The sequence below is a fragment of the Hylobates moloch genome, unplaced genomic scaffold (assembly GCF_009828535.3).
Source record: "Hylobates moloch isolate HMO894 unplaced genomic scaffold, HMol_V3 SCAFFOLD_15, whole genome shotgun sequence".
NCBI lineage: Eukaryota > Metazoa > Chordata > Mammalia > Primates > Hylobatidae > Hylobates > Hylobates moloch.
Window position 1 is genome coordinate 44,607,301 of NW_026652290.1, and position 71,823 is coordinate 44,679,123.

The 71,823-nt window shown below is 45.6% G+C and overlaps 1 protein-coding gene and 1 long non-coding RNA gene across 2 annotated transcripts; one reads left to right on the top strand and one right to left on the bottom strand.

Moving 5' to 3' along the window:
- Positions 1 to 9,707: 9,707 nt before the first annotated feature.
- CNGA3 (cyclic nucleotide gated channel subunit alpha 3) lies at positions 9,708 to 56,426 on the bottom strand. The gene is made up of 8 exons (XM_032177380.2): positions 56,238 to 56,426; positions 37,529 to 37,666; positions 29,775 to 29,888; positions 27,224 to 27,403; positions 24,143 to 24,196; positions 17,697 to 17,813; positions 15,509 to 15,615; positions 9,708 to 11,642 (listed from the first exon to the last, which is right to left on the bottom strand). The coding sequence occupies exons 2-8, from the start codon at positions 37,627 to 37,629 to the stop codon at positions 10,231 to 10,233; spliced, it is 2,085 nt and encodes a 694-aa protein (XP_032033271.1). The 5' UTR covers positions 37,630 to 37,666; positions 56,238 to 56,426; the 3' UTR covers positions 9,708 to 10,230.
- On the top strand, positions 22,241 to 27,526 carry LOC131381369 (uncharacterized). Its single transcript, XR_009210070.1, has 3 exons — positions 22,241 to 22,328; positions 25,396 to 25,594; positions 27,301 to 27,526. It is a non-coding gene; the product is annotated as an uncharacterized LOC131381369 (long non-coding RNA).
- Positions 56,427 to 71,823: the final 15,397 nt, after the last annotated feature.

Below are 71,823 nucleotides of genomic sequence, written 5' to 3' on the forward strand. Positions count from 1 at the left end.
TTTTTCCTTTAGCACTTCAAATATGTCAGGCCATTTTCTCCTGGCCTGTAACGTTTCTGCTGAGAAGTCTGCTGCCAGATGTATTAGAGCTCCATTGTATGCTATTTGTTTCTTTTCTCTTGCTGATTCTAGGATCCTTACTTTATTCTTGACCTTTGAGAGTTTGATATTAAATGTCTTGAAATGTTATTTGGGTTAAATCTGCTTCATGTTCTATAACCTTCTTGTACTCGAATATTGTCTCTTGCTTTAAGTTTTGGAAGTTCTCTGTTATTATCCCTTTAAATAAACTTTCTACCCTGATCTCTCTTTCTACCTCTTCCTTAAAACCAGCAACTCTTAGATTTGCCCTTTTGAAGCTACTTTCTAGATCTTGTTGGTATCCTCCATTGTTTTTTATTCTTTTTTCTTTTGTCTCTTCTGTGTATTTTCAAGTAGCCTATCTTCAAGCTCACTAATTCTTTTTTCTGCTAAGAGACTCTGAAGCATTCTTCAGTATGCCATTTGCATTTTTCAGCTCCAGTATTTCTGCTTGATTCTTTTAAATTATTTCATTCTCTGTTAAATGTATCTAATAGGATTTGGAATTCCTTCTCTGTGTTGCCTTTGATTTTGTTGAGCTGCCTCAAAACAGCCATTTTGAATCCTCTGTCTGAAAGTTCACATATTTCTGTGTCTCTGGAGTTGGTCACTCGTGCCTTATGTAGTTTGTCTGGTGAGGTCATGTTTTCCTGGATGGGCTTGATGCTTGTGGATGTTCGCTGATGTCTGGGTATTGAAAAGTTAGGTATTTATTGTAGTCTTCATAGTCTGGGCTTGTTTGTATCTGTCCTTCTTGGGAAAGCTTTGCAGGTATTTGAAGGGACGTGGGTATTGTGATCTAAGTCTTTTTCTGGTGACTGCAGCCATATCTGCTTTAGGGGGCACCCCAATCCCGGGAATGCTGTAGTTCTTGCAGACTCTCAGATGTATCACCTTGGTGGTCTCAGGTAAGATCTGGGAGAATTCCCTGGATTACCAGGCAGAGACTTTTGTTCTCTTTGCTTACTTTCCTTCATACAAACAGAGTCTCTCTCTTTCTCTTTTTGTCTCTGTGCTGAGCCGCCTGGGGCTGGGGAAAAGGTAACACAAGCACCCCTGTGGCCACCATCACTAGGACTGTGCTGGGTCAGACCTGAAGCCAGCACAGTACTTGGTCATGCCCAAGGCCTCCAGTGACCACTGCCCGGCTACCACCTATATTGACACAAGGCCCAAGGGCTATACAATCAGCAAATGACAAATACAGGCAGGTTTGTGTCTTTCCCTTCAGGACTATGAGTTCTTCCTAGCCCCAGGTGGGTCCGAGATGCCATCTGATAGCCAGGGCCTGGAGTCAGAAACCTTAGGAGTCTACCTGATGCTCTATTCTACTGTGGCTGAACTGGCACTCAAGCCACAAGATAAAGTCCTTCCCATTCCTCCCTCCCTCTCTTCCCTCCCATTTCCTCAAGTAGAGGAGTCTGTCCTCATGGCCACCACTGCCCTAGGCCCGTGGCAGTTACTGCCTGGCTACTGCCTATGATGTTCACTCAAGGCCCAAGGGCTCTTCAGTCAGCAGGTGGGGAATGCTGTCAGTCCTGAGTCTCTCCCTTCAGGGCAGTAGGCTTCCCTCTGGCCCAGGGCAGGTCCAGAAATGCTGTCCAGGAGCCAAGGCCTACAACTGGGGACTCAGGAGCTCACTTGGTGCTCACCCACCTGTGGCCAAGCTAGTGCCCAAGCTGCAAGACAAAGTCCCCTTTACTCTTCCTTCTCCTTTCCTCAAACAGAAGGAGTCTCTCCCCATAGCCACCACAGCTGGGAATGTGCTGGGTCACACTTGAAGCCAGTACAGCTCTGAGTCTTGCCCAAGGCCCTTGGTGAGCACTGCCTGGCTACCACTACTTATTATTCAGGGCCCAGGGCCTCTTTAGTCAGCAGGTGATTAATTCTGCCAGGACATAATCTCTCTCTTCAAGGCAGCAGGTTCCCTTTTGGCCCAGGGGGTGTTTAGAATGTCATCTGGGAACTAGGGCTTGGAATGGGGGTCTCATGACTCTGCCTAGTGCCCTATTCTACTATGGCTGAGCTGGTATTCACATTGCAAGACAAAATCCTCTTTACTCTCCTGTCTCCTCTCCTCAAGAAGAGAGAAAGAGTCTCTCCTGGAGCTGCAAGCTGCACTGCATGGGGTTAGAGGAGGAATGATGTGAGCACTCTCTTGGCTGCCTCCGCTGATATCTTACTAGGTTGCATGCACTCCAAGTCCACTGGCTCCAAGTCCAGCACAGCACCAGGACTTGCCCAGGAATTGCTGTTCATGCAGCCTAGACTGCCTTCCAAGTTTACTTAGCACCCCAGAGCACTTTAGCCCACAGCGGCAGGGCTTGCTGGAACTCAAGTTCTGACTGCTGGGATTGACAATTTGCCTGGTTGGGGCTGTCTAAATCCCTTCATGGGTGTCAGCTGAGTTCTGCCCTGAGTTGCTTTCTGCTATGACAGGGCAGCACTGAGCTCCAATGCAAAGTCCCACCATCACTGCACTCTCCCTGCCACAAGCACACAGATTCACTCTTCTTGCCATGCAGCTGCTGCTGAGGGATAGGGGAGGAGTGGTGTGGGCAACTCAAGACTGTCTTTCCTACCCTCTTCAGTGTCTCTTTCCTTAATATGATGTTAAAACCAGTACTGTGATTGCTTACTTGATTTTTTGTTCTTATGAAGGTGCTTTTGTATGTGGGTAGTTATTCAGTTTTGCATTCTTGTGTGTGTGTGGTGGGGGAACAATCACTGGAGGCTTCTATTTGGCTATCTAGCTCTGCCCCCCTCCTCATCAACTTTGCAACTAGTGGTTTTGACATCCATTTTATATGATTGCCTAGATCCAATATTCTATGAGATAATATTTTTTAGTTGGAATTATTCTATAAAGACAGAAGTTTCCAGCTGGGCATAGTGCCTCATGCCTATAATCTCAGCACTTTGGGAGGCAGAGGTGGGAGTCTTGCTTGATCCCAGAAGTTCAAGACCAGCCTGGGCAACATAGTGAGATCCTGACTCCACAGAAGAAAAGAAAAATAACTTTCCTTCCTCAATTGCTTAGGTTACTCTGAAATCTAGTTTTTGTATATGAAAGTCAGCATAACTGCTTGATTCTTTCCCGTTGACAATTTTTGGAATAAGCTGTAATGGTGACCATTAAAAATATATTTGACTTAGTACATTGCAGTTATTTTTCTTTGTGATGCTCAAATTCTTCCACCTTTGGCCAGTGGAAGTGCATTCAAATTGGATTCTATATTCTACTGATGTAATCTCAGTGTCTTTGATAATTCCCTTGCTTTCTGGCAAAACAAAATGTTTTGGGTTAATTTTGGTTCCTTTAAATGTGAAATTGTATTTAGAGACTACAGTATGGGTGCTATGGGCACTCATTGCTACTGAGTTACTGTTCTGAGCTTTTTCAGTGAGCAGAGTAATTGGCCTCATGTCAATATTTTCCCAGTCTTTTTGGTCATCTGAGGTTCTTCTCTTGTAGATTGCTCAGGAAGGGCTCATGAAAACAATACTCCTGAGTTTTTGCATGTTTATAACTGTTTATCTGCAGCCTTTCTACCTCAAGGCCAGTTTGGTTGGACATAAAATCTGTGGCTCATATTTTTTGTCTTTGAATATCATGCATGTGTTATTTCATTGTCTTCTAGCATGAAGTGCTATTTTACAAAAGTCTGAAGGCAATCTGATATTACCCCCTTGTAAGTGACTTTGTCTTTTTGCTTGAATGTCAAAAACGTTTTTTCTTTTCTTTTGGAGTCTATAAGTTGTACTATTATATGTCTCAGTGCCAGTTTTCTGCCTCAAGTTTCCCAGAATGCAGAATGTTTCTTCAATATCTAGTTCGAGCTAATTTTTATTTCAGGAGCTTTTCTTAAATGATAAGTTTTAGTGTTTTGCTCTATTCCTGTGCTTTGGTACTTGTTTGGGATTCTTATTAACATGTTAGATCTTTGTTGTTTATTCTCCATCACTTTTCTCACAAATTCTTTTTATCTTTTTCATTTGTTTTTGATTAAAAAAAGCATTTAAAGAGCAGTTTTAGGTTCACAGCAAAATTCCCCTATACCTGCAACATACTTCATATTTTTGAAAGTGGTATCAAACGTGCATTTGCTGTGACAGATGAACCTACACTGACACATTTTTCTCTTAAAGTCCATAGTTTACACTGGTGTTCACTCTTGGTGTTGAACATTCTGTGGGTTTTGACAACGGTATAACAACATGTATTTACCATTACAGTATCATACAGAGTATTTTCAGTGCCCTGAAACTCTCTGCGCTCCACCTGTTTATCCTTCTACCCCCCAAACCTCTGGCAACCACTTTTTTTTTTTTTACTTTCGCCATAATTTTGTCCTTTCCCAAATGTCATATTTGGAATATCTTCTTTGATTTTTAGGACATTTTTCCTTTCCATCTTTGATTTCCCTTAAAACACTGCTTAGTATGTTTATTTGCTCTTGTGTTCCTTTTAATTCAGTCTTTATTTTGAAATCATTTTTTGTTCTTTTATTTCTAGTACTTTTCTGAGTTCTGTTACAGCTCTTGTCAAATCTTCCTTTTCCTCAATCACCTCATCCTTGATTCTGGTTTATGCTGGTTTTTTTTTTTTTAATAGCATCTATCATTCTCTTAATTTCTTTTGGCTGGTTTTGAAATGATGAGTCAGTTTACATCCGTTCTGTGGGTATGTCTTTCTGGTGGGTTTCATTATCTGCAGAGATGTTATACTCCATCTGATTCTTCCTCGCTGTCTTCTTAATAAAGACTTTGCATGAAATTTGAGGGTGCATCTTTTCTGTTGTTCACCTAAGTGAGTTGAATGTGCTTATACTTTAGAGAGAAGAGATGGAACATAATTTATTTTTTTCTAACTTCATAGTTCTCTAATTCTCTCTTCAGCTGTTTTCTCAAAGTGATAAAAATATATATGAAGTAGTGCTACCTCCTCTGCTTCTCTACCCTCTTTTATCTAAACTTTTTCTTTCCTTTGTCAGTACCGTTTCTGTCCTGTGATCAATTTAGATTTTACTCCAAAATGTCTCTCAGTGAGGGGTTTTGTCTTAGAAGGAAGCTTCTTTCATACTAGAAGAAAACATAGGGTAAATCCTCCATGACATTGATCTGGGAAATTATTTTTAAAGATGTGAACCCAAAAACACAGACCACAAAAGCAAAAATAGACAAATAGGATTACATTAAACTAAAAAGCTTCTGCACAGCCAAGGAAACGATCAAGAGTGAAGAGACAACCTACAGAATGAGAGAAAATATTTGCAAACCATACATTGATAAGGATTAATATCTAAAATATATAAGGAACTCAAACAACTCAATAGCAAGCAAACAAATAACCCAATGTAAAAATGGGCAGAGGGTCTGAATAGATGTTTCTCAAATAAAGGAGGAAGCTTTATTCTGTGAACATCCAGAGTGTGCAGCACCCAGAGTGTCCCTGCACATCAATCTTGCAGCATCATTGTCAATTTGCTGTCACCCACAAATTGATCCCTGCAGAATCTCCCTTAATTCCAGCTGTTCTCAGACAGGCTCTCCATGCTTTTTAGCGAGCACCTGTTGGTGATTTGGGTGTTTTCATATCCTCAGGGATGTCAGATGTTGTCTGTGGATCTTTAGATTTGCCATCTTATTTGCTGTGTTTTATGTGAGGACTTAGAGAGCCCAACAAACTACACTGCCACCACCACCATTTTTCCAGAATCTCAAAAATCTTAATGAAGTTTCTACCATAATAATAATACATATTCTTTCAAGTTACATTGCCTTCCTCTCTCTGATCTTCCTGCCTCCCACTTATCAGAATCCTTGTGATTATATCAGGCCCCCTTGGAAAATCCGGGATAACTTTCCCACCTCAACCTCCTTAGTGTAATCCCATTCACATGATCAGTTGATATTGACATTATTATGTTCCCCCATGGCGGTGTAGAGGCTGCTGGATCCTTGGCTCCAGTTCTGAGTGCAAGATCCATCAACAAGGCTTTACATCCTGGGGTGGAAAGTATCGAATAATCTACATATATGATCTGGAATCCTTCTGTAAAAAATATGTGTCCTTTCTCCCTCATTAATTTTATTCAATCATTCATTTATGGCATAGACTCATGGACTTTTTTTTTTTCTTTTTTGAGACGGAGTCTCGCTCTGTCGCCCAGGCTCCAGTGCAGTGGCGCGATCTCGGCTCACTGCAAGCTCCGCCTCTCCGATTCACGCCATTCTCCTGCCTCAGCCTCTCCGAGTAGCTGGGACTACAGGCGCCCGCCACCACACCCGGCTAATTTTTTTGTATTTTTAGTAGAGACGGGGTTTCACCGTGGTCTCGATCTCCTGACCTCGTGATCCGCCCGCCTCGGCCTCCCAAAGTGCTGCGATTACAAGCGTGAGCCACTGCGCCTGGCCGACTCATGGACTTTTATACTTTGGGATATAGTCTAATACTAAATTTTTAAATTTTGTTTTTCAAATGGCTTCAGTTTTGGCCATTGGGAGCTCTTTCAGGTTGGTTGCTGTGTCCCTTTGATTTACCTCCATCATTGTGTGTGTGTGTGTGTGTGTGTGTGTGTAGAAAGCCCTATTGCCATTTGCCCCCCAACATTGTGTTTTTTGAGTACTTTCTGGCACTACAAGACACTCCATGCTTATGGTATATTTTCCCTGTCTCAGCCCTAGAATCAGCCCTGGTTCCTTTCATTGGAGAAAGATATCTGGAAACCAAGATCTGGGTGCTTGGTGTGCTCTTTGTAATAGGTATCACTGCCAAGCCTTCTTGGTACACAGAGTTAGAAATATATCTATGTATACCAACATATATATACACACACATATGTATATACACACACACATACATACCTACAATCATTTCTGCATCTGTCTACCTGGATATATAAATAAACATGAGTTCATTCTAATGTCTGATTTCAATCCAGTACCACAGGATTCATTCTGATCTTGTGTAGTCTTATTTGTAACTTCTTTTTCTGACTACGATAAATCTGGCTTCCATTTTTTAAAGCATTTATTTATTTATTTATTCACTCATTCATGCATTCATCCATAGTATAATGTAATTCTGAATTAGTAACACATATCCCCACGTGAAACAAATTTATAACTAGAGTACAGTATTCATGTCACATTTTTTTTTTTTGAGATGGAGTCTGGCTTTTTCACCCAGGCTGGAGTGCAGTGGCACAATCTCGGCTCACTGCAAGCTCCGCCTCCCGGGTTCATGCCATTCTCCTAACTCAGCCTCTCCGAGTAGCTGGGACTACAGGCGCCCGCCACCACGCCCGGCTAATTTTTTGTATTTTTAGTAGAGACGGGGTTTCACCGTGGTCTCGATCTCCTGACCTCGTGATCTGCCCGCCTCGGCCTCCCAAAGTGCTGGGATTACAAGCGTGAGCCACCGCGCCCGGCCTCATGTCACATCTTTTCATCTTTAGCCTTAGTTTCTACTCAAAGCACCATTTTTAACATTACTTAGGTCATCGTTTTACCCTATGTCCTTCAGTAAAGTTATGTCATATATTTCTAATATAGTTAGATTCATTTGTCACAATCTGCTTTCCATCCTTGTATTGCCCATATTCGGGTTGATATTTTAAAATTTCATACATTACAGTTTATTCTTTGTGGTATACAGTTCTGTGAGAGTGGACAACGCACAGTCATATACCCACCACCCCAACACCATGCAAAACAGTTCCATCACACTAAAAATTCCCCCGTGATCTCCTTTGCAATCAGTCTCTACACCCCCTGACAACCCCTGGCAACCGCTCAGCTGTTTTCCATCATTATTGTTTGCCTTTTCCAGAATGTCATACAAATAGAATCTTTTTCCCTTGATCAATTGCTCATTCATTTTCATTCCTGAGTAGTATTTGATTATACAGTGATTGTATAGATATACCACTGTTTTACTTTTTTCTTTCTTTCCTTTTTTTTTAGAGACAGGGTCTTGCTATGTTGCCTAGGCTGTCCTCAAACTCTTGAACTCAAATGATTCTCCCTTCTCAGCCTCCTTGGTAGCTGGATTATAGGCACACACCACCTCGCCTGACTGTTTGTCTATCCATTCACTTATTGAATGATATTATTACTGCTTCCAGATTTGTGTTAATAATGAATAAAGCTGCTACCAACATTTACATGCATGTTTTTATGTGCATATAAGTTTCAAATTCTTTTAGGTAAATACCTAGGAGTGTGATTGCTGGATCATATGCTAAAGCATATGCCTAACTTTATAAAAACTACCAAATTGTCTTCCAAATTGCCATATTGCATGCCCACCAGCAATGAGAGTTCTTGCTGGTTTGTGCCCTTAATAGCACTTGGCTTTGTCACTTTCTTGGAATGTGTGACGTCCCTCACATCAGCACCTATTCTTTCTAGGGAAGCCATTGCCCTAGAAACATACTCTGGAACTGAAACTTCCCTTATGGCAAGAGCTGAAGCAAGAGTCATTCCTATTCTTAAATCCAGGTCTTTATTTTTCCTGTGCAAATATGAATGCAGGCATAACTAATAGTTAAGGCTTTTAAAATATATACATTTTGGGGAGGAAAAGAGGAGAGAGAAAGAGGAAGAAAGAAGGAAGAAGAAAGAAAAAAGGAAAGAAAGAAGAAAGGAAAAAGGAAAGAAAGAAGAAAGACTCATCTTTGGGTAATTTGCAACATGTTACACAAGTGAAGGATGGAATTTGAGGTCATAATTTGCAATCACAGAACTCAAAAATATAAATCTGTTATAAAAGGTTAATGAAATTATATTTAATGGGGTTTGTTTTTTAAAAAAGCTAATTTCTGCAATCTTTAACCTTCCATGAGCCAAAAGTTTGCCTCGGGATGCAATTCCAAGGGATCTTGAGGCTTCCTCTTCATGAGTGAATGGGCAGTTTGCAAAGATATGTTCCTAATGGTCTAATCTTCTAAAACTCTTAGTTGTCAGCTTTTTTGGTTTAGGACACCATTCCAGCCTTCAATCTAAAATGCTCTCCCTGTACATAGCTCTCCTCCTTGAGTTAGAATAGGTCACCTAGGGCCCTGACTCAAGAATGGAGGATAGGGGCTGTCTTTGAATCTCTTTGGCAAGTGAGAAGGAGGGGATGTCTCTTCTCCTAACTGAGATGCTTTTTTCTGTGAAGCAGATTCTGGTTTCACAGTGGCTGAACAGCAAGGAGGCTGGATTTGCTTCACAGATTTTAAGTGACCTCAAATGGGGCAGCCTCTTTCCATCCTACAGAACTTTTTTTTTTTTTTTTGAGTCGGAGTCTTGCTCTGTCACCCAGGCTGGAGTGCAGTGGTGCGATCTCGGCTCACTGCAAGCTCTGCCTCCCAGGTTCATGCCATTCTCCTGCCTCAGCCTCCCTGGCAGCTGGGACTACGGTGCCCGCCACCCCGCCCGGCTAATTTTTTTGTATTTTTAGTAGAGACGGGGTTTCACCGTGTTAGTCAGGATGGTCTCAATCTCCTGACCTCGTGATCTGCCCGCCTCGGCCTCCCAAAGTGCTGGGATTACAGGCGTGAGCCACCGCGCCTGGCCCCATCCTACAGAACTTCTACTTGCCATAGCACTCCCAAAGGCCAGGGTTTCTAGGGCCCCAAAGAACACACAAGGTGATACCAGAATCAGAAATATGCCTCAAACTGTCGTGCGTAAGTCTGAATTTTAGTCACTATGTTGTACCTTCAGCTTCCTGTTATATACTCATTATCAGGTGGTGGTGGAGTGAAGTTGGAGAGGAGAAAGGTGACTAAATAATCTTTCATTTATAAGAAAATTAGATTAAAAAGCCTAAAAACGCCTTGTGGATTCCGTTAAAAAGTAATGAGAGTCCTGTGTGCACATTTTCATATACTTGGACTGGGGTACCTTGCACTTTGCAAAGCCCTACCTGGTGCAATGTTTCATGCGGACTTCACAATCAAACCTGGCACTTCACTGGGACTGAGACAAAAAGTCCCATTTTCTAGGTGAAGAAACAGGCTCTCTCAGGCAGTCACACAGCTTTCAAAGGGTGAGTAGAGCTGGAATTAAACCCTGACCAAATTCCATGCCACACAGCTGCGGCCACATAGCGTCACCCTGACAATTGACCCTGTGAAGCAGGAGGCAGGTGCTGCATTTTCACTGTTGTTTGTCCTCTGTTTTTGTAGCATCCCCGGGAACTTCCCCATCAGCCAGGGGCTTGTCCCCACCACCCTTCACCTGGCTCTCCAGTTGGCTGAGACGCTGCTTCATCTTCATCTGGGTGGCGTTGTACTCAGCCAGGAGGCGTGCAAACCTGGTCTGCAGGGTGTCCAGGGAGGATCCCAGCTGCTCCACCTTCATCTCAAGGTCCTTGGGGTCCGCCCCCGCCCTGGCCAGCTCCTCATCGATCAGATTGTCTTTCATCAGGATCTGCCGTCCTTTCTCCTCCAGGGCCTTCTTGGCTTCGGGGTACTCGGTGAGGGCCTCCATGAGATCGTCCTTTGAGAGGCAGAACAGGTCTGAGTAGCCAATGCTGCGGATGTTGGCCGTCCTGCGGTTCCCCGACTTGCTCCCCTTGATGTTCAGAATGCTGATCTCCCCGAAGTAGCTGCCATCACTGAGGACCACGAACTGGGTGACCCCATCATCAGCCACCACGGCCAGCTTGCCCTCGTTGATGATGTACATCTCCTTCCCAATGTCCCCCTTCTTGCAGATATAATCCCCAGGGCTGAACACAGTGGGTCGCAGCTTCAGCACCAGCTCCACCAGCAGCCCCGCCTCACAGTCCTGGAAGATGCGAACCTTCTTCAGTGTGTCCAGGTGCACGTTGATGGCGATCTCAGCCTTCAGCTTATCTGGGAGGCTCTTGAGCACCTCCTTCTCATCCACCGTCTTCTTGTTGGCCCACAGGTAGTCAAACCACCGGATAACCCGCGTCTCCAAGTCCTTGGTGACCTTGCGGAACTGCATGTACTGCTTGATGGAGTCAATCTTGGCCTGGAACTCTGCCCGCGAGGCGTTCATATTCGAGATCATGGAGCCCACATTGCCCACAATGGTGGCAAAAATCAGAACGCCCACCAAGAAGTCTATGACCACAAAGAGATACTCCTCATCTTTCACAGGGGGTGGGGTCTCACCGATGGTGGTAAGGGTCAAGGTGGACCAGTAGAGACTGTAAATGTACTTCCTGGAGAGGCGCCCATGCTCTGGGATTGAGATGTTTGGGTAGACCCAGGAGTCTGTCCCAAAACCAATGAACTTGGAAATGGCAAAGTAGATGCAGGCATTCCAGTGGATGATGATGAGAATGTACAAGACCAAGTTCCCAATCCTGAACATATTGGGGTAGTTGGTCCTTGTCTCTGTGCGGTCAAAGAATTCAAAGAGCCGGGAAAACTTCAGTAGGCGGTTGAACCTCACTTCTGGGTAGTTTATGCCCACCTTTAAGTAAGCCAGGTCGGTGGGGACCAGGGACAACACATCCAGCTTGAACTGCGTGGTCGCCTTGTAATGCTGCCACAGCCTGTTGGTATCACTGACCATTAAGCCTTGCTCGAGAAAACCTAAAGAAGAAGATGGAGGTCACTTGGGCATCACAGAGGCTGACTTTTTTTGACCATAGTACAAAGAAACATATTTTACCTCACAGCTACACAGTATGCAGTGATACATATATAATAGAAATGATTTCAAAAACAACACTTACCATTACTACAGGAAATGCACTCTGATATTTTCTATTCTATGAGGTTCTAATCTATTCTATTGAATTTTTTTAAAACATAGGTTGATTGAGTAAATTTAAATATAAATTAGGTATCAGATGATAACAAGGAATGATTATTAAATTTTAAAAGATAAATGGAAATTATATACATATTTTAAAAAAGGATCCTTTAAAATTAGAGATACATATTGTAAATCAAAAAGTGATGGAGGGCCAGGTGCTGTGGCTCATGCCTATAATCCCAGTACTTTGAGAGGCCGAGGCAGGCGGATCACCTGAGGTCAGGGGTTCGAGACCAGCCTGGGCAACATGGTGAAACCCTGTCTCTACTAAAAATACAAAAATTAGCCAGATATGGTGGTGCACCCCTGTAATACCAGCTACTTGGGAAGCTGAGGCACAAGAACCACTTGAACCCAGGAGGCGGAGGGTGCAGTGAGCCAAGATCGCACCACTGCACTCCAGCCTGGGCAACAGAGTGACACTCTGAGTCTTTAAAAAAAAAAAAAAAGTGACGGAGGCAGATCTCAATTGATTTAGAGGTTTATTTTACCAAGGTTGAAGGCACACCTAGGAGAAAGAAACACAAGTCACAGTAGGATCTGTGGCCTGTGCTTTTTCCAAAGAGGGTTTTGAGGATGTCAATACTTAAAGGGGACAGAGCAGGCAGCAGGCAGGAGAGGAGAGAAGAAAGAAAAGAAAGGGTGGGTAGGCAATGAGGCCACCAGTGGTTACATTCTTGTGAGGCTTTGATTAGCACTCGGTTAATCTACATGTGAAAAGAATGGAGTGGAGGAAAAGTAAATTATGCAAACTACATTTTACATAAGATAAAGTAAGCATGTGAAATTACAGCTATCTGGGAAGAAAAGGAAGGCAGCTTTTGCATGACTCAGTTCCCAAGCCTAACTCTTCCCTTTGGCAAAGTGAGTTTGACTTCCCAAGACATTCTATTTTCAAAACGCTAAAGTGCTTACTGCCCGGGGTTTGCTTACGCCAGCCAAGAAAAGGGTGGATGAAACAAAAAAGCAAAAACAAAAACAGGAAAATGAAACAAGAAAAGGGTGGATGAAACAGGAAAAGGAACAGATGAAACAAGATGGGCAGGATGCTGATAACAGCTGGAGCTGGGTGAGGGTACATGGGGATTCATAACACTATTCTCTCTGCTTCTGCATACATTTGAAAATATTAATAATAAAAATGTAAAAAAACACAGGCCATGGCCTCCCAAACTGATTTCACCAGTCAGCAATGAGGCGCAACCTGCCTTTTGAAAACACCTTCCAGGAACACAGCTTTCCTCGGTTGCACGTGACTGTTACCCAAGGAGCTTTTAAAATATATGAAGTTCAGGACCGACCCCCAAAGAATCTGACTGGTCTGGAGATGGGCTGGACACCTAGAGCCAGGGGCATTATGATGGGTGAAATCAATTAAGGAGGCCATGACCTGCATTCTTTTTTGTTTTTTACATTTTCAAACATGCACGAAAGTAGAGAGAATAATAGAATTAATCCTTTTAAAATTGTGGTGAGCATTAGAATTTCCCTGAGGGCTGTGTGAAACAGAGTGCCAGCCTGCAATCCAGAGTTGGCTCCCGGAAATTGGGGGCAAGTCTAGCAAATTCCAGGTGATGCTAGGGCTGCGGGTCTAGGCCACTGAGGCTAGACTGGGGTAGGACGTCCCACTCTGCTCAAACTGAAAATCTAGTGTGCTGTCACAACAAAGAACACCCCACTTCTCAGCCCCCAGTTCTTCTTAGCATTATTTGTCATACATGGGTTACTGAGGGCCTTGATCATTATGTAGCCTCCTGTGCCTCCAGCCTCCTCCCCACTTCTTTAAGATGTCTTCTCTCAATTCTAATGATGTTTTCCTTGGAGTGTGATTCCTGTGCTTCCCTCTCTCCCAGCTTCCTGCTGAATCTTGGGTTGCTTAGGATACTACCCAAGCACGAGAAGGTGTAGGGTTAATGTCTGAGTCAGGGTGTCTCATCCCACTGAAGCTGGGCTGAGACTAGGGACCATCAGCCCAATGGGCCACTTACAGAGCTCGTGTGTCTGTGGAGTTTAACATGACTGCAGCAGCGGGGCAGATGGCCAGGGCTGGCTAGGTCACCCACGCAAGCCTCAGCCTGTGTATCTGAGGTCTTCTAAGTTATGATGCTAGGCACCAGTGTGGAAGCAAACGGGGGACCAGTCTGGCGTGGCTGGGCAGTGACTGTGGACTTTGGACAAGTCACTTGGTGTCTCTGATGTTGGTTTCTAAATCAGCAAGATGGAGGTAATCATGCCTGCGCTTCTTGTCTCATGCAGTGGTTCTAATGAAGAAGCAAGACGCACTTGAAATGTTTTGTATGTGGAGCCGCACAGAGGTTGGCTACTGTGATCTGCTGGTGTTTACATCAACAGCTATGGCATAGCATTATTTGATCTTTTTTTTTTTTTTTTTTTGAGACAAGGTCTTGCTCTGTAACCCAAGGCCATGACTCCCTATAGTCTTGACCTCCTGGGCTCAAGCAATCCTCTCACCTCAGCCTCCTGAGGCACATACCAACACACCCAGCTAATTTTTTCTTTTTGTAGAGACAAGGTCTTGCTATGTCGCCCTGGCTATTCTGGAACTCCTGCCTCAAATGACCCTTCTGTCTTGGCCTCCCAAAGTGCTGGGATTACAGGTGCCTGCACCCACGCCTGGCCTGGCACAGTTTTTAGTTCAAAAATCTTGGAAACAGGGCCTCTACCAGCTTAGGCAATGTCTTTGTGCAGATTAGAAAAAGATGTCCCAAGGGCACACAGTTCAGCACCTAAGAAATGTGAAGGGGTGAGTATCCTTTCCCATCCCCAACCACAGATAATTTGAAGGAAGTCCTCATTCACCTGGGCCCTATTTCAGAGTTTCATTCTCCACATGTTAAAAGTCCTCTGAAAGCCACAGAGTAGCACGTCCTGTGTCCTCTGACTGTCCGAGAAGAGAAACTCCAAGATCGACTGAGCTCTCCTTCCCGCTCACCTCAGTGTCGAGTAGTGAGGGCTGGAGGGGTCCTTTGAGATTGCAGTTCGGTCTGCTTATTTCTTTTTTTTCTTTTCTTTTCTTTCTTTTTTTTTTTGAGACAGAATATTGCTGTGTCGCCCAGGTTGGAGTGCAGTGGCGTGATCTCCACTCACTGCAACCTCCACCTCCCAGGGTTCAAGTGATTCTTCTGCCTCAGTCTCTCAAGTAGCTGGGATTACAGGCACATGCCAGCAGGCCCAGCTAATTTTTGTATTTTCAGTAGAGATGGGGTTTCACCATGTTGGCCAGGCTGGTCTTGAACTCTTGACCTCCAGTAATCTGCCTACCTTGGCCTCCCAAAGTCCTGGGATTACAGATGTGAGCCACTGCACCTGGCCTGGCCTGCTTATTTCAGAGGTGACAAGAACAAGGCCCAGAGAGACAGCCTGACTTGCTCAAGGTCACACAGCTTGTTGGAAGAGCAGAGCCCAGAGCTTAGGTGTCCTGGCCCCTGCTCAGCGTCCTGTCCAAGGGTTCCATGTAAAGGGGCTTGAGGCCGCACCACCTACCCTCACTGTCGGAGGTCCCCAGACCTGCCTGGCCTGTCATGGTCAAAGGTAGGTAATGTCCCATCCACCGTGCTGGGTCTCCCGGAACACTCCTGTGGGCGCCATGGTCCCCTCCCCAGGCCCGGGGCACACTCACCTGTCCGAGCTCGCACGAGCACATCCAAGACATACAGGACATCTGCCGAGTAGTCGAGGACCAGCCATAGCATCAAGTACTCAGACTGCAGCTCATCGAAACAGGCCCTAAAGAAGCCATGTGGGAGAAGGATGGCTGTGCGTGTGTTTCTGGAGCATGGACCACCCACATGTGGGCACTGGCTCTGTGCTGAAGATGCTGGATCATGTAATATGGGAATGGCCCAGCCTGCGGTGTCACTACCTCAGTGTCATCACCCCAGCTTCTGATGAGGTGTCTCTGAGAAGCTTTTCTGTCCCACAGTCACAGAACTCCTGAGAAGAGCTGGGATTGACCCCAAAGAGCGGCCCCATTGCCTCTCAGCAGAGAGCTACAAGATCCCAGGAGGTACTGTTTTCCAGGCCACACTGGCAGAGTCAGGTAAAGGAGCTAAAGACCTGCCCTTTCTGGGGTCAAAGTTCAACAAAATAGGAGAATTTCCGAGAGATTAACAATGGAACAGACAGTAAATATTTTCTACCTTCTCCATCTTTCTGCTGTTTCCCACACAGGCAGCACCCCCAGCTCTCCTCCTAGCCTCACGGGCACAGCAGCCTGCCCTTGCTGCCCATCTGCAGCTTGCTCAGCACCCCAAAGCCTCCTGCCCACCTGGAGGAGGACAGTGCCCAGCCCTGCCTGCCCAGAGCCCGTGTGCAACAGAGAGCAGCAGCTTGCCCAAGCACCCCATCCTGCCTGCTCACTAGGACAGGCTCCAAGTTGTTCCACTTTTCACCTGCCCTGCAAGCCCTCCAAAGAGCGGGAGATCACCCTTTGCTCGAATCATCGAAAGCTTCTGCTTCCATGTGGATGGCATCCCTGACGTGCGGCATCATCTGGAATGCCCCAAAACTCATCGACTAGCCTCTCAGAGCAGTGGCTCTCTGTCTTGCAGGCTTGCTCAGGAGCGCCCCAAAGCCCACTGCCTACTCTCAGAAGGACAGGCAGGACTCGCCTCTGCATCCTCATTTTGTGTACTGGCTCTGGAGAGCCCCAAAGGCATCGTCTCCTCTCACATGCATCCCAGTCCCACACATCTCAGAAGAGACCTGCCTCTGCACACCTGTCCTGCACACTTGCTTGGGAAGTCCCATAAGCCCTCCCATGTACCCACAGAAGAGCAACAGTGTACCCTACATCAGTGTCCTGGAGCAGGCCTGCTGGGAAGGGCCACCAAACCCCATCCTTACCTAGAGAGAGCAGCAGGTCATCCCTCCTCCATGCCCTGCAGCTTGCAGCCTGCAGGCTTCCTCAGAAATGCCCCAAAGTCCCCACCAGCCCCCCAAGCAGCAGCTTGTCCTGCATCCTTGGTGGACAGCATGCTCAGGAACATTCCCTCTGGTAGCCCTACCCTGGAGGCGTGCTCAGAAAAGCCCAGGCCCCTGGCTTCCCCTGAGAGGAGCAGCATCTCGTCCCTGCATTCACAAAGAGCAGGTTTCCTAGGAGAGGCCCTCAATCCCTCTTCTGCTTATTAGAATAGTAGTAGAGGCCGGGAGCAGTGGCTCACGCCTGGAATCCCAGCACTTTGGGAGGCCGAGGTGGGCGGATCATTTGAAGTGAGGACTTCAAGACCAGCCTAGCCAATATGGTGAAACCCCGTCTCTACTAAAAATATATATATATATATGAGCCAGGCGTGGTGGCTCATGTATGTAGTCACAGCTACTCAGGAGGCTGAGGCAGGAGAATCGCTTTAACCCAGGAGGCGGAGGTTGCAGTTAGCTGAGATCGCACCACTGAACTCCAGCCTGGGTGACACAGTGAGACTCTGTCTCAAAAAAAAAAAAAAAAATAGTAGCAGCTTGTCCCTGCCTCCCTACCCTGCTGCATGTTCAGAACCACCCACTTATCCCTCCAAAGAGAAGCAACTGCCCCTGCATCCTCCTCGTACAACTCACTTGAGGGCGCTCCACAGTGCCGAAACTCTGGCTGTCCACCTGAAGCTCAATTCCCCACCCATGCTTCAGAGCACCCTGATGGTCCTCTTGGGGAACCTTCTATTTTTAAAAGGAGAAACTGACACACAATAACTAAGTGGTGGCCGTGAGGGATGCAGGCCTCAGGCCTCCCGAATGAGAGTTGGAGCTCTGGCTCCTCGGACTGGTGCCCTGGTTCCCCCCTTTCTGCTGCACCTTCCACCCCTGTCGCTTACCTGCAAATAAGCAGACACCAGTTATAGAAGACGGGCAGGGCGATGGCGGTCAGCCAGCGGTAGTACAGGTTGCTGGACGGGTCCACCACGATCGCCTCCTTCTTCTTCGTCTTCTTCCTGAAAACCCACACATACACAAACAGCGCACTGTGCTCCAAGACTGTAGCTTTGGAGGGTTTTAGAGACCTTAGGGCAATTTCAGGCTGAAGCCCAAGATGTGGCTGTCCACAACAGGGTCCTCTTAGTCTCAAGGGAGTTAGTTACACGGGGAGTCCCCGTAGGGGAAGACAGGCCAGGAGGTAGGGTAGACTCCAGAGGTCCTTCTCTCCCAGCTCAGTCCCAGGAGGTCACGGTCGACTATAAGCTAATGGTGATGACATTCCCATGTGCCCACAGCAACATCCACACCCTTCAGGATGCTGAGAATGAAAACGCAGCATGGCAATGTCACAGAGGTCTGCTAAAGTCTGGGGAGCTTCCAGAAAATGCTGATTCCCAGGGCCCACTCACCTCTTCCAGGGCTGGGCCTGGAAATGTGCATTTAAGCATTGCCTGGATAGTTCTGAGGCAGCTCCTCTCTGGACAGAGTTGGGGAGCCCCACAGTATTCCCTCGAGAACCCTCTCTACCTCCCTCACTGTGTTTGTGCAGACGTTGTAAATGCTCATTTCCAAGGGCTTGCATCACACCTCTCCATCAAAAGCCTGGGAATAACCTGTTATGTGGGCCCGCACTGAATGAAATACATAGCTTAGAGTGCTTAACTTTTATTCTTAGAATTTCCCGCAGACTCAAGTTTACAGGCTGTACTGGAGACTGCCTTTTCGTTGGGTCCATGTGTCCCCCCTGTCATCCCATGTGACCTACGCTGGCCCAGGCCTGCAGAGTGCTCCTGTGCCCCATCGGAGACCCCAGTGACTTCCTGCCTTCACCTGGATGCTGCAAGTGCAAGGTCACTCACTGACGGGGCTTCGGGACATTCCCAACAGCTCTTATCACCACTGAATTTTGGTGAAAGTTTGTGAACATTACCTCTTCCAGTGCCCCAGAGAAGCCCTCAGCCTACGTGTGGCCGGCCCACTTGTGAGGGCAAACGAAATACTTCGGGTGGGGGGCACATGAGCAGGCTCACAGGGACAGGCCCCTGTTGCCCACCGGAAGCTGCAGACAAGCAACTCTCTTTACTTGTAAGCCCCCCTTGAGTTCCCAGAGCTCGAAGAGGATTCTTTCTGCAAGATGGGGGCTTCACATGGTCTCAGGAGGCATGGTCTGCAGCCTGGGATCGACTTTTCCTCAGCTCCAAGCACCCTCTCCCCTCCAGGGCCGACGCTAAGGCCCCCTGATAGCGTTGCTCCAAGATACCCAGCCCTGGAGCCCTGCAGGGAGGGGTCAGGCCTGCTGGGACCATGGCACCCCGTCTTTAGAGGCAGCTTCCTTCAGTACTTCCTCCTCTTGTTTTAGGTAGTTTTTCTCTCTTCTTTTTTTCTCTTCCTTTTCTGCCTTGCTGCTGGATGATGCCGGGGGACATTTAGCAGACTTCACATATCAAGGACATTACCAAGTGGAAGGGGCAAGCTGCAGCGTCCTGGAGAGACGGCGCGGCGTGCGGCGTCGTGGAGACGTCCCGGAGAGAGGGCGTGGCATGCGGCACCGTGGAGAGAGGGCGTGGCGTGCGGTGACGTGGAGAGAGGGCGTGGCGTGCGGCGACGTGGAGACGTCGTGGGGAGAGGGCGTGGCAAGTGGGTGCTTCCAGCGCATTGGGATGAAATGGGGTTATTGATTTGTTATTATTATTCCTGAAGCGTGAGGTAAACCACCCCATTGAGTATACACTGAGAAATTAATGGCTCAGTCTAATGTTCTACAATTTCTGATCTACTTTCAGGAGCTCCTGGGAAGTCACAAACAGCCAGAGACTGGAGACGTTTTGAGGTAGTAGGACATAGACCCAAATCCACACATTTAAGTTGGGAAAGTTACTCGGAGTTTTGGAAATCCCACGCCAGGCTCTGTTCTGAATGGAAGGGTGTGGCCTGTCCGTTGTTCTTGAAACCTGTCTCTGGATCAAGTGAAAACCGGGGCCTTAATGAGAAAGCCAGTGAGCAGAAGGGAACCAAAATTCGAAGAGGCGGGTCTGTGACGCATGCAGTGGCAAATACGTGTCGTCGCAGGCTCGCAAATGTGGCTGAGTTCAGAAACGCCTTCAGACTTTGCTGGGCTGCGAGGCGGTTCAGGCAGTGTCCTCAGGATGGTCCTGTGAGTGCAGGTTTTTCTTCAACATACGACTTTACACTGCTCCCTCTTCTTTACTGGGTGTCTTTTAAGAGCTAGGAACTCTTATAAAGTTATCTAATGAATACATGTAACATTTCTTCAAGGCAGGCAGTAATGCCCCATTGAATAGTTGAAGAAACAAAGGTTGCGGAAGGGACAACCCCTGAAATCCCCTTTGGGCCCCTCTGATTTCTCTCTTCCACACGCTGAAGGAAGGCATGGGTTGAGAGATAAATTCTGCTAATTAAACACTTATTGAAAAAGATCCATCCACAATTACCTAACACTTTCTATGGAAATAATCAAGGCTGTGTGCAAGGCGTGTGGAAAAATAATCACCGCCATTATTCATGACAGTCAAAAAGGGAGAGCCGCCGAATCACACGACCGTGCAGGCTCATCCTCAACGGTGAATTCTACATGACCACTTAAAACGCTGTTTCAGAAGAGCTAGTGACATGGGAAAATGGTTCCTAATATTTTGCTAAGTTAAGAAGCAGACTACAAAAGAGTTTACCATAATAGCTGGATCAGTTTTCTATTTCTGCCGGAACAAATTACTGCAAACTTACACAACATAAATGTATTATCTTGCAGATCTGTAGGTCACAAGTCTGCTGTGGATCTCACCAGACTAAAATCAAGGTGTTGACAGGGCTGCCATCCCCCAGAGGCTCTAGCGGGGCTCTGATTCCTGCTCATCTGGATCTTGAGCAGAATCCAGCTTCTTGAGATTGTGGGGCTGAGGTCCCTATTTCCCTGCTGGCTGCACCTTTCGAGGCTGTGGCTTCCTTAGCTCGGGTCCCCTTCCTCCATCTTCAAAGCCAGCAGCGATGGGTCGAGTCTCCCTCACGCTGTGACTCTCTTCTTCTTCCATTTACTTTCTCTGACCCACTCTTCTGTTTTTAAGGACTCATGTGATTACATTGGGCCCACCCTGATAATCCAGGATAACCTACCTGTATTAGTCTGTTCTCATGCTGCTAATAAAGATGTACCCAAGAGTGGGTAATTTATAAAGGAAAGAAGTTTAATGGACTCACAGTTCCACATGGCTCGGAAGGGCTTGCAATCATGGCAGAAGGCAGATGAGGAGCAAAGTCACATCTTACATGGCGGCAGGCAAAGAGTCTGTGCAGGGGAATTCGTCTTTATAAAACCATCAGATCTCGTGAGACTTATTCACAGCATGGGAAAGACCCGCCCCCATGATTCATTTACCTCCCACCAGATCTGTCCCAACACATGGGAATTAGAGGAGCTACAATTCAAGATGAGATTTGGGTGGGGACACAGCCAAGTCAAATCATTACTTATCTCAAGGACCTTGAATGTAATCACATTTACAAAGTCCCCTTTGCCATATAAGGTAACCTGTTTACAGGTTCTAAGGATTAGGATGGTAGACATCTTTTGAGGGAGATTGTTCTGCCTACCACACGAGTCAATATTTATTGAGCACTTACTATGTACCAGGCACTGTTCTGAGCACTTTACACAGAGTAACACATTTATTCTTCACTCCCACCCTGTAATAAGACCCTATTACGATCCTTATTTTATAAGCCAGGAAACAGATACACAGAGAAGTTAGGTAACCTGCTTATATGGTTTGAATCTGTGTCCCTGTCATGGTCGTGGCTTTCTCATGGTTTAGCACCAACTCCTCGGTGCTTGCTTGAGAGAGTGAGTGAGTTTTCTTGAGATCTGGTTGTTTACAGCACCTACCTCACCTTCCTCCTGCTCCTGCCGTGTGAGACTCCTTGCTCCCGCTTTGCCTTCCGCCATGATTGAAAGCTTCTTGAGGCCTCCCCAGAAGCAGAAGCTGCTATGCTTCCTGTATAGCTTGCAGTACCTCAAGCCACTTAAACCACTTTTCTGATAAATTACCAAGTCTCAGGCATTTTTTTCTAGCAATGTGAGAATGGACTTGTCCAAGGTCACAAAGCTCTGAGGCAACTGAATTGGGAAACAGATGCTCTTAACAAGTATATGTATATATAAAATATATTGTATCAATCTATGTATTCAATATATAAGCCTAGGAAGAAGTTGGAAGTATATTTGTCAACATGTTAAGTGGGGCTATCTCTGATAGTGGAATTCCATGGTTAGCATGAAGTGCAATTTTTGTGTGTGTATGCCCCTGTGTGCTCTTCTTGCTTTCCAAGTTTTCAGCAAGAGTATTTCAATAAAGTGAATTAGAATAAAAGGTTATTAAAATCATTAAATGAAAAGAGCAAGGAAAGTTACCCCTCCTCTGTCCTCCAGGGTGATGTTCTGAACCCTGGTCTCTTTTCAGCCACTGGAGTCTTAACGTCAAGCCACCAGCAGACGGCGCTGCCCTCAAGCTTTTTGGGTGAGCTTTGCCCTGCAGTTTATGCCAGACTCGGCTTGTCTTGTGCAAGATTTGTGGCCCTGGATTATGGGCCTTGGCCTGTCCTCTGGGTACCAAACTGCTGAGAGCCTAGGAAAGACCCAGCACCATCGGCTGCATCCCCAAATCCACCCAGCACTGCCCCAAAAGAACCCTACACAGAGCTGCAAAATGCTGCTGGTTTTGGCTGGGAACAGTTTGATGGGGGAGGGAAAAATTATTCAGGACGAATGAGACCATATGAAAATGACAGAAATGGAGTGAAGAGTCGGGGAAGGTGTTCATAAATAATTTTTTTGTGTGTGTCCTCATTTTGGGACAGTTCCCAGTTTTGTCCCTTGGTCCTTGGCTTCAAAGTGGACCCGTGAAGTGAGCCCATTTATTGAAAGATTGAAGAGCCGGGTGCAGCCCACGCTATCCACCCACATCCTTGCCCACACCCCAGCCCCAGGACAAAGATGCCTAGAAACCCCCAGGACCTCTGTCCATGGTTTCAGTATCTGGAGCCTTTCCCTGCCTGAAAGACTTGATACTGGGGCTGCAAGGGTGTTTAGTGTCAGGTTTGGCTTTAAGTCAAACACATATCACTATAGCTATTGCTTTGTAGATTAAATCGTCTCATTTTTCTTTATGGCTGGCATTTGGGTCCTGGATTTGATGTCCAAATTTATGCAAACAAAAGACATGCTTCCTTCATGGAGAAAATAGAAAAAAGTTCTATCTGAGGAACAAAGAGAGAAATAACAAGAAAGACCCTTGGCACATTTCTCTGTCTGTTGGAAGTCAAGAAATCGGCATTTCTCACTGATATTGGTATTTTTTCCCTAATCTCTAACTAAGACTTCCCCTCCCCAATAGTGCCACGCTGTCCCTAATCTGCCACCTTAGTATCTGGTGACGGAAAAAGGAATTATAGCAGGTCACCCTTTCAAGAGGCTATTCTCTGGACATATTTAAATTGCCTTTTTCCACTGCTCTGATTACGCCCCCAAAATTGGCCCAAATTGGCCTTAAAACAAGGGCATTTCAGGCCAGGCGCGGTGGCTCACGCCTATAATCCCAGCACTTCGGGAGGCTGAGGCGGACAGATCACGAGGTCAGAAGATCGAGACCATCCTGGCTAACACGGTGAAACCCCCTCTCTACTAAAAATACAAAAAAACTAGCTGGGTGCGGTGGTGGGCGCCTGTAGTCCCAGCTACTCAGGAGGCTGAGGCAGGAGAATGGCGTGAACCCAGGAGGCGAAGCTTGCAGTGAGCCAAGATCGCGCCACTGCACTCCAGCCGGGGCGACACTGCACTCCAGACTGGGCGACAGAGTGAGACTCCGTCTCAAAAACAAACAAACAAGAACAACAACCACAACAACAAAAACAAGGGCATTTCACTGGCACTCAAGAGCCTGAGGTTGTAGAATAAGAAAATGCCTTTTCATCATTAAGGAGAATCTCCACTGCTCTGTCAAGGAGCTCCGGTTCTGCACCCTCAGATATATCGTGGTATAGACTGCTAAAGCTTAAAGCATTTATCTGATCCAATTCCTTTGCTTTATGGATGAGAAAAATGAGAGCCGAAGAGATCAGACGACTTCCCCAAGGAGTCACACAGATCTCATCCCTCCCCCACTTCTGTCCACAGGGATGGATTTCCAACGAAGGGAACAGCATTGTAAAATATTTCTACTGGTGTTCTGGGAGTGGGGAGCAGGAGCACTAAGGAGAGAGACCAAGCTGGGGCTTCTATGGGGTGGAGGGCACTGGGCTTGGGGAGGGCTCTGCTGGGTGTGTGGGTACTTACTCCTCCTCCGTGTTGTTGCTGGTGTTAGTGTTGCATTTGGCCAGGGGCCAGCCCCTGCGGGGAGGTAGAGAGAACATCAAGGGTCTGAACTCTGTTTCCATTCCTTGGGGCCATTTCCCCAGGGGATTACCATGCCCCACCCCCCCCCATCCCTATCCCACTGCTTCCAGCCTTTGCACTCACAGGTTGAAGAATATGGGGTGGTATTGTCAAGGCCAAAATGCTTTGTGATTAGTTACCTCGGGTAAAAGCCTTGGGGGAAGAGAGAGTGAACATGGCTAAACTGAGGCTTCTGAAGAAATGAAGATTCAGCCGTTTGACTCCTTCCAGCTTCCCTGCCTCAAATTCCACTCAATTTCCTTCCATTCCACCCTGGGTGGGGCCACGTGCCAGGCACTAAGAGGGGCACAGAAATGGACCCCCCGTGGCCTCTGCCCTCAGTGCTTCCATGCCTCTCTGGTGGAGGAGGTCTTGCACCTTCTGCCCCAGGATGGATGCAGCCTGCAGCAGCAACAGCGACTTGCTCCCTCAGCTGCAAAGGCCTCTTCCAATTAGCAGGGCAAGTAATTGAGCATAGGCAGGATTGTGGCTGTTTTCAGTTTATCCTCCTCTTGTCCTCTCCTACCTCCCCAAATTTTACACCTCCAGGGCCTGACACCCCTGATCTATGTGAGAATCTGGTTGAAGGTAAGGGCTGGTTTTGCACAAACTGGATATTTATTTAGAGTTGAATTTTGCAGTACTTCATGATGTTCTATAGGAAAAGATATTATCTCTGACCACCAGAACACATTTTCAACATGGCTGGGTTAAAAAAGCCAGGTGGCCTCGCAAGGCACTGCAGACCCCTCATAGGAGACCACGGGAACTGGAGCCTGAGGCAGGTGACACCCTCACCTGACTCCCGGGGCACCTCTTCCACGATGCTTGATGTCCAGCCAAATAAATGCCATTATGATGACCTCAGCTCATCCTGCCCAAATCTCTCTCTCCCCATCTAAGATACGGCCATAACCGCTTATTTCTAGATTGGTTCTGCTCATCTGAAAATCTCCCAGGAACTGGAACTGCCGTGGGATTGTGAAGGAGGGAAGGTTCAGCTCCGTGGATGCAGCGGCTGTGTTCACCACGCCACTGTGCCCGTAACCCCACAAAGCCAAGCCCACACAGGAGAACTAGGACCTGTCTCTGTATATACTTGGCTTTGCAGTGGAGTCTTTGCCTCCAGAAAAATTCAAAATCCTCACCCCCAGGAAGCCTTGCTGATTGACCGACACTATCTGCACCATCGCATCCATCCGCCCGTGCTGACCCTGCCTGCGAGTGATCCATCAGGTGTCTGTGAGGTGGCCGGGGCCTGCCCTGGATGTGGTCCTAGCTCAACCCTCCATTTGTCTGGTCCCATCGGGAAATGGACAAAGAGTCTAACATTCATCTCTAGGATGTAAGAAGGTAATTTGGTCAATTTAAATAAGGAAGTCTTTGCTTGCCCAAAAGGAATTAGACCAGTCTGGCTGGCTTGCTGAGAAACTTCTTTTTCCCCCCTCCCTCTTCCTCTTTCTCCACTTTGTCCTCCTTCTTATCTGCCTGCCTCTTTATCTTTCTGTCTCATGGTGTCCCTCGAGGATACTGGATGCCCAGTCCTGGGAACCTGGGAACTCCCTGCACCTGTCTGGACCAGCCCAGGCCTTCCCCAGCCTCCTTCCCCCAGCCCAGGAAACCCAAGCGTTTGCAGTCCAAGCTCGTGTGAAAACTCTGGCCTTCCCATCTCAGCCAGGGATTCTCACCCCTTTCCCTGGGTCTCCTAAAGCAGTCACTGGCAAGACATGGCCTTGAACTCTCATATTCCATCTTAAAATGCCCGTGCCATTCGCCATCCTCTGCAACATCTATGACCTACAAATACCCACTGCCACTCCCTATACAAATATGGAATGAAAATGGATGTTCCCGAAAGATCCACTGGGTTTCCCTGAGACTTCATCACCTTCACACCCCAGAGACCCTCATATGCCCATTTGAGAAGCTCCAAACCTGAACCCATCTTCTCCTCATTGACATAGAGATAGCTTTTTCTCTAGCAAATTATATAGGGACTGTCTGTTCCGCAATCATCATGCTTATTTGATCCCCTTTTCCCACCCCCCAGAAAATAGGTTCTGGGTGAGAATCCACCTGTTTGGGAAGCTGAGGGGAGGTCAGCTTCCCCTCCACGTCTTACCTCTCCTCCCTTCCAGACAGACCTGAGTGTCCTAAAGAGACCTTCTACTGCTCGGTGACAATTGATTCAACCTGTGCTGGCCCAGGGGTCTCTCTGCAGACCACCTGCTAGGGAGACTTCTCACGAACAAGTCAGGAGGGGAGGCAGCAGCCCGGTGTCTGTGTGTAAGGGGGTGCCAGTCTGATTGCAGGTTTATCTCCCAGTTAGGGTGGGGGCGACGCAAGAAGATGCACAGAGGCCCCAGTTCTGCAGATTTTCCCTCCAGAAAGCAAGCACTCTCCCCACCTCGCTCTCACCATTGCCCCTTCCCCACCTGGTATTTCTCAACCTGATCTGGGACACGGATGACTCTCCTTGAAAATTCTGACCAACCTGTAGACTCTCTTCCCAGAAAAATGCACGTGTGCCTACACATAAAATTGTGGATACCATTTAGACACCCCCCAAGGCTCCTGCTATAAAAGACCCTGCTTTTGAGCAAGATGGGTCATAGTGGAGTCTAGGATGGGGGTCCTTTGGTGAAGAGAGATAGGTAAGGCCAGCATCCCCTGATGAGTTTCTGAGAACATGACTTCCAGGGGACCCTAACAGGACCTCTGTGTAGGATAAGGTGAGCGGTCAAATGAGGCTGGGGGCTCTGGTTCAAGGGTTTTCTCCCTCCTGCAAGGCCTCTTGGACTCCGCAGAGGCTGTTAGAGCACATAGTGCTCCCCCAAGGGCGAACACTTTCTTCAAGGAGCAGCTCATGGGGATGACGTTCCAGGCCACCTGTGCTGCGTCCAAACAGGATGGAGCAAAGCACAGGCTTCCTACCTGGCCCCAGCAGGCACAGGAGGCCCCTTCTTCTTTTCCGTTCCTTACCTTCTCCCTCTGTCTGCTGGCTCCTGGCTGCCCACATTTGCCTGAGCATTGCTTTCTTGGCTGGACACCTCCTTAAGCTCGGCTCCATGGAAACGATCAGGAAAAGAGTCCGGTCCCTGGTCCTGGTAGCGCACATCCCTGGCAGCCCACCTGCGCAGCAAGAAGATGAGGCGCGACAGCCTGGAAGGCGACACAGGCACTGAGCCAGAGGGAGAGGAAAAGCCCCATACACCCCCAACCCCCAGTCTTTCCCTCTCTCTCTTTCTCCCTCCCTCTCTGTCTGTCTCAAGGGATGGGGCAGAAGCAGTGATGACCAGCAGGGCGTGGGTGCTGGGGGCCCTGTGGTCTAAGTTTGCATCTCCACCCCATGGGGACCGTTTATCCCCTTCTCCCTCCACCCTGCAGTCAGGGGCAGGCTTCCCCGAAAGGGACACTCTCTTTATTACCATTTGTCCTTGTAGCACTTGGACTCTGCTTAAGGCATGATCCTTCAAACGGGGGATTAGCTCACTCCTTTTGCCCAATGGAGAGCTCTTTGTTATGACTGCCAAGTGCAGGAAGAGTAAAGCAATGCAGGTTTCAAACGATGACAACATTGAGAGCAAGGTTATTTATTTATTTATTTAGAAGTTCTTGAGATCTGATAGAGCAAGGCTTAAAGGAACAGGCGTCCAGGCACAACCTGGAGTCTTTTCCCAACTTTTATCTTATTGGTGTGTTCTTGTACAAACTAGAGTTTTCTCCCCAGGCCTGGGAGGTTCCTTTGCAACTTGCCCTGGGCCCTCCCCCGGAGCCCCGGGCCTGCCTGGAGCTTGCCGTGAGCTCCAACATCTGTGACCATAGTGCCAGTGCCTAGAGCTCATCTGAGACAAACGGGCCTGAGAGGGGCCTTCCCTCCACCCTGCCTGCTGTTGCTGGTGTCTCTGCCAGAGGGGAACAGTGGGGAACAGGCCCAGAGACTCCATTCTGTTTCTCGGCTTCTGGTTTCCCTGATTTGGCATCTACAGTGCCCTTCCCTGGACGGGGTGTCCCGAGCCAGAGTCAGTACTGAACAACCTGGAACTAAGCTATGAATTGTCACATACCTTGACCCTAATCACACACTTATGACCTTAGCCTAAGGGAATACATTGACTAAGAAAATATCCCTGTAGGCAGATGCTTACAACTGCTGCTGCAGACATATTTGGAGGTATCTGCCAAGCCCAGTCTCTCTGCTGCAGACAATTCCTGTACCCACACCCTTCCTTTGCCAAGAGAGTGGAACCAAGGCCATACTCCCTCCTCCAGCCTCAGACAATGGGACTAGGACAGACAACTGACGCACAGAGAGCCACTCAGGCCTCTGAACTGAGAGCCACTCAAAGACAGAGTTGGGTGTTTCAACTCATGGTCACATGGCAAAGGCTGTTTTCAGCCTTGTGCCAGCTGATATCGGAACAGAGAGAGCCAGAATGGAAGGGAAATGCAGAAAGAAGCACGAAGACCACGAAACTCCATGAGAAAATGGGAGGGGGAAGGTGGCTACCTCCCCAGGTCCCCTCCTGCGAGCCCTACTGGCTCTGTTTCCCTGAGATAGCTTGTGTTGCAAGCTTACAACACACCCTGTATCAGCCCTACAGAGCTGATTTAAAGGTGTTCTCTTTCTTCCTTTATCATCAAAGAACCTTAAGACAGCTCTTTATTAGTAAAATGCAAACACTGACCATCACTTACATGCCCAGCTACAATGGACTAGTTAAATAAACAATGGTGGAGTAGCATCCTTCATAATGAAAAGCATGAAGAATAAATAGATATGTGAATTTCTTTTGCGACAAACTTAAGTAAAAAGTATAGAACATATGACTATGTAAGACTCTGGTGTTGGAAAAAACCACGTGGCGGAAGGAAATAATGAGCCTGGTGTTTGTTGAGCACCTGCCGTGAGTCGGTGCTTGGCTCTGAAGCAGCTTTCAAGCCGCCTGTGGGGTAGGCACTGTTAGATGCATTTCTAGATGAGATTTGAAAAGGTGAAATGACTTCCTCAGCATGGGGCAGCTGTTGAAGCTGGAGTACGGATGTCATCAGGGGGAGGCAGAGCTTGGAGTCTCACTAATCTTGCAAACAAATGCTTTTGCAAGGACACCTGCCCTGGGGTCCAGACGAGCACCTGGGAGACCCTGCCAGAGCTATTTCAGACCTCATCACCACCATCCTCAGCATACCACTGTGTCCACGCAATCAAAGGTCTCCCACAGCTGGTTGCTCTTACCACCTTCTCCGGTTGGCTTTTTTTCTGAATTCTTCCAAACCTGAGCAACTACCTCAATGTCAGCTTTTATTAAGCAATTTCAGATAAAGGCAGTTTTTCTTAGACTTTTCTGAGCTCAGAACATCTGACCCAAGAGGAAATTACTCACTGATAGTTTTCAGGCTGCTCTGCTCCTGACCCTTTCTTTTCCCAATCTTCAGCTCCATCCCCATCTAGCACTTCTTCCTGAGAGGTCACTACCTTCTTTCTGCCATAGTGTTCCCCAGGCCAAGGTAGGGACTGAGGCTGGTCAGTTACCTGGCAAGCCCCTGGCCGGTTAAGGAGCCCTGCCCGGAGTCAGCCAGTCCTCTGGTCTCCATGGCGATCCCCGGCTGCAGCGCTGACGATGTCTCCTCGCTTGGCGAGTGGGTTCTAGGAAATCAGATATGCAGCAAGCAGAATTGATTTCAAGCCCATCCACCTCCTGGACACAGCCAGGAGTGAGACGGTCAGATGTTCTGCTTAACAGAGAAAGCCACCTTCACAGATCCTCATCCCAGGGGCTCCCCACTTCCCTTTGCCTCCTGAAGATAGATTCTGGCTTTTGGTATAAACGTGGCCTTTCCTTTACAGCAAGGAAGGTAGCTACTGTCCAGGGCTTGGTGAAGGGATGGGAAGGTGGCAGTACATGCTGGCCTGGCCCTCATCAAAGCACTGGGTGGAGAGAGGTCCCAGGGCTTGCCATTTCAAGCCAAAGCAGCTGCTTCCATAAAATGACTCCAGAACGAGGATTTTGGTTCCAACATTTCTCGCCTACTGAATTTCATCTTCTGAGGCCAGATTGAACACCTGCTCCTTAGGGGTCTTCCTGAGCCTCCCTTCCCACTGCGTGTGCTGCAGCCACACTGCATGGGCAGCTGTTCGTGGGCTTGTCTGGCAGCCCTTCCTAGGAACCCACTGGTTAACATGAAGGCCCTGGAATATTGCACAGAACTGGCCTAGCCCTCCATATGCAGTTCAAATAATTTGTACAGTGCTTTCAAGTGAGACTCCACTTCCCCTCATACTTTTTGCCAAACTCTAGGCTCTCTCTCCTGCAAGGCAGAGGTAAGATGTGGTGACCCCCCCCTTGTGTAACCCATTGCGGAAAGTGTGACCCCAGAGAAGACAGGTGCCCGTAACTCCATACGACCACCAGTCACACCAGCAGAATCTAGTTGAATTGCCTAGAATAAGACTAGGAATGTGTCTGGGAATATTTTCCTTTCTTTTAAACCTCCTGGGGCTGAAGTTTGATCAGCCTGATTAAAAGCCAGCCAGGCATTAGCCTCTAGGGATTTGCACTTCACTCTATGAGTCTTAAGGAACCCAGGCAAGACAAATTAGTTCTATCACGTGATCTGTTCCAACCTAATTAGCCTTCTTAACAAGGAGGCAAGAATTAACACCAGGAAAAAGCTTCAGTCTCTCCCTGGTGATTGATTAGAAGTCAGAGGCCTTGCATCACGGTGGCCAGGCTGCTGCTTCTCCTCTTCTACAGATTCCTCCCTGCCTTTTCCAGCAGCAGGGAGCTCACTCCCATGCCCCGGTCTGTCTGGGCCATCTCTTGACTGCGCCACCTGCCCACAGATTCTTCCCTCCCTCAGCCTCCCCACATTGAGGCTGTTTTCTGCTGGAACCACAGGGAGTCAGGTAGCTTTGTCTTCTACCTTCACTGACCAGGACCTGTGTGACTTCTGGGTTTCCAGACCAGAACTCCCAGCTCACCCAGCCATTCCTCCTTGGGGTCAAGTCTCTTCCTTGTCATGGCCCTTCTCCCGTGAGCAAGTTCCTGGGGTCTTGCTTGACTGGGCAGACTCTGGGAAGACTTTATTGCTTTGTGTGTTTTTGGTGGTTTTTGATGGTCACCAGCTACCATCAGCAAAAACCCAAAGCAGTCCTGTAACACAGGCTGCTGCCAGCCAGAGGACCCTGGCTTGTGTGTGCGTAATTGATTCTTTTTGGAATTAAGTATTGGACCTTCCCATTGATCTGAGTCACTCGATGTTTTGGAAGCATTGGTATGCAAAGAACACACTCACCTTTCCTCCCAACACCATCCTACTCACAAACAAAATACACAAACCACATGCCATTTAGTGGCTCTTTACTGTATGCCAGCAACATACATTTATCATTTCATCCACACAACAACCCTGTAAGAGTGGAAATGGGAGTTCAGAAAGGTTAAGCAACTTCACCGAGGTCCCACAGCCAGGTGGTACAGCCGAGATTCCAATGTTATTCCATCCCGTTTCAAAACTTGCTGTCATCCACTCCATGAAGCTGCCCTGTATTTTCATATATGGCACAGATGAAAATGAAATTAATAGGATGGCTGAGGACTGAGCCCTGTGGCATGCCACTGGAGACATTGCTCTAATCCATACGGCTGTACCATAGGCATGGCTCTTTATTTTCAAACGATCTGATTGAATTCTCCCCTTATACTCATAAGAAACCCACTCTCATCTCATTTGTGTACACGTAAAAGACCCTGTCAGAGACCCTGCTGCAGTCCAGAAGCTACAATTCCCTTGCCCACTTCATATTCTGTATACTACAAAGGCGGGCTGTATGTTCCAGTGCACCTAGGTTGGTTGCAGGAGGAGGTGGCAGAGGTCCTTGGATTGGAGCAGCTGGCATGGGGGTGGTGGTGATGGCAGCTGACAGCTGGGCGGGGGCCCTGTCACAGCCTGTGTGCCTGGAAGATCTGGAGGCAATCCCAAGGATGGAGGTGTTCTGCCGCCACCAGCAGCTCCTCAGGGAGCTCTAGGCACCAAGCAGTCGGCCCAGCGTTTTAGCGTAGTCTGGTTCCTGCTAATTGCATGAGGGCACATCCTGAGACCAGATTTATTTGCATTCGCGGCAAATGAATTAGATAACATCAGAGCTGGCGGGTGAGTGAGGAGGGCAAAACCCACCCAGGATTGCAAAGCAGGCCTGCAACCAGCAGCAGCGAGAGCTGTTGCATGTGGACGGGATCTTTGACGCCCACTCAGGGGGAGGAGGCAGAGTGGAAAGGTGGCAGGTCCTGGTTTGAGTCCCTGCTCCAGCACCTGCAGGCTGAGTATTCTGTGGGCTGGTCACTTACACTCTCTGGGCTTAAGTTTCCTGATCTTCACAAAGCAAATAAAGCAAAAGTTGGCAATTTCATGTGGATTTCAGTTACCAGAAAGTCACAACTGGCCGTGAAGAACAGGGAGAGCCTTACATGATGCAAGTTCCGGGGGTCTGATGGGGGGGCGGGCATTTTTTCCCTATGCTTTGCCCCACTTCCTTCTCAATGCCTGAAATTCTGTTAGATCAATGTCTTTCTTTTAGCTCCAGAGCTTTACCCATATTAAATGCCTGGGTGTGTTTACATAGTAAACCTCATTAATTACTTCTCCCAGAAACTGATTTTACCAGGCAGATGGAGGGGAGGTGGGAAGAGAGGAGAGGAACTGATGTCTGAGGTGACATTTGGAGTCCCCAAGGACACACAGGTACCGAAAAAAAGGAGATACTTTTGGCAACTAATGCACGAATGGGAACTAGAGTCTCCCTGGGAAATGAGAGTCGTGGGGCCAGGCTCTGTCCTGCCTGTGGCTGATGGAAGGGCCTGGGGCAATGACTTGACAGGACCTCAGTCTCTGTAAAATGAACAGACCAGGCCAGGACAACCCTGGAGCTTCCCTCCCAAGTGTGGGCTGCTATTCTAAGATCCCATGTGGAGACGATGCCTTCCAAGGAAGAGGCCCCCCGATGCTGGTAGTTGGCAAGAACAAGAACAACTAGTAGAATGGAAAGACTGCTTTGAAAGACAACATAGTTTTCACCTTGTAATGCTCAAGTTCTACGTTTATTTGCACAGAGGAATTAATGTTGGTAAGGTGAAGATTTCTTGTCACTGGGCGAGGACAGGGGCTCCCATGAGAACTGGAACTGGAAATTAACTTTGCACTTGGTGAAGCCTCTGATGTTTTCCAGCAAGATAGGTCTGGGGACATGAGAGTAAACAAAGGCGACCTTTCAGCATAAGGCTGGGGAATATGACACTTTAATTTCCCCCTTCTCAAGCCCTGAGGAACTTGAATGATTGGAACCCACTGCTGTTGGTCACATGTAGCGGGGGACTGAAGCCAATGCATTTTTAAGCCTTTGGTCCTGGAGAAGCTGGATGAAAATGGTTTTCTTTGGTGGTAATTGCTTTGGGCTCTGCTCAGGGAGTAACACAAGAAGACCACTCTTCTGTCAGACACAAACCCCTGTGCCCCAAAGCTCATTCAAAATAGCTACTCCAGGAGATGGAGCTGGGATTTAAGGTGCCCTCAGTCCTAGCTGCAATTATCTGCAGCAGAGAATAGCCTGTTTCTATTGCCTTATCCTCACAGATATGCCAGACAGCTCTTAAATAATTAAGCCAACTAAAAAGATCTAAGTCGAAATGAAAAACTCACACTTATTTTTGGTATTTTCAGGGTGTAAAGTGTTTTCATTCAAATGAAGTGTTTCATTCTTCCCTATGATTTTCCACTATAAAAATAATTCCAATAAATTAAAAACTGGGCCTCCAATTTGGTGAAAAGACCTTGGGGCAGGGAAGTCTCAGGGGACAGAGACTTGGCTGTGCCTTCCTCTTGGGGGCACTCAGCGAGGGGCCACACCCACACACAGGTTTCCAGTGCAGGCTTCTCGATGTCATTGAAGATAAAGAGCGATTAATGTTCGTCTACCCCAATTCTCAATCATTTATCTCAAAAAGCTTTCTAAAAGGACTGAAATTTCAAGACAAAGAGGTGTGGCTTATCCAAACACTGTTTCTCCTGGCTCCAAAATAGTGATTTGAAACTTAAAAATTTTTATGTGGTATGTGCCGGAGTCCTTTGTTCAAATCAGTCTCACGTAGAGACCTCATCGGTGGATAGACAGATGCAAGGCTGGGCTGGGAGGCAGGTGGAGGGGCTGGGCCCAGACTCCATCCCTGAGGTCACTGTACCCCTTCCTGAGCACACACTGTCATTCTTTGGTGACTCCGAGGAACAGTCGGAGAATTTCTGGCTGTTAAAGCCACTCTTGCCTCTGTAAGATAAAGCATAGCTCTCTCATAAAGGAAGCACTCTTTCTGTCTCTCATTTTGAAATCTCTGCGGTGTTTCCATGGGATACAGTATTAATCTGTCAATTTACCATGTGAAGGGTGGGGCCGAGGCCTGAGTGGAGCTCAGTAAGCCTCGGCTGGTGGTCAGGCTGAGACAGCAGAACTGGGACACAGGCAGGAAATGGGGCTATCTGAGGTCAAGGAGAAGAGACCAGAGAAGGCCCACAGGAAGAAGTAATCATTTCCAAGACCGGGAGTGAGAGTCAACTGGGCACTTAACCACACAGCAGGGACTGTGCCAGGACCCCTGTATTCACATCTGCCATAACCTCCCCACAACCGTAGGAGGGCAATACTAGTACTGATTAATTTTGCAGATGAGAGAGGCTTGGAGCCATTGAGCAACTTTTCGTAGCAGGTCAGTTGCAGAGCCAGTGTTCAAACCCAGGCAGTCTGACCCCAAGCCTGTGCTGTTAAACCATCATCCTGGTCACAGAAAGTGCAAAGGGAGGAGAAGGGAGGACCTTTTCTCACCCACGCAGACAACAAATAGCATTGTCGAAAGGCATCAGTTCAGAGCCCCTGACCATGTGGCTGATACCTAGAGGTGCTGTGACTCTTGTCAGCGTGCATCCCATAGTGAGCCTGCAGGAAGTCTGCTAGAAGCCAGAGGCCAGTGGCTGGTATTAGCGTGGCTAGACAAGCTAGCAATTCATTTTGCAAATGGTCATCTTCTAAGAGGACTTGCAAGCCCTCTTGAACAGGCCACAGGTCAAGCTGGGCTTGGAGGTCACTGGCCAAAGCCAAGCCAGGGTGAGTCAGCAGGACCGCAGTGCTGTCAAGTCAAGCAGACATTGTGGGCAGGAGCGGCAGCAGCCTACAGACCAGGCCTGCCTTCTCCTGGGTGCCTACTCCAGTGAGTATCTCACTAGAAGGAGCCGGACTGAGATCCCATTACTGCCTTCTCTGCCTTAGGGAATCTGGAAGCTCCATGACATGCTTGGGTCGTGCCCCACTCCAGGCAAATGGGGTGCAAAGAGAAGTTCCATTCTGCTTCAAAATCTTCCTGATCCTGACAGCCTCTGGTCCTTCTCCCAAGGTCTTGGGCCCAGGATCCCAGGATCCTGATGTTATGCTGTGCCCCATCCTTGGGCTCCTTCTCCCTGATGCCCGACCCTGTCTTTGAAACCCCCTTCAAGGGGCTTTATTAGCTCACACATGGGAAATAAACTATTAAAACATACAAACATTTCAAGAGTGAGTAACAGTCCTAATAGTGTTCTTTGTTCTTTTAGATAAGGAGCAATGCCTTAACTTAGAGGACTAAGTCTCCAGTGGTGTGACACAGGCATTGACAAAGGGCTAGTTAGGAGAAAGGTATTTGAGTAGGATGGAACTTTCTGATGCCTCTGAAGCCACATCACACTTCCTGGGGCCCCAGCACCTAGTTAAAATGGTTGGAGGAAATAAATATCTGTTGGGATGCTCTGGGATTTTCCTTCCTTTGCCGAAATCTCAGAAGGTGGGGGTCAAGGGCTGTGTGGGTTTGTCATAATGGGGACTCAATCTCTTTGAAAATTATTGACCATCACTTATTAGCAGAGTTTGCTGAGGAGCTGGGACCAAGAACGTAGACAGAGAAAAAACCAAATGTACATTTGGGCGAGGAAGTGATGAACACAAATGAATGAGAAGAAATGAGGCACGAGGGCCCAGTGCAGGGAGGTGGGGACTGAGGGATGTCATTGCATTTTGGGGCCATCAGACTGTGTGCGTTTAAGCTGCACAGTGGGGAGAAGTTTTCAATTCTATATACATAGGGTGAAAATAACAGAAATATTGGAAAGAAAGTTGCTCATGGTTCAACTCAATCATCTCATTAAGAATTTAAGAAACATGGCTGGGTGCGGTGGCTCACACCTGTAATCCCAGCACTTTGGGAGGCCGAGGTGGGTGGATCACCTGAGGTCAGGAGTTCGAGACCAATCTGGCCAACATGGCGAAACCCCATCTCTACTAAAAATACAAAAATTAGCAGGGTGTGGTGGTGGGTGCCTGTAATTCCAGCTACTAGGGAGGCTGAGGCAGGAGAATCACTTGAACTCAGTGAGCCAAGATTGCACTAACTGCACTACTACACTCCAGTCTGGGTGACAGGGTGGGACTCTGTCTCAAAAAAACAAAAAGGAAAAAACTAAAAACAAAGAAACATAAGGGTTTAGGTCTATGCACACTAAATAGGTCCCTTCCGGTGTCCTCAATGTTATACCAGGAGCTTGGAAAAAATGCTGTTCCATTCTGCAGGTGAAGAAATTGAGGCACGGAGAGGTTAAATGCATTTTCCCAGGTCTACTAGTAAGTTAGGAACAGGGCTAGAAGTAGAGCTTAAGGCTCCAGATTTCCATTTCTTACCTGTGTCAGGATGTCACTGATGCGGCTGATGGCTTGGCCGACAAGGCACTGCCCACTCCCTATACAGGCCCTGGGCATGGCCTGCCTCTAGACCTGCCCCTGGAAGTGAGGGCAGGGCATCTGATTCATGCTACATCTTTGGTGCCCAGCTCAGACTGCAAACCCAGATCAGTGGCTGGTGCACAGCAAGAGTCCAATGCGTTTTTGATGAATACATGGGAGAGTGTGTCAGTTTGAGGAAGTTCTTACAGTAAAATTTAGTCTGCTGCATTTGAATCTTCATTTTCTTACCTTATAGCAATTAAGTGACTATTTGAGCCTGCTTTTCCACATCTCTAAAACAAGAATACAGACTACTTTCTGGGAGTTGTGAGGATTAAGTGAGATGAAAAATGAAGTTGGCAGTGCTGTGAATACCTCCCCTGCCCTCCGACCTGTGGTTGGCCAATGTGAAGGCATTCTTCCCCCATAGTCTAGATCAGCTGTGGAAATGACCAGAGCCAGGCATAAAATGAAAAGCCCATCTTAGCCCATCTTACCTGCTGAGGCCATTTTCAGCGCGATTGAGATCTCGGTCTGAGGTCTTTACCCTGAGGTGGGTCCTGGAGGGGTGGGAGTATTGGGTGTTGATCTTGGACATCTTCTTGGTTTGTCACATTTAGCCCCCTAGATGATTGCTAAAATGTGAACACAAAGCAGACACGTCATCAGGACAGGAAAGTAACTGCAAACCCAGCTCATCACGGGCAAGGGCTACTGCACGCAGCCCCTCTGCAAGGCCTGGCAGGCACGCCTTCTGCTGTCTCTTGTAGTTTCTGCTGCAGTAAGTTTTAGTTGGACATCTCCTGGCTCTTCTTTCTAGCCTGAGGCACAAAGTCTTTTACTCATCTGTTTATGCTACCATGCTGAAGAGCTGCTCAGAGTTAAGTGCTGAACGAGTGAATGAATAAATAAATGAACGGCCAAGTTGATATGTGATATAAGGAAGGTGAAGCCTTCATGATTCTCTGAGATGATGCAATGTCCCTCTTGACCCTGGTTTCTTGTTTCCTTATTTTTATCTTATAATTTGGCAGGTGTTTCCACTGCTCCCTCAAATCTTGTTTTAAGACAACATGTAAAAAAACGACCATATGTGACATTCAGAAAACCTTTAAAATATAATGCTAAACCCAATACACACTTCATCTCATTAATCCTCACAATAACTTTGTGAGGTATTATTATTTTTAATCCCATTTAAAGATGAATAAACTGAGCGTCAGAGATGTTAAGTAGCTTATCCAATGAAAGATAGATCCACCTGTAAATGTGGCACAATCCTTGTGAAATTGCCTTGAAAAATTGTAACTGAGGAAATTATGTCAGTGAAAGACATCAGACCTAACCAATTCCATCTTGCTTCTAACCTCTAAACTGTCCTTATTCGAAATTCCTGGGCGTAGGCTGAACTAGCCTTGAGAAGGAATTTAATTTATAATTTAAATTAAAGCCCTTTCCCAAAGCTAAACTTTTTGTAAAACAAATGAAAGCCCACCAGCCACCAAGTTAGAATGAGAGGGGCTGGAATTCTAAATATTATCAGCCATTATTCCAGAGGTCGCAAGATTCACAACTTCCCCAGTTACTGTTAAAGGCAACATCACTATTGTGAACCTAAGATCAGCCTTTTAGATGTCTTTTCAGGTTTTCACATTCCTAACAACCGGATGGCCACACCTTGACCTACCAACCAGTTCCGTGGCCCCCACTCAGTAACTGACTCAGCATGAGAAAACAGCGTCAACTCCGTATGATTTCATTCCTGAGCCAGCCAATCAGCACTTCCAATTCACTGGCTCCCTACCCACCAAATTATCCTTAAAAACCCTGATCCCTGAGTTTTGGGAAGAGTGATTTGAGTAATAATAAAACTCCGGTCTCCCACACAGCCAGCTCTGTGGGAATTACTTTTTCTCTATTGCAATTCCCGTGTCTTGATAAGTTGGCTCTATCTAGGCAGTGGGGACGGTGAACCCCTTGGGCAGTTACACTTGTGCCAGAAATCGGGCCATGAACATTTTCTCTTTGGCAAACATTGGAAGGTGCCCCTGTGATTGAAAAGAAAGCCTATGTGAGAGAAGGCCTGGTGTGATTGGCCAGTTCCATGATTTCTGGACAAGTCTTTCACTGGAAGATGCATTTCTGAGGACGGTTTCTCTAAAGTAGATTAGCACAGGCTCTCTTGAGCAGCCACATGGTTTAAGTGTGTCAGATGTCAGTAGAGACCACTCCGGAGAAAGATGGCAATTTCTAGAAATAGCCCAGGGACTCACTCCAGGACTCAATTCCAAATCCAAAGGAAGGTCAGAGACAGGAGCCATGGGTGTGGTCATGCACATTTGGCCAATCCTCTGCCAGTTACAAAAGGGCAGCCATGGGCTCAGCAGGGTCCTGACTTGTCTCTGATGTTTGATAGTTTAAGTCTATGAGTGTAAATTTTCTGGTTTTCTCAATAGATCAAACATTGTTTTGATTTTGTTTTTTATTTATTTATTTTATTTTTATTTTTTGAGATGGAGTCTTGCTCTGTCACCCAGGCTGGAGTGCAGTGGCGCAATCTCGGCTCACTGCAAGCTCCGCCTCCCGGGTTCCCACCATTCTCCTGCCTCAGCCTCTCCTAGTAGCTGGGACTACAGGTGCCTGCCACCACGCCTGGCAAATTTTTTGTATTTTTTTAGTAGAGACGGGGTTTCACCGTGGTCTCGATCTCCTGACCTCGTGATCCGCCTGCCTCGGCCTCCCAAAGTGCTGGGATTACAAGCGTGAGCCAACGGGCCCGGCCCATTGTTTTGATTTTTAAACACTTTATTCACTTATGTAACAATGAGTGAGTTTCTGGCTGATCACAGGAGCTATAAAGAGAAATAAAACGGGCTGGGCGCGGTGGCTCACGCCTGTAATCCCAGCACTTTGGGAGGCCAAGGCGGGCGGATCATGATGTCAGGAGATCCAGACCATCCTGGCTAACATGGTGAAACCCCATCTCTACTAAAAAAGTACAAAAAATTAGCCGGGCGTTGTGGCGGGTGCCTGTAGTCCCAGCTACTCGGGAGGCTGAGGCAGGAGAATGGCGTGAACCCGGGAGGCGGAGCTTGCAGTGAGCCGAGATCACGCCACTGCACTCCAGCCTGGGCGACAAAGCGAGACTCTGTCTCAAAAAAAAAAAAAAAAAAAAAAAAACAAGAAAAAAAAAGAGAAATAAAACGAAGCCTGTTCTCAAGGATCTGACAGTGCAGTGGGGCAGGTGCTACAACAGGCTTTGCAGGAGCTTGGGCCTTACCCTACTGAAGCTTAGTAGGAAGGTGGTCAGATGTGTACAGGTCACTCTGGCTAGAACAGGGAGGATATATTCAGGGAGCATGAGTGGCTGTGAGATGAGCAGCTAAAAAGTTGCCACAGTTTCTTAGGGGACAAAGAGATGGGTAGAATGGAACCAAGTTGGAAAACACACTTCAGGGTATCATCCAGGAGAACCTCCCCAACCTAACAAGACAGGCCAACATTCAAATTCAGGAAATCCAGAGAACTCCAATAATAAACTCCATGAGAAGATCAACCCCAAGACACGTAATCATCAGATTCTCCAAGGTTGAAATGAAGGAAAAAAAGTTAAGGGCAGGGATTACAGGCATGCACCACCACGCCCAGCTAATTTTTGTATTTTTAGTAGAGACAGGGTTTCACCATGTTGGCCAGGCTGGTCTTGAACTCCTAACTTCAAGTGATCCACCTGCCTTGGCCTCCCAGTGTTGGGACTACAGGAGTGAGCCACCGGACCTCAGTAGGCTGAGGCAGGATAATCGCTTGAACCCAGGAGGTGGAGGTTGCAGTAAACTGAGATTGTGCCACTGCACTCCAGCCAAGGTGACAGAGCAGGACTCTGTCTAAAAAAAAAAATGGTAAGGGCAGCCAGAGAGAAAGGCCAGGTCACCTACAAAGGAAAGCCCATCAGACTAACAGTGGACCTCTCAGCAGAAACCCTACAAGCCAGAAGAGATTGGGGGCCAATATTCAATACTCTTAAAGAAAATAATTTGCAACCCCCAGAATTTCCTATTAGGCCAAACTAAACTTCACAAGCAAAGGAGAAATAAAATCCTTTCAGACAAGTAAATGCTGAGGGGATTCATCAGCACCAGGCCTTGCAGGAGCTCCTGAAGGAAATACTAACTGTGGAAAGGAAAAACTGTTAAGAGCCACTACAAAAACACACTGAAATACAAAGACCAACGACATTATGAAGCAACTACCTCAACAAGCCTGCAAAATAACCAGCTGACATCATGATGACGGGATCAAATTCATACATAACTATATTAACCTTAAATGTAAATGGGCTAAATGTCCCCATTAAAAGACACAGAATGGCAAGCTCAATAGTCAAGACTCATCAGTGTGCTGTATTCAAGAAACCCATCTCAGGTGCAAAGACACAAATGGGCCCAAAATAAAGGGATGGAAGAAAATTTATGAAGGAAATGGAAAGGGGAAAAAAACAGGGGTTGCAATCCTAGTATCTGACAAAACAGACTTTACTTATTTATTATTTATTTATTTTTGAGATGGAATCTTGCTCTATTGCTCAGGCTGGAGTGCAGTGGTGCAATCTTGGGTCACTGCAACCTCTACCTCCTGCGTTCAAGTGATTCTCCTGCCTCAGTCTCCCTAGTTTCTGGGATAACACACCCACGCCACCATGCCTGGCTAATTTTTGGATTTTTAGTAGAGATGAGGTTTCACCATATTGGCCAGCCTAGTCTTGAACTTCTGATCTCAAGTGATCTGCCCACCTTGGCCTTCCAAAGTGCTGGGATTACAGGCACGAGCCACCACACCCAGCCTGACAAAACAGACTTTAAAGCAACAAAGATCAAAAAAGACAAAGAAGGCCATTACGTAATGGTAAAAGTATCAATTCAACATGAAGAGCTAACTATTTTAAATATATATGCACCCAATAAAGGAGCACCTAGATTCGTAAAACAAGTTCTTAGAGACCTATAAAGAGACATAGACTCCCACACAATAGCAGTGGGAGACTTTAACACCCCACTGTCAATATTAGGCAGATCATCGAGACAGAAAATTAACAAGGATATTCAGGACTTGAACTCAGCTCTGGATCAAGTGGACCTGATAGATATCTACAGAACTCTCCACTCCAAAACAACAGAATGTACATAGGTATTGTACAAGGAATGTATATAGGAATGTACTAGGTATTGATGAAACATACCTCAAAATAATAAAATAATAACAAATAACAAAATAATAAAAGCCATTTATGACAAACCCATATCCAATATCATACTGAATGGGTGAAATCTGGAAGCATTCCCCTTGAAAACTGACACAAGATAAGGATGCCTTCTAGATCCTATATCTAGAAAACCCCATCATCTCGGCCCAAAAGCTTCTTAAGCTGATAAGCAACTTCAGCAAAGTGTCAGGATACAAAAATCACAAGCATTCCTATACACCAACAATAGACAAGCAAAGAGCTAAAGCATGAATGAATTCCCACTCAAAATTGCTACAAAGAGAGTCAAATACTTAGGAATATAGCTATAAGGCAAGTGAAGGACCTCTTCAAGGAGAACTGCAAACCACTGCTCAAAGAAATCAGAGAGGACACAAACAAATGGAAAAGCATTCCATGCTCATGGATGGAAAAAAATCATTATCATGAAAATGGCCATACTTCCCAAAGTAATTTATAGGTTCAATGCTATTCCCATTAAACTACCATTGACAGTCTTCACTGAATTTGAAAAAACTACTTTAAAATTCATATGGAAACCAAAAAGAGCTTGTATAGCCAAGACAATCCTAAGCAAAAATAACAAAGCTGGAGGCATCACAGTACCCAACTTCAAACTATGTTACAAGACTACAGTAACCAAAACAGCATGGTACTGATACAAAAATAGATATATAGACCAATGGAACAGAATAGAGAACTCAGAAATAAGACCACACATCTACAACCATCTGATCTTTAACAAATCTGACCAAAGCAAGTAATGGGGAAAGGATTCCCTGTTTAATAAATGGTGCTGGGAGAACTGGCTAGCCATATGCAGAAAATGGAAACTGGACCCCTTCCTTACACCTTTTACAAAAATTAACTCAAGATGGTTTAGAGACTTAAATGTAAAACCCCAAACTGTAAAAACTCTAGAAGAAAATCTAGGCAACACCATTCAAGATAGGCACGGGCAAAGGCTTCATGATGAAAACGTCAAAAGCAATTGCAACAAAAGCAAAAATTGACAAATGGGATCTAATTAATTTAAGGTGCTTCTGCACAGCAAAAGAAACTATCATCAGAGTGAACAGACAACCTACAGAATGGGAGAAAATTTTTGCAATCTATCCATCTGACAAAGGTCTAACATCCAGCATCTATAAGGAACTTAAACGAATTTACAAAAAAAACAACCCCATTAAAAAGTGGGCAGGCCGGGCATGGTGGTTCACATCTGTAATCCCAGCACTTTGGGAGGCCGAGGCAGGCGGATCACCTGAGATCAGGAGTTCGAGACCAGCCTGGCCAATATGGTGAAACCTCGTCTGTACTAAAAATACAAATAATTAGCTCGGCGTGGTGGCAGGCACCTGTAATTCCAGCTACTCGGGAGGCTGAGGTAGGAAAATTGCTTGAACCCAGGAGGTGGAGGTTGCAGTGAGCTGAGATCGTGCCATTGCACTCCAGCCTGGGCAACAAGAGCAAAACTCTGCCTCAAAAAAAAAAAAAAAAAAAAAAAGTGGGCAAAGGACATGAAAAGACACTTCTCGAAAGAAGACATTTATGCGGCTAACAAACATATGAAAAAAAGCTCAACATCACTGATAATTAGGGAAATGCAAATCAAAACCACAATGACATACCATCTCATGCCAGTCAGAATGGTGATTATTAAAAAGTCAAGAAGGCTGGGCGCGGTGGCTCATGCCTGTAATCCCAGCACTTTGGGAGGCTGAGGCAGGTGGATCACGAGGCCAGGAGATCGAGACCATCCTGGCTAACACGGTGAAACCCCGTCTCCACTAAAAATACAAAAAATTATCCAGGGGTGGTGGCGGGCACCTGTAGTCCCAGCTACTATGGGGGCTGAGGCAGGAGAATGGCGTGAGCCCGGGAGGCGGAGCTTGCAGCGAGCCGAGATGGCACCACTGCACTCCAGCCTGGGTGACAGAGTGACACTCCATTTCAAAAAAAGAAAAAAAAAAGTCAAGAAAAGGACAGATGCTTGTGGGGCTGTGGAGAAACAGGAATGCTTTTACACTATTGGTGGGAGTGTAAGTTAGTTCAACCACTGTGGAAGACAGTGTGGTGATTCCTCAAAGACCCAGAACCGGAAATACCATTTGACCCAGTAATCTCACTACTGGTTATATACCCAAAGGAATATAAATTATTTTATTATAAAGATACATGCATGCATATGTTCATTGTGGCACTATTCACAATAGCAAAGACTTGGAATCAACCCAAATGCCCATCAATGATAGACTAGATAAAGAAAATGTGGTACATATATACAGTGGAACACTACACAGCCATAAAAAAGAGGGAGATCATGTCCTTTGCAGGGACACGGATGGAGCTGGAAGCCATCATCCTCAGCAAACTAACTCGGAAACAGAATACCAAACACTGCATGTTCTCACTGATAAGTGGGAGCTGAACAATGAGAACACGTGGACACAGGGAGGGGAATAACAACACACACTGGGGCCTCTCCAGGGGTAGTGAGGAGGGAGAGCATCTGGATAAATAGCTAATGCATGCTGGGCTTAATACCTAGGGATGGGTTGATAGATGCAGCAAACCACCATGGCACACGTTTACCTATGTAACAAACCTGCACGTCCTGCACATGTACCCCAGAACTAAAAATAAAATAAAAATAACACATATATTCATGTGTGTTATCCAAATAGCACTGCCAAGCAATATAGTAGCAGTTAAAATATATTGAAATCTGATTATATTCCAATCAACGTACTGAGCTTTTTACATCATTATTTATTCTAACATGCGACTCTCTGAGGTGGATGCTATTAGTGTCCTCATTGCATAGATGAGGAAATGGAGGCTTATAACAGGTTATGTAACTTTCCAAAGAACATGTGAGGTCTGGAAGCCACATTAGAACTCAGGCCTATTTGACTTAGTATATGCAGACTTTGGCCAAATCCTTGTCTCCCACCTCCCCCCAGCCTTATTATTTTCAATACTTTAAAATGGAATGTTTATATGTTTTTAAATAAAAAAGCAATAAATCCAATTCAAAAGTGTCCATTCACTACTTTTTAATTGAGCACTTACTATGTGCCAGGCAATATGCTAGAAGCTGATGACTTATTAGAGAACTATATGCACCTCTGTCCTCTAGGAGCTGACAGTCAAGTGGGGTGCAGAGCAAGTCTCAAAGAAGTTTGGGACTCTGTGGAAAAACTATCGAATTACTCTTCTTTGTACATTTCCAGGCAAATTACACCAAATAAAGTGCATTGTCTCCAGCCTGTGCCCCTTCCTTCAGCCCCCTCAGCTGCATTCTCTATCCTGGGCACAAACTCTGGTCCCACAGCCATTGCATGGAGGCAGTACCTCTGTCCTCTCATAAACCTGCCTCCTGTTGAGGGCCACTAGGTGCCAGGCACAGGTGGGTGCTGTGCAACACTTCCTTACTTAATCCTCACAGCAGCCCCCCTCCCTCTCTTACAAATGAAGAAACTGGACAGGTGAGTCATTTCCCTAAGGTTGCTGCTGAAGACCGGAGCCAGGATTGACTAAAAATCTGTCTGACTCCAAAACCTGAGAGTGCAAAGTCATTGAGGGAACTGGTATCGCTTTTAGGCCTGGGCAGGAGGGTTCTCCGCTTTAAAGGACCCCATGCTGGCCCTCCTCCAGCCACATCCCTCCCAAAGTGTCAGAAGCCCACAGGGTCAAGGGGCCATGCCCACCGGGAACCCTGCCCCTGCTCTAGCTAGGGTCTGAGTGCCCAGGACCCCCAGATTCTCTGTTCAAGAAGCTTTCAACTGCTTCTAGAGCCTGCCTGGTACTCTTCCCTGGTCCATCTTCCTGAGTGCACCAGCTTGCACTCCCCTAGGCCCAAGGATGGCCAAGGAGCAGCTGTTTGTTGGGGGTGGGGGAGACAGAGCCTGGACATGTGGGCAGGGCATCCACAGGCAGGTGTGCAGGGCCTCCTGTGCAAGGCCCCTTTGACATGGCATGGACATAGGGCTGGGGACAGAAGGGGGCAGGTCGTGGGCAGGGAAACAGAGATCAGCTCTCCTCACGACTTCCTGCTCTCAGGCTCAACTCCAAGGGTCCTGAGTACTCTCGGTTTGAACCTGGCCTCCAGGTGGCGATGCAGTGTATTTGCCAGGTTAGGAGGGTGGACACATTTGATTTAACAGTGTGCTATCTTGGTCTATGTAATGGTCGTCTCTGGTGCTCTACCTCACGTCCTTCCTGCCCACCTTTCAGTCCAGCCATTGCTATGGCAACCAGCTGCATGCCAGGTAACCCGTGTACTTCACCTCAGTGACACTGCAAATTCTAGGGCCTTCTGCCTTGGGGGCTTCCTTACTTCCCCCAGGAAACACTTGCTGAGACCACACCACCGTTCTGATGCATGTGCAAACGCTGAAGGGGTAACATCCTTGGGGCAACCCTGGACCAACAGAAGCAGGAGCCTGAGGGAATATACGCTTCCATCCCTCAGGAAGGTGGCTCTGAGACACTTTCTACCTGGCTCCTTGGAGAACCCTGTTTGTCCGATCAGTTTGATAATGGACATCTGGGTTGGCTTGTCCTCCTTCCCTTTTGCCCTCTCCAAGACCCCTACTCCTGTTCCTTGGAATCACTCCCCAAATAAGCTGCCTGCCTGCAAGCCCTGTTCAAGGCTCTGTTTTGGAGGGGAGTGGGTATCACTGCTAAAAGAAACTTTAACTTTTAGATATTTGGGCTAAGGTAAGTGGGTCATTTGTACTCTTGACCCAAGTCCCTCAAGGTTTAGGAGTGAACCAAGTTTCCCTTTTAATTCTATGTTCTTTATCCAGGAAAACAATGGTTGGAGTAGGACAGGGCAAAATGTAGATCACTAAAGGGAAATGTAAGTTTATGATAACTCAAAAGATCTTTTTTCCCTATTGTCTCATAAGTGTCATAAATGGTTGTCTTTGAAAAAATACATTAAAAAATCAAGAACCAAATAAGGAACCAATCTTGTTGATTGGTTGATACATCTTCTTGGTATTTTTAACTTTAAAGTTTTTCTCTTTGTGTAGAAATTTAATTATTTGTCCAATGGAGTTTACCACAGTATGAATTTTTGCTGATTCCAACTCTAAAATGTTACCCACTACTCGTAGCTGTACCCAGAGGCTTGGTCAATTTATTAATTTTTTTTTTGCATGACAATTTCATAGGGGATTATTCATTCTTCCATCAGAAGGTACATAAGATCTTATATTTCTTTGGGGGACGTTAGCAGCTGTTGATGTTCATTTGCTGGATCCATCAATTCATTAGAGGTTGAAAGTTGGTGGTATTCTACCATTCCTTCCTCAATTAGCTGAAATATTTTTAAAAGAAGAAATTTTACTCTTAATTATTTGATTGGTCAATTCCTAAGGAAAGGCCAAATAAACAATTATTTCCCTGTATTTATCAGTTTTTGAGTCATGACATCTTAAGAGATTACCCAGCCACTGCATGTGTTTTCACATCTGGCCCTGCCTTGATAAACTCTTTGTGAGTAGAACTGACAAATGAGATCATGAAACCACAATCAGTGATCCTGGGGCTCTGTGGACAATGAAAGCTGCCATCTAGCCAGGGCCCCCTGGGTGCAAGGCACTTCCACGTCCATCACGCGTGAATCCTCAGTAATCCCAAGAGGGAATAGTGATGCTCATCTTGCAGATGAGGAAATGGACCCCTGGGCCTGTCTCATTCTGAAATCCACATTATAGGTTGTTCTGTTTATCACAGGCACTGCAGGAGATTGGAAATGCACAAATAGAATTTTAATTTTCAAAACTAGCAAGAAGATGCATTCTGCCAACTGTGAAGGTGACCTTGAAGTGGATCCCAGGCGTGAGTCTAGGAGTGGTTTTTGAGCATCTCCCAAATGAATGTGTATTTTCTAGGACTTATCTGGAGAGCTAAGAATATGCCATTTCAGGCAATTTCCATTTTCTTTACAACATGACTAAATTTAGCATGTCCCCCTGCCACCAGCCCCCTTACTGACTCCTTGCCCATGATGTCCCAGGCACTGTACCCGGTCCTGCGAATTATGAAGATGAGGAAGACAGATCTCTGCCATTGAGAGCACAACATTTGCATGGGGAAAACAGGCATGTTAAACAGTGAGGGTAAGGTAGTGCAAGTGGTGTTGAAATACAGGTAGAGGCATGACGGCTGCAATGCAGGATGGGGAGGAAATCCTTAATTCTGCCTTAGGGACCATTAAGGAGACTTCCCAGGTGAGAAGCCATCACATTTACTTAGCACTATTCGACATTTACCATTACAGTGTTACATGTACCATTTACAATCACATTTTGCTGTGCACCTTCAAGGATTCAGTTGTGACTTTTGCACTCTACTGCTCATCCTGGACTATCTCCACTGTCATTGGCTGTCCAGGCCTGAGTAGCCAGGCATTTAACACAGCTCACTGTATTCCAGTTATTCTTGTACTTTTCTTGTTCCTTTACTGATTCCAAAAGGCTTAAAGGCAAGAACTATCTCCTTTCACCTAAAAAACACTTTATTCTTCAAACACCCGGCACATACACATAGTAGGTAGTAGAGCGTGTGATATTAATGGAGGAACTGGTGAGGAATCATCATGACAACACTGATAATAACAGCCGCGTATTTATTGTTTAATCTGTGCCTGTTACTGTTCTAATAACTTTAAGTGCATATTTACTCATTTGATCCTCACAACGATTGTGTGAATGAGTCACACTGAAAATTTCCATTCCACTTTGAATTTATGAATGGGAATTTATAAATGTGAATTTATAAATGGGAATTTATGAGAGAGCAAGCATACTACAAAGGAGGGCCAAACATGTCAAGCCCCTTGCTCTAGACTGAATGTGCTTCCAAAAGAAAACCTTGCTCTCCATTCATGCTGCCTAACTAACCCTTTACACTCAGTTTGTTTGTTCTCTTCTTTTTTACTATGACTTAAACATCAAAACTAATCCTGGTGCAATTTGTGTGGTTTGAAACATTACCATTTTCCAAGTCTGAATGCAGCCGACAATGGAGAGACAACACAGAGGTGTCCATAGCCTTGTATAGATGCACTGTAAGTCCACCAGAGGTCATTCTGAATGATCATCATCCTTGGGGAAGAGACTCTGTTCAGCCAGGGTTTGGCAGGTCCAATTAGTGAGGCGCCAAGTCTGGACACAAGCCATGGCAAACAATCTCAATCAGGACACAGTATAGAGTCTTGATGGACAGGCATACTTAGCCCAGGCCACTGTTTTCTCCAGCAGAGACTGATCACTGGGGTCTTCTATCTTACTTCTCAGAAGTAATCTTCTCAGACTCTGTCTGAGTCTGATTTGTTTCAGTCCACCAAAACTCAACCTTCTCAGCATCACCCTGGACAAATGCACTCAACAAGTTATCAGCAAATGTGAGGCTTGACAGGCTCACTTCATCAAATTAAACTCCAAAGATAAGTCAAGAACTCCCCCAGGGTCTACATACCTTGAAACTTTTCTAAAACACTTTTCCAAAACACTCTTCCAATTGCCTTTCCCTTCTGCCCCCGTCCTGCTTGAGAACTGCAGGGTGGAAGGGAAATTCTCCAATGCTGAAGCACTTCATTACCCTGAGACCTGTGAACCACCCCACAGAGCTGACGTGGGCACCACACTGACATTCCTACAGCTGGCGAAGAGGCCTGGTGATTTGAAGCAGAGTCCTAGGCTTGTGGAGAGAGAAAACCCTGAGTGAAATATCTTTTGTTTGACTCAAATCACATTTGAAAGGCAGTATAAGGGGTTAAGGGCACTGGCCTGAGAGAAAGGAGAGATGGCTTCTCTTCCCAGCTTAGCCTCCAATGTGGGTAAGTGACCAGCACTTTAATTTCTTCATCTAATAATAGAAATGGCCTTATTTAAAATGAAATAATCCACAAAACCCTAATGCGTAAAGCATTTACTTATCGTATTTTATTTAAAAGTATTTGATAACTTTGATAAAGACAATTAGTGGGACACAAGTTAATTTTGGCCATGATAGTCAATATATTAAAGTTTGGTACAGAAGACATGTCAGTGCTATCATTATATTTTTAAGTTTTAAAAATATTTAAATACACCTTTTAAAAAACTTAAAATGTGTGCAGAACATCTTAAGAAACTCTGGAACAGAGTTGAAAATCATGGGCCCAGTTGATTATTAAAAGTCCTTCAATTCTAGAAGTTCCATGATGGAACAAAACGCTATATGCAAAAATTACACCTGAGGGTCCTCTTATATTTTATGTGTGAATGTGAACCTACGTGGAAAAAATAAAAACATTCCAGAGCTTCAAAAACAGAAAGGAAAACTATGTAACGTTAATATTTTTGGAAACTGTATAAGAAAAGTGAAAACAATTTGAATATCAGAATTTACATGAAAGGACACTTTGAAACTCAGATTAATATGCAGAAGTTCTCAACAAAATGCTAGTAAACTATATCCAGCAACATACAAAAAGGATTTCACAGGGAAACCAAGTGATGTTCATCCCAGAAACGCAAAATAGACTTATCCAAAATCAATCAATGTAATACTCCCTCCTAATAGAATACAGGGCAAAGACCTCATAATCATCTCGTGAACACAGAAAACGCATTTGGCAAAAATCCAACATGCTTTCATGGTGAAAATAATTTAAAAACTAGGAGTATAAGGAAACTTCCTCAACCTAACAAAGGGTATCCATGACACAACCACAGTTAACAGCACAGTGAATAGTGAAAGTGATAAAAGAAAAAATAGATTGGACTGCATCAAAATAAAAACGCCTTTGTGTATCAAAATATGCCATCAACAAAGTAAAAAAGCAATCTAAAGAATGGGAGAAAATATTTTCATTTTTCATTTCTTTAGAGACAGAGTCTCACTGTGTCACCCAGGCTACAGCACAGTGGTTTGATTACCACTCACTGCAGCCTTGACCTCCTGGGCTCAAGCCAGCCTCCAACTTTAGCCTCCTAAGTAGCTGGGACCACAGGTGCACATCATGCCTAACTATATTTTAAATTTTTTGTAGAGATGGTGTCTATGTTTCCCAGGCTGGTCTCAAACTCCTAAGCTCAAGTGATCCTCCTGCTTCAGCCTCCCAAAGTGCTGGGATTGCAGAATATATTTTTAAGACATATATTGGTAAGGAACTTGTATCCACAAGATATAAAGAACTCTTATAACTCAATAATAAAAAGTCAAATAACTCAATTAAAAAGTAGGCAAAGGATTTGAATAGACATTTATCTGAAGAAGATATGGAATGGCTAAGAAGCACATGCTAACATTCTTCATGTATTTAGTCATGAGGAAATATAAATCAAAAGCACAATGACTTACTACAGTTGGCCCTCTCATCTGCAGGCTCTGCATCTGCAGATTCAACCAATCACAGATTGAAAATATTTGAAAAAAACCAAAACAATGAAGAATAACAATACAACAATAAAAATAAAACAAATAAAAACAATACAGTGTAAACTATTTACATAGCATTTACACTGTATTAGGTACTACTATAAGTAATCTAGAGATGATTTAAAGTACAGTACACAGGTGGTTATATGTAGGTGATATGGTTTGGATCTGTGTCCCCTCCCAAATCTCATGTTCTGTTGTAATCCCCAATGTTGGAGGTGGAGCCTTGTGGGAGTAATTGGCTCATAGTGGTGGATTTCTCATGAATTATTTAGCACCACCTCCTTGGTGCTGTTCTGATGACAGTGAGTTAGTTCTCATGAGTTCTGGTCATTTACAAGTGTGTGACACCTCCTCTGCTTGCCCCTACTCCTGCCATGATGTGCATGCTCCCCCTCAGGCTTCCACCATGATTGTAAGTTTCCTGAGGCTTCCCAAGAAGCCGAGCAGATGCCAGCATAATGCTTCCTGTACCATCTGCAGAACTATGAGCTGAGTAAACCTCTTTTCTTTATAAATTACCAAGTTCTCAGGTATTTCTTTATAGCAATATAAGACCGGACGAATACAGTAGGTTATTTATTAGATCGGTAATGGCAAAAACCACAATTACTTTTGTACTAACCTAATGCAAATACTATGCCATTTTATATAAGTGACTTCAGCTTCTGTTAAATTTTGGTATTTGTGGGTAGGTCCTGGAACAAATGCTCCTCAGATACTGAGGGATGACTGTACTCAACATTGACTAGGATGGCTATAAAAGGTCCTTCCATTCCAGAAGTTCCATGATATAATAAAACCCTACAATGTAAATATTATACTTGAGTGTCCTCTCATATTTTGTGTGTGAATATGAACCTAGGTGGAGGAAACAAAAAATATTACAGAGCTTCAAAAACAGAAAGAAAAAGAACTATATAATGTTAATATTACCATAACAAGTGTTAGTGAATGTGTTAGTTAGGGTTCTCCATGGAAACAGAACCAATAGGATATATATACCGTTGATCCTTGAACAGCATAGGTTTGAACTGTACAGGCCACTTCTACATGTTTTTCTTTCAATAAATATATTGGAAAAATTTTTGGAGATATGTGACAAATGGAAAAACCCCATTTTTTCTTGCTTACTCTATTGTAAGAATACAGCCTGTAATACATAGAACATACAAAATATGTGTTAATTGGCTATTTATGTTATAGGTAAGGCTTGTGGTCAACAGAAAGCTATTACTATTAGTAAATCAGTTTTGAAGAAGCCAAAAGAGTTATATGTGGATTTTTGACTGTGTAGGGGATCAGCACCCCAATCCCTGAATTCCTCAAGGGTCAACTGTATATACATATGATTTACTATAAAGAATTAGAGGCTGAGAAGCCCATGAGCTGCTATCTGTAAGTTGGAGACCAGAAAAGCCAGTGGTGCAGTTCTGAGAACCAGAGGGCCAATAGAGGGCAGGAAACTGATGATATCCCAGCTCAAAGAGTGAATTCCCCTTTCTTCTATGTTTTATCCTACCCAGGCTCGCAATGGATTGAATAGTGGCCACCAACACTGGGGAGGGCAATCTGCTTTACCCAGTCTATGGATTCAAATACTAATCTCATCTGGAAACTCACTCACAGACACCCCCAGAAATAATGTTTTATCTGGGCACCCAGTATCCCAGGCAAGTTGATACATAAAATTAACCATTTTCCACAATGCGATGTGGAAAAACTGGAAGCCTCATTCATTGCTGGTGGGAATGTAAATGATGTAGCCACTTTGGAGAACAGCTGGGCAGTTCCTCAAAATGTTAAACATGAGTTACCATGTGATCCAGGAATTCCACTGCTAAGCTTATACCTAAGAGAAATAAAAACATGTCCACACAACAACTTGTACATGAATGTTCATAGCAGCATTATTTACAGTAGCCCTAAGTGGAAATGACAATCATTTATTAGGGCCTATCCACTGATAAATGGATAAACAAAATGTAGTATGTCCACATGATGGAATGTTATTCAGATGGAATCTTATTTGGCAATAGAAAAGAATAAAACAGTGATACATGCTACAATGTGGGTGAACCCTGAAGATATTACGCTAAGTGGAAGAGGCCAGACAAAAAGAGTCACATAATATATAATTTCATGTACATGAAATGTCCAGAATAGGCAAATCCATAAAGACAGAAAGTAGAGTAGAGGTTGCCTGGAGAAGGAGTGGAGAGAATGAGAAAGAGAAATGACTGCTAATGGATATGGGGTCCCTTTTGACAGTGTTGAAGAGTTCTAAGATTATAATGTGGTGATGGTTGCACAACTATAAATATACTAAAAACCAGTGAAATGTGCATTTTAAATGAGTGACATTTGTGGCATGAAAGTTATATCTAAAAAGAAATAATTTTAAATCTAAAATCAAAACACTTTTTAAAATGCAAAACTCACAATATCAGCTACAAGAAACTCATGAAACGTAATAAAGGGGAGAAATGCCAAAATATGACATTAATAATAATGACCATCACACTTTTGAGGGCTTACATTATACCAGTCACTGCTCTATAACTTTTTACATGTATCAACTCATTTTATCTTTTCAATAACCTTATGAGGTAAGTATTATTCTTACCCCTGTATTAGTCCATTTTCATGCTGCTGATAAAGACATAGCTGAGAATGGGTAATTTACAAAAGAAAGAGGTTTAATGGATTTACAGTTCCATATGGCTGGGGAGGCCTCACAATGATGGTGGAAGGAGGAGCCAGTCACATCTTACATGGATGGCAGCAGGCAGAGAGAGAGCTTGTGCAGGGATGCTCCCCGTTATAGAGCCATCAGATCTCATGAGACTTATTCACTATCATGAGAACAGCATGGGAAAGGCCTGCCCCCATGATTCAATTACCTCCCACTGGGTCCCTCCCACAACATGCGGGAATTCAAGATGACATTTGGGTGGTGACACAGTGAAACCGTATCATCCCCATTTTACAGACGAGCAAACTGAGGTACACAGTTCACACAGCCAGGACTTCAACAGGCGATCTAATTGTAGAGCCTGCAAGCTTTTAAGCTCTTGCCTCTCAAGAAACAAAGCAACTTCTGGGACCAGTAAGTATTAAAGCTTCCTCCACCTGCCCAAGAAAGGTCCCAAAAAGGCAGTTCAAGTCTTAGACAACAAGGGTGTATCCAGTTGTGCTCAGAGTTGAGCTGTGAGGTGATGAAGGGAGATGAAGGTCAGAATCCAATTCCCCTCTCTCTATGGTGGCTGCCCCAAACACATCAAGGTCCCTCCACCATGATGGAGATAATGAGTCTGAGTTAGGAGAGTTGAATCTTGTTTCCCAAAGAAACTTTCTCATGACAGGAAGGTAGAGTTATCTCTCTCTGAACTCCGGCATTTTTATAACATGAGCAAATGGAAGCTTCTAAATGTCAGCTGCAAATTTTCAATTCCTGTCTGAGAAAAAAGTTAAGATTGTTCTTAAGAACAGGAAGAAATTTGGAATAAAAGAAAATGCACTGAAGTTGGATCAAGATGATCAATTATGTTACTTAACCAAGAGGTAGGGGCTTGTCTCATACCTAGAAAGTGTCCTGGTCTCTGCAGAGATGATTCAGAATTAATGGGACTCTGAGTTCCTCAGCTCTGAGTGTGCTCAGTTTTGGAATTGCTGCTTTGTAATAAGATTCAGCTGTTCAGGTTGAGATTGGAAGAGGATGAAAGTGCTTTTCAGACCTCACCAGAGCTGGGGAACCAGAGCTCTCCATAGCCAACCCTATAGATGCTCCAAACCTAATTGCAAGCATGGGAGGTAAAGTGTTTTTTTCTTAATTAACTTTTGTGGTGTGATTATAAAACTAACACATTGCTTTTATTTTATTAGGAGGTAATAAGATGTCTATATCTAACTTTGAGCACTTATGATATGTCAGGCACTGAGCTGAGGATTTCACTTCAATTACTTCATTTAATCCCCACAACAACTCGATGAGGCAGGCATTATAATTATTACTACTGCCAATGTACACACCAAGAAGCTGAGAGTCAGAATGATTAAATACCTTGGTTCAAAGTTGCCCAGTGGCAGAACTTGGGGGCAGAGGCCGGTTTAACTTTAACCCCTACACTGCATTATTATAATTCTAGGTGAAATGTATGAATCCTGCAAAGGAGGATAAAAGAAGCGCTCTGGGGATTAGATGAGTTCTTGGGTGCAGGCCGAGTTCAGGGAAGAGTTTTCCTTGGAGCAAAACTATTCTGAATAGCATCACTCTCTCCCCCAGCTACTGTCAAGCATGCTCTTCTTCCCTGCAGTACTGTCTTCGTTAATGCCATGAGCGACACCCAGAGCCAACTGACTACCCAGCTAAGACTGTGTGAGCTTTCACTCCTCCTTCTCCCTTACTGCCCCAGATCCAGCATCAGTCACAGCAACAGCTATCTCTCTCCTCCATCCTCTCCAACTCTTTTATTTACTAATTCAGAAAAGTACTGAGCACTCACCCTGTGCTAGTCTAGTGTATAGACTAGGCAAGTGTATAAGTGTCGAATCAGAACAGAGGTCGCTCCTGGTCTCTTTGAGCTTTGTTCCTGCCTTCATCCAGGCCTTTCTCTCTCCCCAGGATGGTGAAATAGTTATCTTTGCCCATCTCCCATCTTCAGGCTGTCACTCCTACAATTCATCCATTCTCTGGCACTAAGGAGGTGCTCAATGAGTATAGAATGAATAAATGTGTAAATGAATGAACCTCCCATAGTGACCCCAGAATCTTTATGAAAGGTAGTTCTAATTATGTCACTCTTCTCAGAAGCTTTTAGAGGTGCCTATTTTCTCCAGCACGCAGTCTCCATTTCTTAGCCTGACGGTCAAGACTTTTCATAATTTGGATCAAGTCAGCCTAAACTGGATGCTCATCTAAGCCAAATTACTCACCCTTTCCTTATGTGTGTCATATATTTTTTTCTTTGCCTCCACCTACTGGCGGAGACAGTGCTCACCAAAGCCCATCCTGTGCCTCCTGCATTTTCCAGCCACCCTTCCAGGCCAGGTGAAGGCTGAGTGACGGGTTCTGGCAAGTGGACTCCCCGCATGATGCAGGACTCCCAAAAAATCAGACATTGCATAAGCAAAGGGAGAAGCCACCGAGATATTCCAAATCTATACATCACCACAGCAGGGCCTTACTCTCTCCTGACTAATCCACACATCCTTGCTTCTGCCTAGATAGATTTTCCTCTCTTCCTGGCCAGTTGATTTCAAGTTTCAACTGCAACATAACCTTGCCGGGGAGGCCTACCCTGACCAGGAGTCAGTCACTTCCACCTCTCTCAACTCTCAGGGCTCTGTTATCATCTCCATTTACACCCAGAGTGCAGGCCACCTGGTAGGTTGCACAAGGGTTTCTCTGCCACACTACACTGTGAGATCCCAGAGGGCAGGGACTGTGTCTGTTTAAAATTTTGTTTCTCCCACCAAACTGAGCCTTGTCCTTTGTACTCAGAAATATTCAGGGTGTTACCAAAATGCATTAGGTCAGAGAGAAAACTGTTTACCCCCTGGCCTCAGTGCATGTAACTGAGACATAGAGAAAAAAGCATGGCCCATCTCAACCTTGAGGCCACAGTGGTTGGTAGGGGATTAGCAGGGGTTTCAGGTGAGCAGGACGCTGTGGGAATGGGGGAGGAAGGGGAGGGCGGGACGGAGAAGGGTTCTGGAACCTGGTCACTGCCGTCCCCGCCCCACTCCTTAGGGAAACTAGCGGCCAGAGCTGGAAAGAGCCTGAGTAGCTTCCAACTGTTTACCTTCTGGGTACCATGGCGACTGGAGACTGGTCGCCGTGGCAACCTCAATATTAATCAGAGGCAGCCACCACTAGCAGATAGTGAATGAGGACAGAAAAGGCATAGAAACAGGAGCATCAAAGGCAAGTGCACACGCAGTCACGGCCAAAGTCCCAGCTAAAGTGATTAAGATCCTGCCTCCACCAGCCATTCACCCCAAGAGCCACCGCTCCTCCCCTCCGGGCATCTACACAGGAGGAGGCCCCTCTCTGTGGCTGAACCGAGGCTGAAGAGGAAGTGCGGTGTCTGGGCATTGGTGAGAAGCAGGGGGAGTTCGTGTCCTTCCCCCTACCCCAAAGAACGCAAAGAAGCTCCCACCAGCTCAGTGAAATCCCATCTGGGTCCTCTGACCTGGCCGACTTTTCTAAAACTGGGACTCTGGCGTAGAAGACTCAGTTGGTGGATAGCACGCACGAGTGACCATCTCTCCTCTCCTGGCCCAACCACCCGCGTCCTCCACGAATTCTCAGCGTGAACGCACGCTGTACGTTGGACTCCGTGCCCAGACAGCAATATTCTTGCTGGTTTTCATGAATGAAAGTGTGTGTGTGTTGGGGAAAGAGGGTGGCGGACAGTGCATAATGTTAGGGGCACCGAGCTGTCCACTCCGGGATGGAGTCTGAACCCGGGTGGGTGCCATTCCCGCTGACCCCAGCCTCGCCTCTTTGGAAGATGTGATGGGGAGCGTCTGCCGTCGGGGTGCCGGGCTTCGCTGCAAGAGACTTCTCCCGCCAGCTTCCGGCGAGGCCCGACCCGGCGGACTGCGTGTCAGAGGAACCCGGTTCAGGCCAAAGAGGCCGGGGCGCTGGCTCCGGGTCCTCTAGGTTCCAGCGCCATTCATCCTCTGCCACGCGCCGCGCCAGCCAGAGACGCCCGTTGCAGAGTGCCGAAGTTAAAGTCCCAGCGGCACCGCTCAGTAGGGAGATTACACGAGGAGAAAAATGAATCACCCGGCCTGGGGTTGCGGGACTGTGAGGGCCTGCGCGCCCAGGTCCCCAGGGGCGTCGGGAGGGGCCGGGGGCTGAGCTAAGGAGAAAAGCCTGATGGCTGGGAGCCCGGCGCCTTTATCCGGTTAGGGGATTGCAGAGGATCAGAGAGCCCGCCGCCCCTTCTCCTCCATCACCGGGCACTAAGCCCCGGGCGTCCGAGATCTCGGGTGTGATTGTATCATTAAAAAAAGTAATCGCGCACTCCTAAAAGAATTTTAATTCTCGCCTCCTCCTCAGCGCACCCTTCTCTTTGAATCCCCAAGGGTGAATAGTCCCCTGGGTTGGGGGGCAGTCCTTCGCCGCTGCCTTCCCCCGGCCCTGCTCCCTCCAGGCCACTGACTCAACTTCCCCCGGCGCGGCGCGGACTCCAGGAGATGCGGCGCCTGCCCCCGACTTGGAGCCGGGGAAGTGGGTCCTTCCCGGACTGGCGGTCCTGGAGGCCCGGGGCGCGGCCTCCGGGGGCAGCATGACAGGAGGAAATGTATGGGGTGTGTTCGCGGCTGCAAGCCCTACCCGTCACCAGCGGGAGCCAGGCCTGCTCCTTCTGCCTCCCGCCCCGACGGCTCAGCGGGCTTGGCCCAGCGCGGCTGTGGGACGTGAGTAAAAGGGGTTGCGATCGGCTTGCGGAGCACAGGGAGGGCTTCCTGTCCTTTGAACTGGACTGGAGGGGTATGGGAGCCAGGGGGTGGGAGCCGAGGCCGTAGCCGGTCCCTTTTCACTTTCTCTCCAACCCGCGGCCCGTTTCAGCACCGGGGGCTGCGGACAGCGCCGCGCCCGCCCCTGGAAGCGGCAGCATAGCTCCCCTGCTTGTGGTTCTCTAACTCACCTCCTTTCTGGGGTCTGCTCCCCCAGCACACCTCCCGGCGCCCCCCAAAATATTCCAGCTCAAGAGCCCCTAAAAATCCTTACCTTGCCAAAGTTTGAGCTTCTCCGCGGCGCGCCAGGGTCTGCGGAGCGCCTCCTCCCTCGGCCTCCTAGGCGCAGCTCCGCTAGCTCCCTCCCGCGCGCTCCCGGCCCAGGACTCTGCTTGCGGACTACTGAAGGAGCCTGTGGCCTCCCTCTCCGTGGGAAAGTCAGGTGAGGCTCTGGAGCCTCAAAGGCGGTCCGAAAGAGGCAGAAGTCACTAGTTCAGATCCCCAACCCTCCCAGGGAGGATGGGGAGAGTCAGGGGAAAGAAATAAAACAAGTCCGTCGTTCCATTCTGGGTTCTCTCCTAACTGTGGGCGGCCACCCTGGACTCCTTCCTGGGATGTTTTGCTGGTAGTGTAATCCACACTGGATGAGTAAGCAACAGAAATCTGGGGTTTGAAGTTTAAAGGTGGGGACACACACACACACACACAAATTCTTGGACCCGTTTACCATCTTAGGGAAGATGTTAGAAACAAGTCTGTTTTTGGGACAATGTGTATTCTCCTTGCAGAGTTTTTGTTTCCTTCCATCACATTAGATAACATCAGATTTCCTGAACTAAAAATTAAAACCACCAATCCAGCTAGTAATTATTAACCTCTATTGAAGCCCAAGGAACTTAAACTCTTTTTGGAGAAAATAACTTTATTTACTAAAACTCATTTTCCTCCCAGAAGGTGTACGTCCAAGAACACACCTCTCCATGAAGGGTGAAGACCGAATCCTGCCTTTCCCTCACCAGCAATTGCATGCTCTGGTTCTGGATCGCAGACTTCCTTGCCTGGGACAAGGCTTGGACAGCCTCTTGGGTTCCGAGTTCTCATGACTGATACGCTCATGGGAAGAAACTCCACAAAAGCAGATCCCACCGCAGCCAGCTAACCAGAGCTTCTCTGAGGACTTGGAGTACATGGCATTTCCTAGCACACTTATCAAATCGCCTGTTAACTGAACACATTATCTTTAGAAGGCTTAAGTTCATCGAGTTCATGCAATACAGGAAGGGAGAGATGAAGCATATGTTTTTCACTGAAGAAATAAAGAATTAGAATGGTTCACACACATATGTGCATGTGTGCACACATGTCATGTCTTAAAGGGGGGAAGTAAAACCTAGACAAATTTTCCCCCAAAGAAAATCAGGCTTAGTCGTTCAGATTCAAGGGACTCTGGTAGTGGAAGAGCAAATAAAGGGAAGTGGTGAAACAACAACGAAGCTGAAGCCACAGAAGTTGGAAGAGAGGAGAATTCTCATTTTATTATTTGGGCTTCTGAAAAGGAACATGAAATTAATTCAACACAAGAAAATATAATAGATGAGACTTTGCCTCATTGAGGACTTCAGTACCCTTATTCCAGGGAATCTCCACATGCCTCAGTTACGAATCTCCACGTGCCTCAGTTATTATGTGCATTTTTTTTATAGTTCTCATTGAAAGGAAATGCTTTATTTCTTCTAATCTCATTAATTTATGCAACAAGTTAAAGCTGTTTCCTGCTGGCTTATCCTCAGAGAAGACTGGAAGCAGATGATTATTTTCTGTTGTCCAGAAACATTTCAGAGCTTCAAAAGAATCTTAAATCCTGATTTTGGAGAAAATAGTAGTGATCATGAGATCATTTTAAGGCATCATCCTGAAAAATCCCCTTGGACTTTGTTTCTGAAATGCACACCATTCCTAAGACTTGAAAGGGAAAACAAGACCTCACAGAATTAATCAAGAAATGGAGAAGTGTCTTGAGTCTGAAGAAATGAGATAGAGTGTTTAGCACAGAAATGGGCACATAGTTGGCCCCTAGGGAATGATGTATGTGGCAATAGTTATCATTGAAGAACTTTGGGTGTCTGAAAAGTGGAAACAGATGAACAGGGACTGGAAATGAATAGAAAGAGACTGAAGGGGATGTATCTGTGAATTTGCCTGCAAAACTCATCGAGCTGCAAGATCCTAGGCTGCCATGATGGAGGGTCCAGATTTGGCCCAATGCTCACTCAATGGAGTGGCCTCTGGGGACCTTTCCAATTATTGCTCAAGCTTCAGCTGAGGCATGGTCGAGTGTGGAAGGCACAGCAAGATTTTGTGAAGATGCAGGATACAGCAACCTCTGAATAAATTAGTGGGATGCTCTAACAGGCCCGTGGCACTAAGAGACCAAGAAGCGCGATCCTCAGAAACCCAAAGTCTTTTGGTGTTTGGTAGAATAGGGAGACCACAGGAAGAAGAAACCTATGGAGAAAGCACCATCTCCTCTTTCTGACAGAGCAGGTGAGAGTGGGACGAAGGGGGTGGGGGCCAGGTGAATGCTAAGTTGCTTCAGCCTCAGCCAGGACACTAAGGAAGTGGGGAGGGGTCTGTGGGGAAAAGAGTAGCACCCAGGGGCTGAGGAAGTCTGGAGCCAGAGAGCCTGATGAGACCAATTCTATCCACTTGTGAATTCGGTGCCAGGAAATGAAAGGAAAATACCAGCCAGGCCCAGAAGGATTGAGTCTGAGCATAAGTGTATATATGTGTGGCTCGGGGGACTCCTCAATGATGTTTAGTTTTGTTTTTTAAATTTAGAAACAATGTGATGGTCTATATAGTCTCCTGGGATTTGCTTTTGTCAACGAATACTAGGTTAGAAAGATTTGGTGATGTTGCTTGTAGCTATAGTTCATTTAGTTTCACTGTGTAAATAATTTGTTATTTATTTATTCTGCATGCATATCGTACACATTGCTTTAAAAATAGGGGCGGGAGGAACTAAATTTTTTATTCTAATTTTGTAAAATCTTCCCAGTCCAAACAAATTTTAGATGTACTAGGGGCCTGATATTTTATAGTCAGGGTTGAAAGGCACACAAATAGTGCCCATATGTAGGCAACAGGACTGCTGTCTCTGCTGGGGGCCATATGGTGTCCAGTGTGTTAAAGAACACACAATCTCATAAGTAGATAAGCCAGACTAACCGACGATACACAGAAATGAAAACAGATAAACCCAGTTATCAGCAAGGAGGGATGTGTGAACTTGCTTTGGCAGATGGTCTAGATCCTTGGCAAATAACAAGGCAATTTGTAGGAATGGCTTTTGGGAAATCAAATATTTATGAGGAGACAGGCAAGGTTTACATGAGAAGCAAGGATGCCTCAGTTTTCCCTGCAGGAATTCTGTCAGTCAGTGCAAAATTGCGGGACGGGGAAGCCCCAAGCTGGGGAAAAGCAGTTATTTTCTGTCTTTAAAGCCCACTTTGCCTGCTTCCTTCTCAGGCAATGAAGATGATGACATATATTTCTCTCACCTACCTAGCAGTTGGAAGAATAGAAGGAAAATTAAATTAAATGAATGAACAAGACTTGAAGAGTTAAAAATTCTAACCAAATACCATTAAGAGCTTGAGGAGGACTGTGGGACCATAGGATCTAATCTATCTTGTCCCCTGGGGACTCCCTGTCTCTTTCAGGTCAGTTTTGCAAACAGTCGCTAGGTAGGGGCTGCCCTTAAGACCCCAGTGCCAGTCTTTCCACTCTCCAAATTTCTACTGTCTGACCATTAACGCCTGAAGTCCTACCATTGGAAAGTCATCTCTCTATTTTCCAATTTGGATCCCTTTTAAATTGCCAATAACTCCACGAGATAGAATGTGGATAAAGAATCAATTAAAAAGGTTCGGTAGGAAAAATTGAGGAGCACATTTGAGGATCCTGCAGGCCAGTGAGCGTGGCATGGGATGGGCGCCATAGCAGGAGGTGGGTAAGATCGGGGGAAAGGGCACAGATGAGACCTTAAACACTAACGGCAAGCTTGGCTCCGGTTACAAATGAGCCTGGTCCTGGCCCAGGGAAATCACTTGAGCTTTTCTCCAAGCCTAAAGCCTTCATTTTCCACCCGCAAAAGAAGGACAATCACCTTTTCTAATTGCTGAGCTGGCACAAGTGTGCTGGATGCAAGGCTGTTTTTGTGGATTGTGATGCGAACGGCATCAAAGTGCTCGCTAATAGGTGTGATATGCTCTGGGACTCAGTACTGCTCAGTTCGACATCATTATCACGGCCTTGGGTGAACATATGGAGTTTCCTGCATATTTTAATATGGATATGGAATTATAGAATGTATAGCTAACATGCACTCAGAATATATGGTGACTAAGGAGTGTAAATCAAAATCCAAAAAAATCTTGAGAGCCTTCAATGATGCACTAAATATACAGGCCAAGAAAAGACATAACAGGAACACATGCAAAGTTCTGTATCAGCGTCCAAAAAGTCAGCCCTCCAAGTACAGGAAGAGGAGACGTGGCTTACCAGACCTCGCTCGGTAAGATGTGAAGCCTCAGAGTGATGTGTCTCCACAAAAACTGGCAAAAAGCTAATGAGAAATAAGGCTGACTTAATAGAAGTATATCATGTAGAAGAGAGGTGAGTCTTGCTCAGCTCCTCTCTGTCAACGTGCCTGGATTATTTTGATTTTAGTTGCCATATTTAAAAAAATTTACAGACATCACTATATTAGTCATAATATAACTTTAAAAATTAGCTGGGCGTGGTGGCTCATGCCTGTAATCGCGGCACTTTGGGAAACCAAGGCAGGAGGATCACTCAAGCCTGGGAGTTTGAGATTAGCCTAAGCAACATAAGGAAATCTCACCTCTACAAAAAATAAAGAATTAAAAAATATATATATATGTGGGCATGGTGGTGCACTTGTATTCCCAGCTACTTGGGAGGCTGAGATGGGAGGATTGCTTGAGCCCAGGAGGTCAAGGCTGCAGTGAGCCATGATCGTGCCACTGCACTCCAGCCTGGGTGACAGAGCAAGACCCTGTCAAAAATAAAAATAAAAATAAGAAAGTCAACCTAATAAATCAGTTGTATATTTTCTGTTACTGTCTAGTTTTCATTCGGATGCACATATTGTTTTTCACAGGGATAGTAACAGTGATGTAAATATATAATTTTATTATTCTGCTTTTAATTAGGCTTTCTAGCTTGAGAAATAGCCTATTGTGCTGCATTAGTTTCCAGTGGTTTTTGGTCATGACCAAATCATTTGTCACTGACCATATCCTGGTGAAATGAATTACATAATTAATAGGGCGATTTACACCACTGTTGACCTTTTTTATGTACATTTAAATTAGTTCCCACTTTTTCACTTTTAAAAATGACTGCTGTAAACACATGCATCAAAACTTCCCCTATTTTTTGTAATTATTTCCTTCAGTTACAGTCTCAGTAGTAGGGTTACCCTAGGGATATGAATATCTGAATTCAAGAGAAGTTTAAACAATTTATATTGCTATTAGCCATTTACCAGTTCTACCGTATTTTATTTTTGCCAGCATTCTATTTTATTTTTTCAAATTTAATGCATAAACAGTATCCCATTACAGCTTTAATTTGCATCTCAACAAGAGGTAGTAAACTTGACAATTTTCTTATGTATATTTATTACTTGTGTGTCCTGTTTATGAATCACCTATTCATGTCCTTTGCCCATTTACATTAAAGTTTTGATCTTCTTTCAGTTTTCATGAGCTTTTTGTGCAATACTGACAGAGGCTTTTTCCTGGTTTATATTATGAAAATATTTTCTTTAGTTTGCTTGCCTTTTTATTTGAGTTCCAATAATATTTATTCCAGAGACTTGCAAATATTTGAAAGCCAAGAAATGCATACTTCTACTACATATATAATATCTACTCTCTTTTTGGTGGTCTTATGTGTTTTTATTTTTTATTTTTATTTTTTGAGACAGAGTCTCGCTCTGTCGCCCAGGCTGGACTGCAGTGGCGAGATCTCGGCTCACTGCAAGCTCCGCCTCCCGGGTTCACACCATTCTCCTGCCTCAGCCTCCCAAGTAGCTGGGACTACAGGCACCTGCCACCACGGCCGGACAATTTTTTTGTTTTGTATTTTTAGTAGAGACGGGGTTTCACCATGTTAGCCAGGATGGTCTCGATCTCCTGACCTTGTGATCCGCCCATCTCGGCCTCCCAAAGTGCTGGGATTACAGGTGTGAGCCACCACGCCCGGCCATGTGTTTTTATTCTTAATACAATTTAATACTCTTTAATACAATTGGGCTTATTTTGACATGAGGTCTAGACAGTTTCATTTGAAATTTCTTTAACTTTGAGCAAAGTTAAATTTAACATAGGAATCGGGTTCATCATCTATTAAAAAATGATTCTGCTTTTCACTTTCATTCCAGAATCTTCTAAAAGAATGTTGGGCATGTCAAATACTTGATTTCTTAGGAAACCTCATTCTTCAACCATGCCATGTCACTTATCAATTTGTTGTCTCCCAGTTCCAAATGTATCTTCAATACCTGCTCTGCAGTAATGGACAGAATTTCTTTGAGTATTACAGTGAGCATGATGTTAAACTTTCTTAGCAGAGGATGCTGGAGTGGCACCGGAGCAGGAAGGGGCTCCCCTGCTGTTTCTGGTAACTGCAATATTGGCGAATGACACAGGTGGGAGAATGTCTGGTAGTGCTCCACCTTGGCCACATGCCTGGAACACAAGGTCCCTTCATGACTTCCCACCTCCAGCCTGGTCTGGTGGTCATCTTTCTGCAGCTCTTGCAGCATGGACCCTGCATGCCACAGCCCTCCTGCCTGCACTGCTGCTCCAACTCCCTCTGCTTCCCTATGCCTGCTTCCCCCAGGCTTGCCTGCTGTGACCTTCTGGTGCTGCAGCCCTTCCAACACAAACACCACAGCTCCAGGGCTCCTATTCACATGAGCGCCCATTTTCTCTGCACACCTGTGTGGCTGGCCACTGGTTGTGGCTTACTCAAACCCATCTGCACTCCAGGTGAGAGCTGCTTCCTACTTGCTCAGCAACTACAGACCAGCTCTGTTCTGTGCAAACCAGCGCACTTCTCTGCCAATCATTGGGCTGCAACTATACTTGCTCCAACAAGGTCTGAATGCTAGCCTTGGAGAGGGGGGACCCCATTCCAAGTTCATCCTTCTTTGGCTGCTCTCCTTCAGCCCTAGGGTGCCATCAAGGGTTCTCTTACATCTTATACTTCCCTTTTATCATAGTTTAATGATCTTCATATTAGCCTTCTCCTTTATAGTCACTTTCTGTTTTATAGTCACTGTGTGACTTCTGTGTCTTAATTAGACCCAAACTGACATACCTGCCATGCGCTGAAGTATCCTTTACATTCTTATTTAGAGAGGGTTGGAAATCTTTTCTTAAAGGGCCATTTTCTACATACACAATCATGCTACCTGTGAATCATGATAGTTATCTTTTTGTCATCATTATACCATTTGGATTCTTTTTCTTTTATTTTTTCCTATATTGCACTGGCAAGGACTTTCAGTACAATGTTAAATAGAAGCATTTAAAGTGAACATCCTTACCTTATGCTGATCTCAGTCTTCAAATTAGGCATGATGTTAACTGCAACTCCCAGCACTTTGGGAGGCCGAGGCGGGCAGATCACGAGGTCAGGAGATCGAGACCATCCTGGCTAACACAGTGAAACCCTGTCTCTACTAAAAATACAAAAAATTAGCCGGGCGAGGTGGCGGGCGCCTGTAGTCCCAGCTACTCGGGAGGCTGAGGCAGGAGAATGGCGTGAACCCAGGAAGTGGAGCTTGCAGTGAGCCGAGATCGCGCCACTGCACTCCAGCGTGGGCGACAGTGAGACTCCACCTCAAAAAAAAAAAAAAAAAAAAAAAATTTGCAGAAATACAAAAGATCTACATTAGATAAAACAAGACTGAAAAAGAACAAAATTGGAGGATTTACACTACCTGATCTCAAAACTAATGATAAAGCTATAGTAATCAAAACAGTGTGGTATCGGCATAAGGAACAGGTTAGTGTAACAAAATGGAAATTTCGGAAAAAGAACATTGTATGTATGGCCAAATTATTTTTGATAAAGATACGAAGGCAATTCAGTGGGGAAAGGAAGTTCATCTTAAGAAGTGGTGCTGGGCCGGGCGCGGTGGCTCATGCCTGTAATCCCAGCTAATACGGTGAAACCCCATCTCTACTAAAAAATACAAAAAATTAGCCGGGCGAGGTGGTGGGCACCTGTAGTCCCAGCTACGTGGGAGGCTGAGGCAGGAGAATGGCGTGAACCCCAGGGGGTGGAGCCTGTAGTGAGCCGAGATCGCGCCACTGCACTCCAGCCTGGGTGAAAAAGCGAGACTCCTTCTCAAAAAAAAAAAAAAAAAAAAGAAGAAGTGGTGCTGGAACAACTGGATATGGTAAACAAAGATGAATCTCAATCTCTGTCTCACTCCATAGAAAAAATTAATTGAAAATGGATGACAGACAGACCTAAGTATAAAAGTGAGAACCCTAACACTCTAGACACAAAAATCCAGAAATTTTCATGAGTTTAGAGAAGGCAGAATTCTCTTAGATAGGACACAAAACGCACTAACCATAAAAAAACTCCCAATTATTACACTTAATCAAAATAAAAATTTCTTCTAATCAAAAGATACCATGAAGGAAATGAACAGAATAGTCTACAAAATAAATGCTATGTACTCTTCAAAAGTGTCAAAGTTGTGAAAGACAGTAAGTGAGTAATTGATGGACAGATGAATAGACGGCTGGCTGGCTGGCTGGCTGGATGGATGGATGGATGAATGGATAGACTGATTGATTGGCTGACTGACAAACTGTTCCAGATTAAGAGACTAAAGATAAATAAAAACTAAATGCAATGTGTGATCTTGGTCTGGATTTTTGCCCTTGGTAATTTTTTTTTCTCTTTTCTATACAGGACATTGTGGGACAGTTGGTGAATTTTGAACAAGGTCTGCAGATTAGATAATAATATATCCATATTAGTGTACTGATTTTGATCACTGTACTATGGCTCAGTAAGAGAATGTCCTTGTTTTTAGAAAATATTCTTTGAGGTATTAGAGATAAAGGAACATTATCTCTGTCACTTAGTCTCAAATGGTTCAGAAAAAAATTGGTGTTGTGGGCCAGGCACAGTGGCTCATGCTTGTAATCCCAGCACGTTGGGCGGCCAAGGCAGGCAGATCACGAGGTCAGGAGTTCCAGACCAGCCTGGCCAACATAGTGAAACCCCCTCTCTACTAAAAATACAAAAAACATTAGCCGGGCGTGGTGGCAGGCACCTGTAGTCCCAGCTATTTGGGAGGATGAGGCAGGAGAATCGCTTGAACCCAGGAGGCAGAGGTTGCAGTGAGCCGAGATGGCTCCACTGCACTCTAGCCTCGGTGACAGAGTGAGACTCCATCTCAAAAAAAAAAAAAAAAATTGGTGTGTGTATGTCTGTGTGTGTGTGTGCATCTATGAAAAGCAGAAACAAGGAGACTGACAAAGCCAACATAGCAAAATGTTAGCATTTATGGGTTCTGGCTGAAAGGTATTTGGAAATTCTTTGGATCATTTTTTGCAAGTCTTATTTTACTTTCTATTTCTGGAAGTCTTAAATTACTTCAAAATAAACGTTAATAAAGAAGAATGTGCAGATAATCCCCAGACACCGACAAAATATTAACAGTAAATATATTTGACAAGGGACTCATCTTCAAAGTATATAACATTTTTATGTAAATCAATAATAAAAAGAAAATCCAATTAACACTTTGGAAAACTATTTGAACAAACATTTCAGTAAAGAAGATATATGGATGGCAAACATACACATGAAAAGTACTTAATGTTATTATAGCAGTCGAAATGCTAATTACGAATTAGAAGTGCAAATTAAAGCAACAATGAGGTACTACTACCCATCCACCAGAGCGACTGGCAGCAGTAAACCTCGGGAGGATAAACAGCAACACATACATTGCTGCTGGGAATGGAAAATGGTTCAAACAGTTTGGAAAACTATTTGGAACTTTGTTACAAAGCTAAATGTGCACTTACAACATGAACCAGAATTTCGACTCCTAGATATTTTCCCGAGAGAAATGAAAACATATGTCATCAAAATGGCTGTGCACAAATGTTCATAGCAGCTACATTTATAATAGCCCCAAACTAGAAATAGCCCAAATGCCTGTGGATAGATGAATGGACAGGCAGATTGTGATTTATTCAAACATGGAATAGTACTCAGCGATGAGACGGAAGGACTACTCATACATGCAACAATAGGGATGATTCTCAAAATCATTAAGTCAAGGCTGATAAGCCAGACACAAAAGCGTGCACACAGTGTAATTCCACAGAGCAAGAAGAAACTTTCTGCGATTAAGGCAATATTTTACATCTGGTATGGGATGGTGGTGTCACAGGTGTATATGAATGTCAAAGTTCTTTGCACTAGGGATTTAACATTTATGCATTTAATTGGATGTAAATTACATATCTCTTGTTATAAATTGTACTAATATTTTTTTTTAAATCAGTGACCACTAAAAAGGGGGGTGGGATGAGATGAAATTGTGGTGTTGGGATGTTTTTGGTGCCTACAGGTGAAGAAGGGTGGGAATTCATCCCCAGCATTGGGTCTCAACCTGTTCCTCTTCCACAACCCCAATCCTGAGAGTGTTACCATGCTCCAAGAGTCATGGCCTCCTCCTATTTAAAATGCTTTACCAAAGACCTTGTTATGACAATGCTAACCTTCAAATAACTCAGGCCTCAAACCTTAGAGTCATCTTGGATGGACTCCTCTGTTTCTTTCTTTCTTTTTTTTTTTTTGGAGACGGAGGTTTTCTTTGTTTCCCAGGCTGGAGTGCAGTGGTGCGATCTTGGCTCACTGCAACCTCCGCCTCCCGGGTTCAAGCAATTTTCCAGCCTCTATTTCTTTTATAACCCACATCCCCTCCTGTGGCAAATCTCACCTATTCTACCTTCAAAATAAATCCAGACTCTCATCACTTCTTGCCAACTCCATCGCTACCCTTTTGTCCGAGTCATCCACACATCCAGCTGAGGTCGTTGCAATTGCCTCCAAAATGGTTCTGCTGCCTGCTTCCGCCCTTGCTCCATTGACTAGCTTCCTTGTTAATCCTCACACAGCCAGGCACACTTCTGCCTCAGGGCCTTTGCACCTGCTTTTCCTACTGTGTAGCAGTGTGGCTTCCTCCTTCACTTCCTTCACATCTTTGCTCATCTATCACTTTCTTAAGAAGGCATTTCCTGAATATCCCTATTCAAAATCTCAAGACCCCTCTCCCATCCCATCCACTCTCTCCATTGCTCTTTATCTGATATTTTGCATATTTAATTTATTTTTATTTTCTACCTCTTCCCACTAGTCTGCAAATGCCATGAGGAGAGAGATTTTTATCTCCTTTGTTTACTGATATATTTCCCAGTGCCTAGAATAAAGTCAGGCACATAGAAGCAACTCAGTAAATACCTGCGACATGCGTGAATCTTAGCTTTGGATACCGAGCTCTAGGAATACAAGTAGGGGAGAAGTTTTTCCCCACCACATAAATAATGGAGATAATATATGTCAAAGTCTCTTGAAAATCATAAAACAATAATCACATTTCAGTGAATGCTACTTAGAAAAAGTCATCATTTTCTGCCACCCATCTGTAACCACTTTACTCAATTACCACTCTCAGATGTTTATTGTCATGCCTCTTTCATGACGATGCTGAATGTTAACATTCCCTGGGTGAAGGGGCTAGGTCTATCTCCTTTGATATGATAATGAGGTGGCCTCAAGTACTGGGAGTGTTTGAAAGCTGCTGAGGAAGAGGGCATAATTTGTTTTTACCCTGCTGCTTTCTGGAGTAATGGGACAGAGTAATAAGAAGTCACAGGCTCCGAGAATTTCAGACCCTGGCATGGGGGGTTAGCTCATGAAGGAATGGTTTCCAGGGAACGTGATTCAGACCCTGTGGAATGGCTCACAGTTTATTATTCACAAGATCTAGGTGACATTTAAATCATGCAAATATATCCTGCTTCTCTGCGAGTGGACACAGCACACACCTTTGCAGTGACAGAGCAATGAATCATGTATTTTAGAGGAGACAAAGGTGTTTTACATTTCCATGTGACTCTTTGCGAAGGGCAGCTTTTGCATTTTCCTTCTCCATTTGAATTCTGATGTCTAATCAAGTGGACAGATAAAGGAATTTATCTTTTTTTTCTGCCCCTTCTTCTCTCCTTCCTTCTTTCCTTCATTCCTTCCACCTTTTCTGCTTTCAATCTTTATTCTTTCTTCCTCCTTCTTCTCCCTCTTTTTCATTTCATTTCTTTTTCTTTTTCTTTTTTTTTTTTTTTTTTTTTTTTTTAACAAGGCCTTGTTTTTTTTTTCCAACTTGGTTTCCCCTCTTTGCTCCCCACCCCCACCCCTGCCATAGCGTCCACCTTCCCTGGGGATGAGGGCTTCTCTGCTGTTTTCCCCTGCCTGGTGTGAGCTCACATT

What these genes read in the sequence shown, in the direction of transcription:
- CNGA3 (XM_032177380.2), bottom strand. Translation starts at nt 37,629, where the DNA reads ATGTCCAAGATCAACACCCAATACTCCCACCCCTCCAGGACCCACCTC. An exon ending in GCTGAAAATGGCCTCAGCAG is followed by an intron (nt 29,889 to 37,528) that starts GTAAGATGGGCT and finishes CTGATTTCCTAG; the next exon opens with AACCCACTCGCCAAGCGAGG. An exon ending in CCAGCAGACAGAGGGAGAAG is followed by an intron (nt 24,197 to 27,223) that starts GTAAGGAACGGA and finishes ACCTCCCCGCAG; the next exon opens with GGGCTGGCCCCTGGCCAAAT.